At 32.8% G+C, this 72089-nt stretch overlaps 2 protein-coding genes across 2 annotated transcripts; both read right to left on the bottom strand.

Moving 5' to 3' along the window:
* Positions 1–28036: 28036 nt before the first annotated feature.
* On the bottom strand, positions 28037–43641 carry LOC127093670 (F-box protein At2g32560). The gene is made up of 7 exons (XM_051032605.1): positions 43231–43641; positions 43095–43156; positions 34963–35135; positions 34803–34877; positions 29763–29945; positions 29597–29669; positions 28037–28364 (listed from the first exon to the last, which is right to left on the bottom strand). Exons 1-7 carry the CDS (start codon positions 43639–43641, stop codon positions 28037–28039), a joined length of 1305 nt encoding a protein of 434 aa, XP_050888562.1.
* A 5922-nt stretch (positions 43642–49563) lies between these two features.
* LOC127092371 (QWRF motif-containing protein 2) lies at positions 49564–55787 on the bottom strand. Its single transcript, XM_051031230.1, has 6 exons — positions 53961–55787; positions 52878–52997; positions 52355–52471; positions 52139–52228; positions 50032–50139; positions 49564–49919 (listed from the first exon to the last, which is right to left on the bottom strand). The coding sequence occupies exons 1-6, from the start codon at positions 55317–55319 to the stop codon at positions 49854–49856; spliced, it is 1860 nt and encodes a 619-aa protein (XP_050887187.1). The 5' UTR covers positions 55320–55787; the 3' UTR covers positions 49564–49853.
* Positions 55788–72089: the final 16302 nt, after the last annotated feature.

Below are 72089 nucleotides of genomic sequence, written 5' to 3'. Positions count from 1 at the left end.
GAGGAGATGCTAAATCAGCAACGTCAGTAACGTGAGAATTGTCGTCCACAACATTAACATTCTGGTCATGATTAGGCATAGGTGCTGTGATGACATTGGGGGTCGCCGGAGGATCAAATTCAATTTCTCCAGCGTCGATCATATCCTGAATCTTGTTCTTCAACAACCAGCAATCATTCGTATCATGCCCGGGGCTATCGGAGTGATAGGCACACCTGGCGTTGGGATTATAACGAGGAGAAGTAGTGTTGGGATTTGCAGGAGGGCCTCTGAGGGTAATCAAATTGGCCTTTAACATACTCTGCAGTGCTTGGGTTAAAGTCATATTGATCTTGGTAAACTGTCTTCTCGACCTGTCTTGTCTGTGTTGGAAGTTCTGAGATGGCGGTGCGGCAATTGTAACTGCCCCAACAGTATGGTCACGATTCTTCTTGTTATGCTTCCTCTCACTGTACACAGCATTTGATTCATTCTTTCCCTGATAGGACTTTTTGGTGCTTGCAGAAGTAACTGCCTGTATCTTTCCACTTCGAATGCCGCTTTCAACCCGTTCACCTGTCAAGATAAGTTCAGTGAAACCTGACGAGGAACTTCCCAGTAGATGGCTATAGAATGGGCCAGTCAATGTACCCATGAACATGTCCACTAACTCTCGATCAGTCATAGGGGGTTTGACTCTGCCAGCCAAATCTCTCCATTTTTGAGCATATTCTTTGAAACTTTCTTTAGAGCCCATAGTCATATTTTGTAGCTGTAGCCGAGTAGGCGCTAACTCAGAATTATACTGGTAGTGCTTGTAGAAAGTTGTTGCTAAATCAGTCCATGTGCGGATGTTAGAGCTCTCAAGCTGATAATACCACTCTAACTGTGTGCCAGACAGACTCTCTTGGAAGAAATGGATCCACAGTTTCTTATCAGTAGTGTGCGGCTGAATCTTTCTCACATAAGCCCTTAGATGCATCTGAGGACAAGAGGCACCATCATACTTAGTGAAAATGGGAACCTTGAATTTGCGGGGAATGACCACATCAGAGACCAGACCCAAGTTTTCGAAATCCAGACCGGGCACTTTCTGCCCCTCCATAGCTAGCATACGTTCTTCCAGCAACTTGTACTTATCATCCTTCGGAGAGTACTGTTCATGTTCATAATCTTCATCGTCGTCCTCAGAATTGACGAGATTGGGATTCTCATCTTCCGAATCATTCTCGGTTTCTTCTTCTGAATCCTTCGGAATTCTAATCTTGACTCCTGTAACCTGTCCCTTAAGCCTTCTCCCCGGGTTGATGTAACCCACAGGTTTCTGGTCCTTCTTCTTCTCCATCAAAAGAGCTTTCAGTTCTTCCTGCCCCTTAGATAAGCTCAGCATCATTTCCTGGAATTGAGCATTCTGGGCCTGGAGATCTTTGACAGTTTGTTCGAGAGCCATTGTTCAATCTGTTTGAATCTGCTGGAATCTGTTTGATAGGAAAATCGTGAGAACACTGATCCTTTAGAATACCTGTTATGCGATGCAATGCAATGTATGAAATGTTTTCAAGGACTTTCGGGATTTAACTTTGCATAAACTAACAAAAAGAGCTTTTTTTCTTTTCTCTTTTGTTTTTGCTTTTGTTTTTGTTTTTTCTGTTTTTTTTTTAGCAGAGTTAAATCCCTAAATCCTTGAAATGGTTAGTACAATGCCATGATGTTATGATGTTATGTTGTTATGATGTCATGTTGTTATGATGTCATGTTGTTAGATAAATAACAAGCACAAGCAAGTCACACAACAATCATTCCTAGGTTTTAAGGCTTGAGTGAGTTCCATAGGTAAATACCCTCCCCACTGAAGTTTGGTTGGTTCAACCTGTCTTAGAATAGTAACCGGGTTCTAGAAGGATCTCAAATCATTGACCTTTCCTTAAGTCCACTTCAGTGCAACACCAAGTGGTTGACCGAAGCTTCCCTAAAGTCCAATCTCAAAGAGTGTAGTATCGAGTCTCAACCAACTCCAGTCGGAACCGAAGCCAGTTATCTCACTACTTTCTAATGGCCAGGATGAGTCAATTAGGGTTCTAAAGGTCTGGTTAATGCTTTTATGACACCACGCGAATGCCAAATATTTCCTCAACTAACATGAGGAACATCAGGACATCCAAAGTGCCACATTAACCGTAGCCATCATTTTGACCATTCCAGTATACGCCGGACAGTCGCGATGATCTCTTGCTACTTACCTAAGGTACACTAGATCCGGGTGTAGGACCTTTCACTCAAGCATAACATACCCAAGCAATCCCTTAAAAATAAATCAGACAAATTGAATAAGTGATCTTGTTTTTAAGGTAACCTCTCTTTTTAAATATTTAGGGTCCCCAGCAGAGTCGCCAGTTCTGTCATACGGTGAACTGGACTTTTTGTGGTTTTAATCGCAATGTCGCGGTTAGCAAGAGTCGCCACCGACTTTTCTTTTATCCAATAAGGAAAGGTGGAAAAGAACAGGAAAGACCTTAATTTAGATTTTGGGTTCGGGAGGTACATTATACAAAGGGAAGGTGTTAGCACCCTTTGCATCCATGGTTATCCATGGGCTCTTAATTGCTCGATCACTTATATTATTTTTGTCTAAAAAAAAAAGTATTTGTGAATTGTTTAGAAAAATTGTTTTGAAAAGAGAATTTAACTTTGTAATGATTCTTGTATGAATGTATACAAAATGGTTATCCCGTTTTAGTTTTGAAAATTGTTTAGAAAAATATAACTCGGTAATGATTCTAGTATGAATGTATACCAAGTGGTGATTTTCTAAAGGCATTTTGAAAGGTGTGAGGTGCAAAAAAAATGTTTTAAGTTGTGAGCCAGCAATTAAGAGTTATACCGACCCAAGGTCTTTACGGGCATTTCCTATCCTTATGAGGGTAAAACTGTCCTTATTATTGAGAAATAAGTAGTTTTATCCTTTGGATGTAAAAGGGTCATCGTAGGGTCATCGATTGGTCATTGAAGGCAACAGTTATGAGGATACCTTAGCATTCGAAGGGACTATCATCATTTAACCGTAGGCAACATCGGAGGGTCATCGAGGGACAAAGTTGTATATTCGAAGGCAACATCCGAGGGACTATAATTTATTTTATGATGATTTAACCGAAGGGTCTTTGCTAAGGGTATCCCCACGTTCGCGGGACATGACCGTAATATCGTAATCGTAAGGCAACAAAGAGAGGTCCAAGGTCACTTATTCAAAGGCAAAGTTTTACAATTAATTATATAATTAGGATGAAACTCCACATTAAAATTATTAAAAATAATATATTAAAAAATTAATACATTAGAAATTAATACATTAAAAATTAATTTAGGGTGAAACTCCACAAGGGTATCCCACAAATAAAGTGGAATACCTAGCCAATAACCTTTTCCTGGGATATGTGAACCTTTACGAAACTCAAAAAAAGAAACATGTCAGAACACCAAATCAGGGTGCAATCGAAGATTACACCGGAGAAATATCACAACAATAAATAGGATAGGATGAATAATGCATGGCTATGATAAAACATAAGAAAAAACAGAATAGGCCACGAATTTTGAATTTGAAAACAGCCCCACGTTAGGAACTTTGAATTTTATGGCATTTTATCACAGGAATAACATGATCAAACATTCAGGGTATTCAGGCATATTTAAATTCCCATACGAAAGCAAATTATATATCAACATTTAATCATGATGCATTATATATGTAGATATGGCCAATTGAAAGTATAAACAATAGAGATACGCAAACCTGTTTGCCAATTCAAGGTTGAAGGGATTGACCACTTGTAGTATCGGAATAAGTTAGGCAGCGGGAATTGGACGGCGATGGCTTCGGTGCAGATGGGCTGCCTTCAGGGTTTCTTTACTCTGAATTCTCCGGGTAAGCAGGGTTCCTATGCCAAAGTTTCTATCCGTCCTTCTCTGTTCTCTCTCTTTCTTTTTCCTCAAGGTTTTGTTCCAAGGAAACCTCAGAGTGTTTTGCTTCTCTTCCTTCTTTCTCCAGTGAATCTCCCAGTGTAAACTCCAAGTCTAAACTCCAAGTCTAAACTCCAAGTGTAACTCCCCCTCTGAAACTTCAGTATTTATAGACTAATTTCGTGGGTAATGGGCTTGAAATGAGGGAGACCCAAGTCCAAAATAATTTGTTATATTTTATTTATATATTTATTTTAATTATTTAATTAATTAATTAATTAATTAATTAATTAATTAATTAATTATTTATTTATTTTTATTTTTATTTTTATTTTTTATTTTTATTTTTTTTTTAGGAAAAATGATGGGTAATTTTTGGGGTATGACACTCCATTATTCCATTAGGGAATACATTGACCAGTTTACCAATGTTAGCATCATGTTTGTTGCTTTTTCTTCTCCATCCAGTTTCTTCATTATTGAGAGTGGCGTCAAACTGATGTTTTCCCGCAAATCATATATGGATCATGGAATCGGTATGTTTCATATGAAACAAGGAATATTAAAACTCTCTAGGTATAGTAACTTTGGTGGAAGCTTCCTTTGGATGATAACATTACATCCTCCTGATACGTTAACTATTTCATTACTTGAAAGCTTCCTCTTTTTTGTTAAAAACTCTTTCAAAAAATTTGTATAGGCAGGAATTCGTTGTAGTGCTTCTAAAAAAGAGATGGTTTCTTCTAGACTATTAAATAATATAATTTTTTTTATTGACTCTCTTTAGGATCCTTCTTTCCATAGGTGCATAAGGTAGTGATATCAGGGTTATAGTTTATTTCTCTTTCTCTTTCCCAATCACCTTTTTTTCTCCACTTTTTTTCCTCACTTTTTTCAGTGTTACCCATTTTTTCCTTCCTCTCCAACTCCACACTCACTTTTAACCTCAATATTCTTTAGTGACTTTATACGGTAGTGTATAACACTTTCTTAGATTGATAAAATATAATCTCTCATTCTTTTTGGGATTGTTCACTATACTGCCTTCATAATTTTTTGTAGACATAACAACCAATTGTTTCGATAGCTGGTCGATCAAATTGATGCTTCATTTTCTTGTGAAAGTTTCTTAATTGAGCTTAATTTTTTTTTGAAGTTGTCATGTGTTTACTATATAGATTGGTTCATGACTACCTCCATTTGAGAAGATTTCCTAGGTTGTTGAGGCTAATTCTAGTGTTGTTGTTGTTGAGGATAATTATTATATCTCTATTGAGGTCTTTGTTGAGATTGATTATATAATATTATATTTGTAAAAGGACCGACCAATGGGGTACTATATTCCTCCCCAAGAGAGGTGTTGACAATGTGCCGCCTAAGGGATGGTATCACCTCACCCCATGGTTTTCCTATCACCTAATCCTGAGAAATGTGAGATAAGACATTTTTGGGGTAGAGAGAAATAAGAGTCATTAACTGACCTATGCCCCCCTTAAAAATAAGGATTCAAGGGTCCACCATTGACTAGGTGGAAGATAACCCTTTCTAGGAAACCCCTAGGCCTGAGACCCTTTATAAATACCTCTCCTCAAAGGGAGAAGGGGACAAATATTAACTATTATATATCACACTCCATACACGCTTATACCTAAGCACACCATTTCATAACAAGTCCTCTCACCTAACGTGAGTTGGTCCATAAAACCACCATAATCACCACCGTACAAGGCTTCTCACCGCTGTGGCCAATCCCTAACCACTATTATTTGTTATACACATATAAAGGAGTTAACATCACCTTTTTTGAGGAAGACACCATCAGAGTCAACCCTCACGATAATGACCTCCTAGTCATCACCGTGCAACATATCAACTGGTGTATAAAGCGAGTTTTGATAGATCCTGGTATATCTGCCAATGTTTTATTCTGGAACATCTTTCAAAGGATGTGACTCGGCTCTAACGATGTCAAAGTGATTAGAGGCTCGTTAACAGGTTTGTCAAGTGAACATGTACAAATAATGGGTCATGTAACCCTATAGACCACATGTGGGAGGGCACGTACGCCAAGGCGATTGTATTCAATCACCTTATTGTGGACGCGTTATTACCGTATAGCATCATCTTTGGGCGACACACACTCAACACGTTAGAGGCCGTTGTTTCCATCTTGTACCTAGTCCTAAAGTATCCACTTCCTGGAGGGTAAGTCGGTACAATCCGAGGAGACCAGCAAATCGCCCAAGAATATTATCAAAATAACCTTGCGAAAGATAGCAAAGAGTTTGCTTTGGTTAATGCCACCCTTTTTGAAGTTCCAAATACTAATCTCGAGTGTTGGAATCCCATAGTGGGCGCAGAAGCAGAAAGGCTCGCGACCACTAAGGATCTGAAGGAAGTCCGTATATGCCCCTTCGCCCGTCAGGTCAAGAAGATTGGCACTTACTTTCTGAGGAGGATGAGGAACTGTAGCTAGTCGATCAACTCATTAAGAATGTAGAATTGTTCGTCTAGGCTCTCTCTGACATGCTAGGGATAGATGTATTTTGAATGTGATTGCTATTTTCAATTTTTTATTAAATAAATTTTAAAATAATATTAATAGATTATAATTAAATATTCAAAGTATCATCGTATTAACTCATTTATAATCAATTTTTCAATACGATATAATATATTATTCTATGTTGTTTGTTATGTTTCCTTTATAAAAATATATGTTAAAAATAGTTTTTTAAATTAATTTTTTATAAAAAAAAAGATATATTAAAAAGTTAGAAATTTCAGTATTATTTTTAATTAATTCATTATGAATAATTAGATAGTAAATTAATAAATTTAATTATTATGTTTCTTGAGTTAGTTTAGCATAAGTATTTATAAGGTTTTATAATATTTCTAACTAGTTTGTTCAACTTCATGTTGGGGCTACAAATCGGAGGGTCAACACGAGGGAGTATTTTAACACTTTAAGACTTTTCTTTAAGAATAATACACCTTTGTGAGAGATACATCACATATTCACTCAAAACTTTAGGGTGATAGGTGTGTGGATTCTCTCACTTATAGATGCCCAAGTCTCTACATTTTTAACCAATGTGGGACTTCCCCACACTACTCACATTTGTTATTCTCAATACTTTTCCTCAAGTGTGAATTTATCCATAATGCTCCCCTCAAGTGGAAGCTTCTTTTATCCACATACACTTGTACCACCGTTGACACTTTTAAACGGCACATATCCTACGGGAATTTCTATACAAGTAAGTATGTCTCTTCACTTGAACCAAAGACTCATGATACCACTGTTGGGGCTACAAATCGGGGGGGAGGTGGGGTCAACACGAGGGATAATTTTCACACTTTGAGGCTTTTCTTTAAGAGCAACATACCTTTGTGAGAGACGCATCACCTACTCACTCAAAATCTTAAGGTGATAGGTGTGTCGATTCTCACAATCATAAATGCTAAAGTCTCTATATTTCTAACCAATGCGAGATTTCTCCACAATACTCACACATCTTATTCTCAGCACTTTATTCATGGCCATATATCAATTCTAATAAAATCCTAAGTATCTTGGATAATATCTCAACATTTTGAGGGTCTCATGACTTCAAAAAAATTTCAAAATATAAAATTTTAAATGATTATATGTCTCTACCAGAATGAATTGACACATTGTTAGAATTTATCTAATGGTTGCGAAATTTGAGAAAGAAAGGGTCGCCATGTTTCACCATTTTAATTTATTTGTTGTTTATTAATTAAAAACATCATTATTAATATTGCACACTTTACAAAATTACATTCTTTTATCAAATAATATGATATTTTTTATAAATAGATGAACTAAAAAAATACAAAATTTGTACATATGAGTCAAAATTTAATCAAAGTATTTATAAATAACTTCTTATTTTCTGTAGTATTTAATGTTGTATTATTTTTAAATAAAAATGATTATTTTTAAAAAATTTAGTGTTCTTTTTTTATTATGGGCCAATTTTTAAAATTTTTGCTCTTCTTTTTACTACAGGCCAATTTTTAAAATTGTAACATGGCCTCCAAATTATTTGAGACGACCTTGGATATCAGTATATCTAACATAATGAACTTACATATGAACAACGAAATACAGGGTGCCAGTGGTGGCAAAAATGTCCGACAATGTGGGAGCTTTGACTTCGGTACGAAGCTTTTCCCAAACCTCTAATATGGAACACAACGATATTAACATCCTTGTCCTTGCCACCACTAACAATGTTTGTAAATTGAACTTGATGTTCAAGTCAGTTTTATCGGGCCCCGCGGTGGGTGCTACTATACTTATCAAAAAGTACAGAAGTGTGTGGTATCCCTAAGATAGTAGGGATGCCCATATGCCTTAATATTTTTCTGGTGGTTATGGCTTGCTCGCGACAACCAAAGATCATGTTTGGTGGTGTTTCTGGTTATGAGAGAGAATCATCTCATGTGAGGTGAAAAGTCATATGTTTATATGTTATTAGCCAAGTTATGATATATCTTCTCACTTGCTAGGTGAGGTATTTATAGAAGCTCTCTTAATATTGGGTTGTAGAGTTAGTGGATGGTTATACCCTTGCTACATGACCAAGAAAGTGGTTTCCTCTTTTACTGACTCTTTGCATTAGGTATCTTAATCTAAGTCCAACAAGGTGGGCTTATTCCTCCGTCGGGCTACCAGGTGCTAGTCCCCGAGGAATTATCCCCTCGTTGGGCTACCAGATGCTAGCCCCGAGGGTGACCAATTTTGGTCTACTAGGTGCTAGTCTCGGGTGGGCTTATCCCCTTGTTGGAATACTAAGTACTAGTTCTAGGTGCCAGCTCCCCCTTATTTGGGTGCTAGCCCCTTTTTGGGCCCTCCTTATCAGGTTTTAGTAGAAGTATGTAGGTACAAGACTCTAAGTATAACCCTAAAAGACTTATCAACAACTACAAAGTAATGCTTATGAACGATTGGAGGTTCATCCCAAATAATAAGCTTTGACATAACAATTAAGTCAGCTAAAGGATCATGTGGCTTGATATATGATATAAATTTTCAATGATACTTTAGTATGGAAAATCTTAAATGAATTGTCCTACTAATGAAAAAGAGTGATAATATTTCATTTGATCTAGATAGATAACGATATATAGCGTCAACTTAATTGATGCAGAAATTGCTCTCTAGATAAAGATTTTAACAGTTCCACCATAGTCAATGTCATAGAAGACGAAAAGTATACCTTAATTGCTAGTCATGATTGTGTCACATATGCAAGTGAGATAAATTTTGGTTAATAATAATTAATAAATATTAATAAATAAAATTACTAAATTAAAAAAATTGATTAAAAATAAATAAACAAGTCAATAATTATTAAATAAGAACATTTTGATTAATAAAATTAGTCTTAATTTTGACACCAAAGCTTCCTTCAATAAGAAATAACGCTCTAGTCTTACATATATAAAAGTTAAAATAACATAAAATTATTAATTAGTTATTAGTTTATAGAAAAAGAAGTTATTAATGTTAACATGCATTCAAATAAATATTTAAAAAATAAATAGTGATAACTATCATGATTTATTGTACTAGTAGAAAAGCTAACTGCAGCACCTTAGAAACTTATTCACCAGATATGCTTTTGCCTCTGGCCAAATCTACCATTTTTTGTGGAGCAATACCTCAGTCTATGAGTGGCCAGTATAGCTCACTAGAAGGTCATTATCAACATTATTTATACCATCTGGAACTACAGAAATTTGGTTAGATTTCAAGACAAGGTGGTGAATTGGAGGAATGCCATAACTGACATCAAGGTTCAAGTTCAGCTTATAGGATCGGCCACTAAGCATACTTTCAATAACTATATGTCAGACTTTAGAATTATGAATTCTTTCAATAACTAAGCATACTTTCTTTGTAATTCTCTTTTCTTTAATTGAAGTCCACCTTTACCAAAAAAGAAATAAAATAATGAGAGATTAAATTACAAAAATATCAAAGTGATTCAATAAAAAATAGTGATAATTAAAATTAAACTAGAAAATAAAATAATGTTTTTTTAAATGAATAAAGAATATAATGATATTTGAAAAAAAAATAGGAGTTAGTTGTTACTTAAAACATTAGTTAGGATTTAAAAAAGAAATTATAATAAATAAAAGAAATAATAATATTAATTAAAAACTAACAAAAAAAGTTTCTAGTTTGTTATTTCTTAAAAAGTTAGTAAGAGATATTTTGATAATAATAATAATAATAATAATAATAATAATAATAATAATAATAATAAATAAATAAATAAATGCTAATGAACTTTAATAATGATAGTAAAATAAAAGAGGGCTAGTTAGGAGTTAGTTAGAAAATGGGAGTTGAGGTTTCAAATAAAATAACAAAAAAGTGTCTAGTTTGTTATTTCTTAAAAAGTTAGTAAGAGATATTTTAATAATAATAAATAAATGCTAATGAACTTTAATAATGATAGGAAAAAAAAAGAGGGCTAGTTAGTAGTTAGTTAAAAAATGTGAGTTGAGGTTTCAAATAAAATAGCAATGATAATTAAAAATTAAAAAAATTTAAAGAGGATAAATTAAAAATAGAGATAATTAAACTTTAAATTAAAAAAATACAGATAATTAAAAGTTCAAAAAAAAAGAATGATTAAATAAAATAATGATAATTTAAAATTCAAAAAAAGAGTGGCTAGTTAGTGAATATTTAAAAAAGAAATAAATATAATTAAAAATAAAAAAAATGTTGGAATATTATGTCAATATTTAAATATAGGAAGATGAATTTGAAATTTTTTATTAAAGTCAAGTCTTACATTGTGTGTTAGTTGAAATTTTTTCTTAATCCCACATTGCTTAGGTGAAATATATTTCCTCCATCACTTCATCATATAAGGAAATTCTTTCTTTCATTCCAAAACACACCAAAAACTTCTTTTGTTGAATTTTTCATTTCTCACTCTCATAACTTTGCATATTTCGAATTGTCGAAGCAACAACTTATCCCATTTTCTTTCTACTTGTTGAATTTTCCGAGTAATTTCTTGAATTCTCTTTAGAGAAATTTTCGTTTGAGTTGAGAAATTATCAAGTATAATTTTTGGATTCTTTTTAGAGAATAATTCAAATTTCTCTTTGTTTGAGAAATCTTTTTGAGTGGTCAAATGACCATTATTGAATTATCTTTAGAGAATTATTGTAATTTCTCTTGGTTTTAGAAATTATTACGAGTGGTCGTTATGCCAAATATTATGAGTGGTCTTTATACCATATTCAAATGGTCTTTATATCATTAGAGGGTGTATTTCTAGACCGATTATCTATCGCATAAATAGTAATCAATATAAAACTGTGATGTTTTATCTTGGAGGTGTCGCAGTAGTGCATAATTTTAGGCAGCGTCGCGAAACGTCTTAAAGAGAGCGACCTAGTCTGCGACTCGACCCGGTAATTTTTTTAGTGGATGATTTTCAAAAATTGCCATGGCTACCGAAGAAATTATTGGTAATACTGTGGTCGTTGTCTTTGACAAACCATTCAAGTTTTAGAGTCTTCACTCCAAACGTTGGCAAGCTAAAATGAAATTTTTTCTAACCTTAAAGAAGGTTGTCAACGTTCTGACTGAGGATATTTTCGTTGCTCCTTCTAGATTAACCGAACAAACTAATGGTAAGAAGTAGGAACTCTATGGATTCATATGGAAATGCTAAAATTGATGAATCTGTTGCGAGTGATGTACATCTAACGAAATAAATCTCCTATGGCATGAGAATTACTATCTCAAAAATCACATTCTGAACGGTCTTGCTGGAGATCTGTATGATTAGTACAGTAACTGTGAGACTGCTAAACATGTATGAGAAACTCTGCAAAAGAAATATGATACTGAAGAAGCTGAAACAAAGAAGTATGTCGTTAGCCACTACCTAAAGTATCAGACGGTATAAATGAAATGTCTGTGGATGCTCAATGTTACGAACTTCAAAATATTGCTTATAAGATCATCACAAAAGGTATGTCTTTAGATGAACAATTTCAAATAGTTTTTTTTATTAACAAATTGCCCCGTAGTTTGAATATTTTTAAAAAATTTGCCTCACCTTAAGATAAAATAATTTTTAATTGAGAGTCCGATTATTTGCTTTCGAGTTGAAGAAGAATCTCAGAGACAAAATAAAAAAGAAAAGTCTTCGTTATTCCAAACAACAAAAAGAAATTTGGTGTAGTTCTGAAGTCATTTGGCAAATGATTAAAGAATCAGAATTGCAATGTTGTGAATCAAATTAAGAATGTGAATCCCTCTAGGGCCTCATCTGCTCCGATTGCTAGGCACAACCACCACCTCAAAGAAATGACGTTCTGGCATTCATCTATTTTAATTATGGAAAGTCGGGTCATATGGCTAAGAGATGTAAGAGCATGCCTAAACCTGCAGTTGGCTCTAATACACAGGTTAACCCGGGTGATCATGAATTTGTTGCTATGATAATTGAAATCAACATGGTTGGTGAATTTGATGGTTGTTGGATAAACATTGTATCTTCTCATCATGTCTATTATGATCGTGCAATGTTCAAAACATACACAAATAAGAAAGTGTTGTTGGGACTTGCTCAAACCATTAATGTTGTTGATATTGAAAAAGTGGAGTTGAATCACACTTCTGAAAAGACTTTAATCTTGAAGGATCTCATGCATATTTTTGATATTATAAAGAATCTTATTTTTGATTTTCTTCTGAAAAAGGCAGAGTTTAGTCAATCTATTGGAATAGATTTGTACACAATCACTAAAAATGATATTTTTGTGAAACTGCCATGTTTAAGACTTTTGCGAATGAAATTGAAATTCAATTTAGTAACAATATTAAGAGAATTCGTAGTGATAAGGGAACTAAATATTATTTCAGTTTATTTAATGAATTTTATAAACAACATTGAATTGTACATGAAACGACTGCATCATATTCTCCTGAAATGAATGGTAAAGCAGATATAAAGAATATAACTCTTATTGAACTAGTTATTTCTATTACGTTGAATTCTGGTGTTGCATCTCACTGGTGGGGGGAAATTTTGTTGATGGCTTGTTATGCCCCGAATAGAGTTCCAAAGTCAAAAAGTAAGATCTCTCCTTAAGAGATATTAAAGAAAAGACAACCAACCTTGTCTTATTTACGAACTTGGGACTTCTTGGATCATGTCATAATTCTATATCCGAAGCGAGTCAAACTCGTTAATAGAGCCTATGAATGTTCATTCATTGAGTATGCAACAAATAGTAAAGCATATAAGTGTTATGACCTAAATGCTAAAGTGATCATAGAATCAAATGATGTTGAATTCTATGAATGAATTTTTTATTTCAAATTGAGAAATAGTGGGGGCACTGAATCGAATCATATTCTTGTGATATGAAGCATTGAAAGTAACAACGAAGTAGAAATAGAACTTCGAAAAAGTAAAAGAGTAAGAGTTGCTAAAGACTATGGGCCCGATTATGCGACTTATAATATAAAAGAAGATCCAATAAATCTTCAAGAAGCCTTTCATCTTTGGATGCATATTTGTGGCAAAAAGCTATTTATGATAAGATAGATTCTTTGGAATCTAAAATGACCTTGCACTTAGTAGACTTGCCTCGTGGTTGTAAACCAATTTTTATATAAAAAAATTGAAAAAGAAACTAAAACTTGACGGAACAATTGATAAGTATAAGACTCGCATTGTAGCCAAAGATTTTAGATAAAGAGAAAATATATATTTCTTCGATACTCTTTCTCTAGACACATGAATTATATCTATTAGGGTACTTATTTCAATGGATGTTATTTATAACTTAATATTACATCAAATGGATGTTAAAATAACTTTTTTAAACGGTGACTTAGAAGAAGAAATCTATATGGACCAACCGGAATGGTTTGTAATTCATGGGAAAGAAAATAAAGTCTGAAAGTTAGATAAGCCTCTGTATGGTCTAAAACAAGTTTCAACGCAATGACATGAGAAGTTTGATAACTTAATGATATTGAATGGGTACAAAGTGAATGAAAGTGATAAATGCGTTTATTACAAATATGAGAATCACATTTGCACTATCATATGTCTCTATGTAGACGATCTACTCATATTTGGATTAAACATTCGGGTCGTTAATGATGTGAAATCATTGTTGTGTAACAACTTTGATATCAAAGACCACGGAGAAGCGAGCGTGATTCTTAGTATCAAGATCACAAGATTCGAACAAAGAATTTCTTTGGATCAATCACACTATGTGGAGAAGATATTAAAGAAATATAACTATTTTGACTGTAAATCTACGTGCACGTCATACAATCCAAGTGTGAAACTGTTTAAGAACACTAGTGAAAGTGTCAGAAAAACAAAATATGCGAGCATCATTGGCAGTCTTACGTATGCCCCTGATTGTACTAGACCCAAAATTGCATATGCCGTAGGATTGTTGTGCAGATTTACTAGTAGACCGAGTAATGAGCATTGGTAAGTTATTTAGCGAGTCACGCAATATCTTAAAAATACTGTGAATCTCTGTTTTCATTATTAGAGATTTTCTATTGTACTTAAAGGATATAGTGATGCAAATTGGAATATCTTATCAGATGATTCCAAAGTAACTAGTGGCTATATATTCAATATAGTTGGAGGAGTTGTATCTTGGAAATCAAAGAAACAGACTATCCTGGCTCAGTCCATGATGGAGTCTGAGATGATAGCATTAGCGACTGCTAATGAAGAAGAAAGTTGGTTAAGATGTTTGCTAGCTGAGATCCCTATGTTGGAAAAACCTATGATAGTTGTGTTGATCCAATGCGATAGTACCACGACTATTGCAAAAATTGAGAATCATTATTATAATGATAAAAGACGTCAAATTAAAAGAAATCACATCACTGTTAGAGATTATATCTCTAAAGGAGCTGTAAGAGTGGATCATGCACGCACTGATGTAAATTTAGCAGATCTCCTTTGTCGAAAGGATTAGCTAGAGAGAAAGTCCATAATACATCAAAGAACATGAGACTAATGCCTATAGAGAAATGAGTTGCTCATGATGGTAACCCGACCTAAATGACTAGAGACCCCAAGAAATAGGTTCAATGGGTAATAACACGTTATGAGTAATATGAGGTGATCATGCTAGAGTAAATAAGAGAAGCATGAATCCTAAAACAATAAGAGGATGAGATAATAGAAACTCTTAATGAGATCTATACTTTGTTTGAGGGAGTACCTATTCTACATGAGTACTTTTGGTAGACTCACATATGTGATTGTGGAACTTAGGTCGGTTCTTATGAAATTGCGAGGCAGGATTCCTAAAGCCTTCACTAAACCAGGATACATGTGCAAGGAAATTAAAGCACGGGCTATTATAATACACCTTAAGAAAAGGTTGTGTGTGAGTTTTATGTCTTAGATAGAGTTCAAGACAATTGTGTCACTCTTGTTGAATCAGAATCATACTTGCTACACAAAGGTTCAAGTTGTAGACACCTTTGTTTGTGCACAATCTTAAAAACGTTTGACTTTACTTCTGAAATACTTTTTTAAATTCAAGTGGAGGATTGTTGGAATATTACGTCAATATTCAAATATAGGGAGATGAATTTGAAAAAGTTCCTTAAGTTGAGTCTCAATTGTGTGTTAGTTGAAAAAATTATTAATCTCATATTGCTTAGGTGAGATATATTTTCTTCCTCACTTCATTATATAAGAAAATTTCTTGTTTTATTCCAAAACACACTAAAAACTCTTTTTGTTGAGTTTTTCATTCCTCGCTCTCATAAATCCGCGTCTTTCAAATTATCGAAGAACCAACTTCTCTCATTTTCTTTCTACTCGTTAAATTTTTCGAATAATTTCTTGAATTCTCTTTAGAGAATTATGTTAATTTCTTCTCGTTTGAGTTGGGAAATTATCAAGAATAATTTTTGGATTCTCTTTAGAGAATTATTCGAATTTCTCTTTGTTTGAGAAATCATTTTGAGTTGTCAAATGACCATTATTGAATTCTCTTTGGAGAATTATTGTAATTTCTCTTGGTTTGAGAAATTATTACAATTGATTGTTATGTTAGATACTATAAGTGATATTTATACCATATTCGAATAACATTTATACCATCAGATGATGTATTTCTAAATCGATTATCTACCGTGCAAGTAGTAATCGTACAATATAGAACTGAGTTGTTTTATCCTGGACTCGATCCGGTAAACGGTGATTCTAATTTTGGACAGTGTTGCGAAACGTTTTAAAAAGAGCGACATAGTCCGCAACTCGACCTGGTAATTTTTTCCGTGGCTATTTTTAAAACCGTGAAACAATAAAAAATTATTAAACAAAATAATAATAATTCAAATTAAAAAATTAATGGTTAGTTATTTGTTAAAGCCTGAATTAGGATTTTAAAATTTTAATAATGATAAATAAAATTGAAAAATTAATTAAAAAGAATGATAATTAAAAATTAATAATAGTGGCTAGTTCGTGATTTTTTTTAGAGTGAGTCATTTGGACCCACCTAAAATATATAGAAAGAGGAGGAAGGTAATAGCAACAAGGAGGGAGCAAGAACCAGACCCTCTAATGAAATTTAAATAGAAAGTTAGACATTCCTAACTTAATCCTTCACAATAGAACTTCTAATAAATGATAGGGATAGGGTATATGTAGTAGCAGTTCCTTCCAAATAGTTCATGATTACTTAAAAGATGAATTAGAGTTTTAAAAAAAGAAACAATATAATAAAAACTATAAAAAATATCAATAAAAAGTAATAATAATTAAAAACTAACAAATGAGTGGCTAGTTATTGGTTATTTATAAAAAGAGAAAAAAATATTTGGTTAATAATAATAAATAAATATATTTCAATAAATGTTAAAATTGATAAATAAAAATTAAAAATTAAAAATTAAATTAAAAACAAATAGTGACTAATTATTGGTTAGTTAAAAAACATGGGTTGATTCTTTAAATAAAGTAATAATGATAATTGAAAATTAAAAAAATTAAGATAATCTTAATTAAATAATAATAATTAAAAATTAAATGAATATATTTAAAAATCAAAAAAGAATAACTAACGAAATAATGATAACTTCAAATTTATAAAATAGTGTCTAGTTAGTAATTACTTATAAAAAAGAACTAAAGATAATTAAAAATTTACAAAAAGAATGATTAAATGAAATAATAATATTTTTAAATTCAAAAATTAGTGTCTAGAGAATAATTACTTAAAACGTATATTAGAGTTTAAAAAATAACAATTTTTGAAAAATAATAATAATAAACTATATAAAATAGTAATAATTAAAAATTTAAAAATAGTGGCCAGATAGTGGTTACTTTATAAAATTTAGTGGAATAAATTTTTATTAATAATAATAATAAAATTAATTAAAAATATAAACTTTGAATAATAATAATAATTAGATATTAATTAAAATAATGACTCAATTAATCTTAATTTAGCACCAAAATTTACTTCAATAACTTAACAATTTTTAAATCCTTAACTTTTTTTATTGTTGATTTCAACAAAATGCTTCTTCATTTAGTAATAATAACTAAATACTGAATTTAAATGAGCATATATTAATTAAACATATAGAATCTCATTGATGCTGTGGTGTAGTTGTTGTCCATACAGAGCAAGTTGGCATCTATCTCAATTTCATGACATTTGGCTTTTACACCCCACAAGCAGCTCACAAACACAACACATCTTTTGTTTAATCTTCACACGTTCTCTGTGAGGGCACATCTGTCTCCAAATCAAGCTGCCATGCTATATTTCCAACTCACTCGTCTTTACATCCATACACCTTTCCTCACTAACTTCACTTGGCTAGCTGCTTGATCATTTATTTGTGAAATAATAAAATATATTAGAATGATATGAAATTAATTTTGATATACCTGCATGTTTTTTTTACTAAATCAACCTTATATTAAGAAGTAGGTGATTTATAAATATCAATAATTTATGGTTTAAATAGTCTTTTTTGATCTTTGTATGTTGATGAATTTTTTATTTTAATCTTTAAATCTTTTTTTTTTGTCTGAATTCTTAACAATTGATTTTTTTTAATTAATCTCTAACGTTAAACTTCCGTTAAAAAAGATGATGTGGTTGTTGGAAATCCACCACAATTTATGGAGAATTTCAATCAATCTTGATGAACAAGATTGTTATCACCCACACAATAACAATGAAAAAAGAAGAACAATGGAGAAAGAAAGTAAAGAACGATGAAGGAGAAGAAGAATATTCTGCAGAGTTTCTCTCTGCCCACAATCTGTGGAAAACTTCTTATTCACTTTGAAACTGCAAAATTCTATGAATACAATGTTGTGAATACAATATTCACTTCATTACAAGAATAATGGTTACTCCATCTATTTATAGATTTAGGTTAGCTTGCACCCCAAGGCAAAACCCAAAATTATAAAAGTCCAAAATAATTAACTCTACTAAAAATAGGTCTAAGTCGAAATCCTGTGTGGAACAACATGCTTCGACACTTCGACACACTAACACAACTCAACATCCTAGGTGGTTTGACACTTCCTTGCATATGTCGAGCAATCTGCTTCGCCACAAGGAATTACAATTCAACAAACCACCTAATTCATTGTGTCTAAGTTATCTACATTCATCATAGCTCTTAGTCTTCTGAACACTTCAACTTGCACTCCCTTAGTCATGATGTCTGTAATCTGATTCTCAGTTCTGCAGTGTTCCACATTCATCTTCCCATCTGCTACCCGCTCTTGAAGATAATGGAACTTCATTTCGATGTGCTTGCTTCGACCATGTGCTATCGGATTCTTCGCCAGATTGATAATTGACATGTTGTCGATCTTCATGGTGATTGCTCCATGACTCTTCGTTGTTATCTCTTCGACCAGATTCACCATCCACGTTGTTTGACATGCACAAAGGGAAACAACTATGTGTTCTGCTTCGCACGACGATAATGTCACCACTGGATCCTTTCTCGAACTCCAAGCAAATGGTGCACCACCTAACATAAACACATAGCCAGCTGTGGATTTTCGATCCTCAGCATCACTACACCAACTTGAGTCAGTGTACCCCACTAGTTTGCATTCTTTTCTTTCATCAGCTGCAGGAAATAAAATGCCATAGTTGAGAGTTCCTTTTAGATACCTTAGCATCCTCTTCGTCGCTGCTAGATGTGATACATTTGACTTCTGCATGAATCTACTCATCATACCTACATTGTATGCTAAGTCAGGCCTTGTGTGACAAAGGTATCATAGTGGCCCAATAAGTCTTCTATATTGGGTTGAGTCGACATCATCTTCATCTGAATCTTTCGATAGTTGATATGGACTCAGATGGAGTCGAAGCTGGGTTGCAATCTTGCATCTCAAATCTCTTGAGTATTTCGCATGCATACCTTCTTTGATGTGTCATCAAACCTCTACCACTCTTGTAGAAATCGATGCCAAGGAAATATGAATTGTCACCCAGATCTGACATTTAGAATTCCTTATTGAGATCGCCTTGGAAGTCTTCGATCTCCTTCTTGCAGTTACCCGTTATCAACAAGTCATCGACATAGAGACATAGTATAAGGAATTCACTCTTGCTTATTCTTACATATACTCCATGTTCACTTGTTCACTTCACAAATTCCTTCTCCCTTATAAATCCATGAATCTTCTTGTTCCAAGCTCTTGGTGATTGTTTAAGTCCGTACATGGCTTTATGTAGCATGTACATCTTTCTTTCTTCGCCTTGTTTCACAAACCCAGCTGGTTGTGCAACATAAACTTCTTCTTCTAAGGAGTCATTCAGGAATGCACATTTCACATCCATATGACACATCTGCCAGTTGTTTATTTTTGCTAGAAATCCTTTCACCACAAGTCTTGCCTTGTGTAGAGTCACTTCTCCTCTGAAATTCAACTTCAACTTGTATACCCACTTCACATTGATTGCCTTCTTGTCTTGGGGCAGTTCGAAAATTGACCAAGTATTGTTGACTGGTTTGACATCTGCGTAGAAAGCATAATGTGCCAACTCACCTTTTTCATTGACCACATCATCTAATGTAATCACACATTCTTGCAATCTTGCAGACATGTGTCTTATTCTTTGAGGTCTGCTTGGGCCTACTTCACCTTTGACTTCTTGTCGAACTTCTCTTTTGACTTCACTAGCTGGTTCATCATATAAGATTCTCACCGAATCCTTCTTAACATTCTCAATCCAATCTCATTCCTTAAGCTCATATATGATCACGTCCCTGCTAATCATCACTTGCTTGTTCACTGGGTCGAACAACTTGTATCCTCTAGTCGAATGATATCCTATCAGGATCATCTGACTCGACTTGTCATAAAGTTTTCTTGTTAACTGATATGGCACATGTCTATGTGATATAGATCCAAACACCTTTAGATGACTCAAGATAGGCTTGACACCATACCAACATTCTTCTGGCGTGATTTCTTCTAGCTTCTTCGTCGGACATCTGTTAAGGATATATGTTGCAGTCGACACAATGTCTCCCCATAATTCTTTGGGTAGAAGCTTTCCTTTCAACGCACTTCTAACCATATTCATGATGGTTCTATTCTTCCTTTCTACGACTCCATTCTGCTATGGAGTGTAGGGTGGCACCACCTCATGCACAATCCCTTCTTTCACACATAATACATCGAAGTCTTTCCACACATATTCTCTACCACCATCAGTCCTCAAATCTTGATCTTATGACCGCTCTATCTTTCAACCATAGATTTAAACTTGGAAAATACCTCGTTCAGTTCACTTTTCTTCTTGATCAGGTAAACCTGCATATTTCGACTGAAAACAATTATGAATGTAACAAAGTATTTGTTACCTCCAATCGATCCAGCTGGATAGGACCACATACATCAGAGTATATGACTTCAAGAATTGCCTTTGACCTGCTTCCTGCATCCTTACTGAAGTTGTTCTTGTGTTACTTCGCCTGTACACATTCTTCACACACTTCGTTTGGATTGTCGATTTCTAGTAATCCTGAAACCATATTTATTCTCTTCAAATCTATGATGTCTTTGAAATTAAGATGGCCAAGTCAATAATGCCATATCCATTCATCTCTGCTGGATGCTGTTGCAAGGCACTTATGCTCCATCACATTTAGTTCAATCTTGAAGGTTCTATTCTGAGACATTGGAGCCTTCAAGATCAATTTTCCATTTAAGTTTAGAACTCTCATCATCTTGTCTTTGATCAACACCTTGTAGTTCTTTTTGACTAACTGCCCTATGCTGGGCAAATTCCTCTTCATGCCTGGTATGTACAATACATTTGAAATTACTGACCTCTTTCCATCTTTTCTCATAATCAGAACATCACCAACACCTCCAGCTGCTAGAGTGTTGTCATTTGCAAATTTCACCATGTTCTTCATTGAGGGCTTTATGTTGATAACCCAATATTTCCTTCCAAACATGTGTGATGAGCATCCTGAGTCCAAGTACCACTGATCCTTGAATATTTCTTCATCTCTTGTTGTAACCATCAACAATGTCTCTTCTTCTTCATGTTTCTCCAGCTTTACATAAGTTTCTTAACTCTTCTGCTTTTATGGACAATCACTAGAATAATGACCATACTTCTGACAATTATAACACTGAATGTGACTCTTGTCTGGCTTTTGACCACCATTTCTTCTTCTACATGCAACACAACCTCTTTGGTTGCCTTGGTTTCAGGGGTTTCTCTAATTCTACCAATTTCCTTCTTGTTGATTTTGACCATTCGAATTGTCGTAGCCTCCTCTGCCTTTGTTTCCATTCCAGTTTCCTTTGCCTTTCTTTCTTTTGTTGATTGCGCTTGCAATGTCATATCACTCTTCGAATATCCTGCAGCTCTTTCAGCCATTCTTTATTCATGAGATTCAAGCGTCCCTTGAAGCTCTTCCTTTGTCAATTTTGACAAATCTTTCGACTCTTCTACAGCTACTACCATATGGTCAAACTTTGGAGCCAAGGGCCACAAGATATTTCCAACAACAGATCTTGATGTCAACACTTCTCCATATACCTTGATTTGATTCACCAGATTCATAACCTTAGTGAAGAAGTTAGTTATGCTTTCATTATCTTCCATCTGAAGCAATTTACCATGCTTCTTTCGCTGACTCTACATCACTAACCTTTTCAAAGTTATCTGCATCAACACATTGATGGATTATAAAGAGAGCTTTATAATCTTTCTTCTTCAATTCTTTATGTGCGGCCTTTTCTTGATCTGCCGCATTTTCTACAAGCGTTGTTACCCCTTCCTTCACAAGATCCCAAAGATCTTGATAACATAACACAACCCTTATCTGCTTGCACCAATTCTCATAATTGTTGTTCTTGAGAATAGGAAGATTTGCTGGAAAATACCCGTTTGGATGATTCATTGCCATCATGATTTTCTTCCCACAAATCGTTTAAACTGAAGATCTGATACCAGATGTTGGAAATCCACCACAACCTAAGGAGAATTGCAATCAATCTTGATGAACAAGATCATTATCACCCACACAATAACAATGAAAAAAGAAGAACAATGGAGAAAGAAATTAAAGAACGACGAAGGAGAAGAAGAATATTCTGCAGAGTTTTTCTATGCCCACAACCTGTGGAAAACTTCTTATTCACTTTGCAACTGCAAAATTCTGTGAATACAATGTTATGAATACAACATTCACTTCATTACAAGAATAAGAGTTACTCCTTTTATTTGTAGATTTAGGTTAGCTTGCACCCCAAGCCAAAGCCCAAAACCATAGAAGCCCAAAATAGTTAACACTACTAAAAATGTAAGGGCAACCCCTTCTAGATCCGTGCCATAGTCTAACAAAAAATAGGCCTAAGTCGAAATCTTGTATGAAGCAACATGCTTCGACACTTCGACACACTAACCCAGCTCAACACCCTAGGTGGTTCTACACTTCCTTACTTATGTCGAGCAACCTGTTTTGACACAAGGAATTACAATTCAACAGTGACCAACGTCGTTAATCTCCAATAAATTCAAATAAGCGTCCGTAATTCCACATAAGCGCTTTTTTGTTTGATGCTTAAATCTTAAATCTTAAAATGGAAAAAAAATTCTAAACTTAGTTAGCAAAAGGGTTGAACCCATGACCTTTACAATTACTAAAAACTATCTTTCTATTAGGCGAATCATTTTATTTATAAGTAACATGCAACAAGAATATATATTTTATAAGTGATTCAATATTTAATAAATTACTTAACATTTTAATTATTAATAATTAATTAATTTAATTTAACTATAAATTACTTAATATTCCACTAAGTGCTTTAGTATCAAACAAAATAATTTACTTATGATTTAAACATTGAATAATATTAGTATTTCATATTATTTAATAAACTAACTTTTACTCATATTAATACTTATGGTTGAAATAACTATTTAACTAACTAATTTTTATTTCATACTATTTAAAAAATATTTAATATTATATTTTTTTATTGATTTTATGAAATAATATTAATATTATTAAATAGTTTATTAAATAATTATATCATATTATTTCAATTATTTAGTCTTTTAACTATTAACATTTCAGTTATTAATTTTTTAACTATTTAGTTCATTAGATATTTTTATATTAAATGATTCATTTATTAAATATTAAATATTTAGTCTATAAAATATTTAGTCTATTAATAATTATTTTATTAAATATTAAATATTTATTCCATTGAATATTTAGTCTATTAATTATTATTTAATTAAATATTAAATATTTATTCTATTAAATATTTAGTATATTAAGTATTTAGTCTATTAACAATTATTTTATTAAATATTAATTATTTAGCATACTAAATATTTAGCATATTAATAATTATTTTATTAAATATTAAATTTTTAGTCTATAAAAAATTTAGTGTATTAATAATTATTTAATTAAATATTAAATATTTATTCCATTGAACATTTAGTCTATTTATAATTATTTTATTAAATATTAAATAATTATTCTATTAAGTATTTAGTCTATTAAATATTTAGTCCATCAACTATTTAGTTTATTAAATAATTTTTTATTAAATATTTCAATTATTTAATACTTTAACTATTTAATCTATTTAATATTTCACCTATAAATACATTATTTTAAGTTTCAATTATAATTGAAATATTTCAAATATTTCAACTATTTAATATTTCAACCATAAAAATATTATTTAAAGTATTTAATAATTAATAATTACTTAATATTTACCATTGAATATTATTTCTTAATACTAATAAAAATATATTTTAAAATGAAGGAAAGAATATGATATAATATTTTACAGTAATGCTTCTAATAATATATATATTTGCTGCAAAAAGTATCAATCTAACCTTTAAGTATTAATACATGAAAATATAAATAAATGTTATCGCCAGAAATTATATACACTATATATTTTATATATTAAAATTTAAAAGTTAGATTGATATTCATCTAACTTGACTTTTGTAATTTAATTTAAGTTTTTCTTTGAGGCTGCTTTACTAATGAAATTTCACAATACATCATCCTAGTATTGTTATGTTAACACTTTATAACAACTTTTAGATAATAATTATATGGTGTTAAACAATCTTTGAGACATTCATTTTTAAAATCTTCATGTTCCTTTCATTCATAGCAAATAACTTTTTCTTAGGTTTCTTATAGACTTAATAGAAAGAAAAAAAAAAGACATGAGTACAAGTGACATACGGCACAAGGAATCGCTTTTCATCATGCATGGAGTTGCATGATCATGTATGATGATAAGTTTGCTTTATGTATCATTCCCTTTTCAGTTTTGAAGAGTTAGTTAGAGGTGCTGACCTGGCATAACTAACTTTGATAGTTAGTGTAACTATAAATGTAATTTTATAACTATTTTCCAAATCAATCAATGAATCAAACTCTTATTTCATCTTCTTCCTCAACTTTTGATTTTTCTTTCTCTCAAATGGTGAATTGATTTGCTTAGATGGTATCAGAGTAGGTTCGTCCTGCTCTGTTTCTGTTGCGTTGTTAGTATCTTTTTTTATCGCATTTCCATGGTAATCGAATCAGTTTGAAGCGTTTGCAGAATTTACTCGTTCGTGTAGAAGATCAGGGTTGTTTCCATGGTGAGAAACAACAATAGCAACAATAATAATATTGCTTAAGGTCAGGTGTCAAATCAAGTTCAATATCAACTTGATCCTTACTATGTGCACCCTTCGAAAAATTCATCAAATGTGTGTGTTACTCCTGCCTTATCAGGTGATAATTATGATGCTTAGTCAATGAAAATGAGAGGAACATTATCGATGAAGAACAAATTCAAGTTTATAGATGGATCAATTGAAGTTCTTAATGAAGCTAAAATTTTGTTTCTCAAGAGACAAATGTCGAACACGATGTCCTAGACTATTGGTTCGACAAGACGGACCAAAATCACCACAATTAACACATATTCAATTGTACAAGATGATGAAGTAAAAAATTAATAAAGAACACAATAATTGCTAACCCAATTTGAGCAACGCCTACGTCTAGAGGGTTGACTTCCAACCCAAGAAAGGAAATTAACTATTAGTAGCTTAGTACAATTAGTCTTACAAAAAACAACATACCCTGTGTTTTTCAATGCCTCTTCCTAACACTACCAAATGACTTTCTATTTAGGACTCCCCCTAAATATGAGAACCCTCTCACTTTCTCTCAATCATTAAACCCTAGTGATTGGTGTTTAACCCAATTATCAATGATGAATATTACAACACAACTAGACAAACCTTCTATGTCAAGTTACTGAAACATAGAGGTGTACATAAAGATATTGAATTTACAACTCAACTAGACAAACCTACAACTCTGCCAAGTTATATTGAATATGAATGCTTGCTTTCCAAAATTATATTGAATATGAATATTGAAATATAGTGTGGTGTACATAAAATAACAATGACTCTTGTAAACCCTAACACTCTAAAATATTGAATATGAATGCTTGCTTTTCAAAGTAGGTTTGAGCTCCTTATATAACATAATAACTCTGGGCTTTTCTCCTTGGATATTAGCTTTAGTTTCGTCCATAATCAATGAAGAATATGTTGGATATTATTTGTTCCATAAATCTCTCCGAGAAGATCTAATTTGTTACAATTTAAATTCAAATTTAAATCTAAATTAATCTTCGTCTAACTGTCAATAAATCACCTAATCATATTGCTAAGTCAATTAGCAATAAAATTTGATCAAATCTTTGACCAGTAAATCTTCCAAAGCATAGCAACAATGACCTGTTGCACAAGACCCAGATGTTGTACCGACATTGTTGTGACATCGCGTCCAACACGTGTCCCTTATGCACCTCCATAAAACTTAAGCAAGCTAGATTAATCTTGAATACTTTGAACACTTCTCCATGTTGTTGTTTTTCAAAATGCATCCAATCAAAAAGGAACAACAATCTCCCCATTTGGTGAATTGTGGCAAAACAACTCTTCAAGTTATAACACTTATTCATACCGTAACAAGTGACATTCTTTAGAGCATACACTTTCATCAACATCAACTTTCATCATAATTGAGCACATCAGTGGAAAATCAGTAGAATTCATCACAAATGCCACATAAAACAATGTTATAGAATTCATCAGATAGACATGCAATCATTCACAACTTAGTCATGCATGGCACAAGTCAACTCATATTTAGTAGCACACAATCCTACTAACTAACAATTATCAACATGCAATCATTCACATACTTAGTCATGCATGAAACAAATAGTTAGTAGCGAATAACATGATATGCAAAATTCTACTACCACAAAAGCTCACACCAAAAAGGTCAGATTCCTTTCCTGATGTTCCAACATGTTAGCAAATACATGTGTCACCATGTTACCTTGATGGTTAGTACTAAACAAATACTTGTGTTACCATGCTACCTCAGTAACACCATACTACTCCCCATTTTTACCATAATTTGGAAAAGGGTTAGTACATCATGAAACACATAGAGGGCAGTCATACAAAGGTTAGTATGCTAGCACAAACGCAACCAAGACATGAGTAGAACAACCAGAACAACATCCAGAGACGCACAAGTAATATATTAGTTTTATTGAACAAAATCTAAAGAGACGAAGAATCTCTTACAAATAAAGACCTATTAGTACAGATATTGAACACAATGCTAGAGAGTCATGATAGTTATTGGTAAAATAACCCTATAGACTAGCAAGCTAAGATAGATCCAATAAAATTAAGGAAATATTACAGATCCATCAAACTACAACAAGGATTACTTGGAAGCCTCCATATCACTCGATTCTAAGGCTTAAAAAGGCACCCTAGTCTTTGTCTGAGTCACTCTCTTGCGCAAGATTATTGTTGTCGGTCTTCACCTTAGGTACCGATGTATTTCTAACGACATATGTTCCACATGATGATCCATCAAGTGCATATGCAGAAGAAGCATGATCAACCCCTCTTGACTTATTTCTCTCAACCTCTATAAACCTCTCAATATCCTTCCTGATATTGATTTCCTTGAAGGAGGAACTCTTCTGTTGACTCATGACGAGAGCAAATTGCACCTTAAAAGATAGGACTAACTTAAGAATGAGAGATCACTTTTTTACACGTTGCACTGGTCCGTATAAAAGGAAGTCTTGACTAAATTAAAAGCAGCTTTGATTGATAAAAAGGAGAATTTGGTTTTCCAAGTTTGCATGTCTTCCCGACAAATGCAAATACCAAGGGAAATCTTTAGTATTAGATTCATATACTAATCCATATATGTAGGACTCAATTTCTAATACATCTGTTCTAGCAGTTAGGCTATGACTAATCCTCTGCGTCCCATGAGAAAATACTATCATCCTTAACTTCAATCACCTTCAACAAGTTCCAGTATTCAGCACTACCAACAACCTCATTTGTAGATACTCCTTTTCATAATCTGGTCACTCGAGGGAACCTTACTTTTATCTAATCAATCTAGAGTAGAAGATGAAGGTTTCTCAACCGTTCCTCTATCATGTACTTTTCTAGGCTCTTTGACCATATTTTCACAACTATGACCATCATTAGTAGAATTCTTTATTAGTTCAGCAGTTTTCATGACTCCTTTGCAATAACGGCCCTCTACACTTGGCTCATTTTCATTTGCAGTCCATCTATGAAGACCCTTATTCCATTTCTGACTAAATGTGACATCCTTGTGAATTCTCTTCCTTCCAACTTCTTTCTTTAAGATGGATACACTGTCGGAGACATTTGCTATAACATCTATCTTAGGCTCACAAGATTGAACAAGCCTCCTATTTATTTTAGAACTAACAAAAGAAACTTGTTGATCCCTTCTCTTAGTTGGAAACTCAGTTACTAACATGTCACATATGTTGACTAACACATCCTGTTTGACATCTACTTACCCTTTTTTATGACATCATTGATAACATTCTTGATCCACAATAGTTGAGTGCAACTCCTACTAGTATATGTACCTTGAGAATCACATGTTTAGTCCTTTATTTGACAATCAGGAAAATAGATAATCTCTTTTATCTTATCACCGGATAATATTGGATGAACAACATGCTCCACCATATTACCTGATATGTCATCAACACACATGAGAGTTGTCTCAAAACTCTCGTTGTCTTTCTCAATAACTTCCTCTAGAATTAGAACATCTTCTTTAGCTATCAAGGATGGGATAAGAAATTCCCTTGTATTATTAATGGGTGGTTCCTCTTTGGGAATGAACCATTTGAGAACTATAACTTTTTCTTATGTTTGAGGACAACTTTTAAATTTCGGTGTCGGTCAATTAAATTTGTTCTAAAGAACTTATCTTTGTCAAGTATTAATTGCAAAATATTATTTTGAGTGTTTGTCTTAATTATCTATTTACATGAAATATATATATATATATATATATATATATATATATATATATATATATATATATATATATATATATATATATATATATATATATATATATATTTCTATCAAAGTCAACTTAGTTGGTAGCGTACGGATATCAAATATAAAAGTATCAATTTGAACATGCGACATTACATTTATTCACTTTTATAAAATAAATTTTAGACAATCAAATAACAATTACATTAAATAACAATCCAGAATATAGATTTGAATCCGTTGTTCTTCGTTCTCCTTGCAAATCAACAACTTGTCTTTTCAGGGCAAATATTTTATTCCTCAAAATACTTTTGAATTTTCAACTAATTCCTAACACAGAAATCAATTTCATCAACCCTGGATAATAAATCTTATTCAGTTAGAAACCATTAAAGGATGTTTGAGTCAGGGGTTGTACAAGTACTCTACTAAAGGGACTATTGCAATATAAAAATTAGTAATGAAAACATCACCAAAACGAGCCAAATATAAAAATTAAACAGGTAAAATGACATAAAAATCAGAAACTAAATTAAAGGTGTAAAATAAATTTACTTTTTAATGGTTAACCCAAATAAAAACAACATTTTAATTTCTATATAAACACAATACATCACATTACCTGAAATTCACTTCAAAATCTAGTGGATTGGAAATTGTGCTGCCACTGGAGGCATAAAGAATCCACGGTCCAACTGTTAGTAAAAATAATACAAAACTTTAAGCATCATTCATTGATATGAAATAGGTTTAAGATGATATGAAATTTTATTACACTACCAAATTACATACATTGGTTACCAGAAGGATTAACTTCTTCCATGCTTCGATTTCATCCGAACTATAAAGTTTTCTAATTCCTCCATAGAATCCGCCTGCTCTATCGCCTTGTTCTCCATTCTTTCTTGATAACTTTATTCGTCTCATATTCGATCTTTCAGGATATTGCTTGAACTCCACCATTATGGTATCTATCATAAACAAATTAAGAGGTAAAAACTATATATAGATTTTTTTTTAGTACTAACCGCCAAAACTGAACATATTTAATAGAGTTAATAAAATTGTTAAAATTAATGTGTTGTAACCACCACTGTTTTTAGTATGTATTATGAGAGAATTGTAACCATCACATTATAATAATTGTCTTTGATTAGATTTATGGTAGAGTTGTATCGTTAAGATTGAGAGAACCAAAGAATTCTCGTATTGATTACAAACTTATTGTCTCCTATGTCAGTTTCCTTTAAGCATATATAAAACTGAGTGTGTGGTGGATTCAATAATATAAGAGTATTCAAAAAATCTATATTTTCACACTCTAAATTCTGCAACAATATAATTTATCATATATCATCTCTAGAATACCACCAACAGTTTGGTATCAGAGTTGCAGATCCTTGCAGCTGCAGCAGAAACAAAAAAAATGACTTCCACAAGCGACTCTTCTACACTTTATAGCAATGTTAAACTTTCTTTGTTTGAAGGAGAAAATTATAATTTTTGGGCTATTAAAATGGAGACTATATTCACCTCTTTGGATGTCTTGGAGTTCGTCCAAAACAGGTATGAGAACCAGCACCAACAAAGGCTGAACAATCAAGCCAACGACTTGAAGAATTGAAGAAGAAGAAAAAAGATCACAGATGTTGGAGTTCTCGGGATGATTCAAATAGCAGTCTCTATATCCATTTTCCCAAGGACTATGAGAGCAAAAACATCAAAGGAAGCATGGAATATTCTACAACAAGAGTTTGAAGGAGACTCAAAGGTGAGAACTCTGAAACTTCAATATCTTAAGAGAGACTATGAAAATGAAAGAATGAAAGAGAATGAGAGTTTGAATGAATACTTTAATAGACTCTCTGAATTGGTGAATCAAATGAAGTCACATGGAGATACAATAGATGATCGCATAATTGTTGATAAAATTCTGATTAGTTTAACAAAAAAAATTGATCCTATGGTGGCTGTTATAGAAGAAATTAAGGACATATCAACTATGTATGTTCAAGGGTTGATGGGGTCTTTAAGGTCCTACGAACAAAGATTGTTACGACACTCTGAAAAATCAGTTGAGAGTGTCTTTCAATCTAAACTCAACATTCAGCCCAACAATGGTGAAAATAAGTCCCCAATACAAAATAGAGGTGAGTCTTCTAGAGATGGTAGATTTGGATGAGGCATGGCCAGAGGAAGAAACTCACGAGGAAGAGGAAGAGGCACGAATGGGGGAAGATGGCATGAAGGAGTATCAAATAAATGGTGTAAAATCTGTAAGAGTAACACTCACAACGAGAATGATTGCTGGAACAAGGGCAAATCACAATGTCACAATTGCAAGAGATTCGGGCATATTCAAAAGGATTTTCGTTTTGTCAATCAACAACATGCTTCATTTGCAGAAGGAGAAAATGATGAAGGTAATTTGTTCTTTTCTTGTCAAAGCATTTCAAGAAGATAAAAATGTGTGGTATTTGGATAGTGGTTGTAGCAACCATATGACCGGAAAGAAAGAAACTTTTATAAACATTGATTCTTTATTTGACTCAAAAGTTAAACTGGGAAATGGAGAACATGTTGAAGTAAAAGGAAAAGGCAACATTGGAGTTACAACAAAGCAAGGAAGCAAAGTCATTCATGACACTCTTTATGTGCCAGAGTTGGATAAGAACTTGCTAAGCATTGGACAACTTTTGGAGCATGGCTATTCTCTAAATTTTGAGAATCGTGAGTGCAAATTTTTTGATTCAAAGAGAAGAAATGTTATTGTTGTAAAAATGACCAGTAATAGAAGCTTTCCACTTTCTCTTAATTATGAAAAAAAAATCAGCATGATGGCTAGAGAAGAAAATGACTCTTGTTTATGGCACAAGAGACTTGGGCACTTGAACTACAATAGTCTCAAGTTGCTTTATCAAAAGAAGATGGTATATGGGCTGCCAATAATTGAAGAAAAATCTGGTGTGTGTGAAGGATGTATGTTTGGCAAACACCACCGCCAACCATTTCCAAAGGAAGGAGTATGGAGAGTCAAACAAGGGTTGGAACTTGTACACACAGATGTGTGTGGTCCTATGAATACTTTGTCTCATGGAAAAAACATGTATTTTATCTTGTTTATTGATGATTTTACCCGCATGACATGGGTATATTTTATGAGACAAAAATTTGATGTTTTTGTAATTTTTAAGAAGTTTAAAGCTTTTGTTGAGAAACAAAGTGGTAGGTTTATAAAAATGTTGAGAAGTGACAGGGGGAAGGGGTACACCTCGAATGAATTTCACAAATTTTGTGAAGATGAAGGTGTTGAAATACAGCTCACTATTGGCTATACACCTCAGCAAAACGGTGTATCTGAAAGAAAGAACCAAACAGTGATGGAGATGGCGAAGTCTATGCTACTTGAGAAAGGTTTGCCTAAAACCTTTTGGCATGAGGGTGTTAATACTGTTGTGTATTTGCTGAATAGATGTCCAACAAAGGTTGTATGGAATAAGACTCCATTTGAAGCTTGGAGTGGAAGAATACCTTCAGTTAACCACCTTAAAATTTTTGGGTGTGTTTGCTATGCTCAAATTCCTAAACAAAAGAGGACAAAGTTGGAAGAAATAAGTGAAAGATGTGTCTTTATTGGATATAGTTCCATGTCAAAGGGCTATAGACTTTATAATTTGAAGACAAACAAGGTGATCATTAGTCGGGATGTTGTATTTGATGAGAAGACTTATTGGAATTGGGAAGAAGACAAAATGAAGGAGAAAATAGTCCCTGCAATTTTATTACAACAAAATCCAGCAACTGAAAATGAGCAACCAGCCCCATGTACACCAAGTTCTTCATCCTCTCCAAGTTCACCAATTTCAAGTTCATCATCTCCCAGCTCAACTCCAATAAAATTGAAGTACTTGAGTGATATTTATGCAAGGTGCAACTATTGTGTTGTGGAACCAGAAAATTTTGATGAAGCAATCAAAGAAGATGTTTGCAGGAATGCAATGCAAGAAGATATAAATGCAATTGAAAAGAACAAAACATGGCAGTTAGTTGAAAAGCCAAATGACAAAGAAGTTATTGGAGTAAAATGGGTGTAAAAATTGAAACATAATCTAGATGGTTCAATCCAAAGAGCCAAGGCTAGGTTAGTAGTCAAAGGTTATGCACAACATCCTGGAATTGACTATAGTGAGACTTTTGCTCCGGTTGCACGTTTGGATACCGTGAGAACAATCATTGCGTTAGCAGCTCAAAAAGGTTGGAATTTGTACCAACTTTATGTGAAGTCAACTTTCTTGAATGGAGAATTAAAAGAAGAGGTGTATGTGCAGTAACCTCAAGACTTTGTGACTAAAGGCCAGGAGGAAAAAATTTACAAGTTGAAGAAAGCTCTCTATGGGTTGAAACAAGCCCTCTAGAGCGTGGTATAATGAAATTGACAACTACTTCATTCAACAAGAATTTCAAAGAAGTCAAAGCGAGCCTACCTTGTATGTGAAGCATCAAGGTAAATATGATATCTTTCTTGTTGCCCTTTATGTTGATGATTTGGTGTATACGGATAACAACAAGAAAATGATTGAAAATTTTAAAATAGAAATGATGAAAAAATATGAGATGAGTGATATTGGCTTGTTGCATCATTTTCTTGGTATTGAGGTTTACCAAGATGAATATGGAGTTTTCATTTGTCAAAAGAGATATGCCGAAAGTATTTTGAAAAAGTTTGGCATGTATGGCTGCAAACCTATTGATATTCCTTTAGTGGTGAATGAAAAATTACAGAAGGAAAATGGTGGAAGATTAGTAGATGCAAGCATGTATAGAAGTTTGGTTGGAAGTTTGTTTTATCTTACAGCTTCAAGGCCCGATTTAATGTTTGCTGCTAGTTTACTCTCAAGATTCATGAGTAAACCAATTCATTTACATCTCGGGGCAGCAAAAAGAGTTCTAAGGTATGTCATGGGAACCATGGAGCATGGAATCAGATTTGAGAAGAATTCTAAACTTGAAGCTAAAGGCTATTGTGATAGTGATTGGGCCGGAAGTGTTGATGATATGAAGAGCACTTCAGGTTATGTATTCAACCTTGGTTTAGGTGTGATCTCTTGGTGCTAAAAGAAGCAAGATACTGTGGCACAATCTTCAGCTGAAGCTGAGTATTTAGCAGCTGGTTTGGCTACACAACAATCACTTTGGTTGAGAAGAATATTAGAAGATATTGGAGAGAAACAAGAGGGAAGTCTACAGCTTCATTGTGACAACAAATCAGTTATTGCCATGGCAAAGAATCCTGTTTTTCATAACCGGACCAGACACATTAACATAAAGCATCACTTCATTCGAAGTGTGATTTAAGAAGGAGATGTGCAGTTAGCTTTCTGCAGTTCACAAGAGTAGCTTGCAGACATTTTTACTAAAGCACTACCTAGAGGAAAATTTCAGCAACTTAGAGAAGCAATGAGAGTTAAATATCAACTCATTAAGGGGGAGTGTTAAAATTAATGTGTTGTAACCACCGCTATCTTTAGTATGTATTATGAAAGAATTGTAACCATCACATTATAATAATTCTCTTTATTTAGATTTATGGTAGAGTTGTATCATTAAGATTGAGAAAACCAAAGAGTCCTCATCTTGATTACCAACTTATTGTCTTCTATCCAGTTTCCTTTAAACCTATATAAAAGTGAGTGTGTGGTGGATTCAATAATATAAGAGTATTCAAAAAAATATATATTTTCTTCCTCTAAATTCTACATCAATATAATTGATCGTATACCATATCTCTAGAAAAACACCAACCAAAATAATTAGAAAAGATTTCTCACCGCTGCAATAGCACCGGCAATAATTCTCATTCTTGTTACATGATTCTAAGTGGCCAATAACAGCGTACCACCAATCTGCAATATACATTTCCACAGTTATTATAAATATGATATAATATCTATTTTGTAGAAACAGAATTAAATTAGAAGCGTATATTACCATAAGGACTTTGAGTATTTCCTCTCCACTGGATCTCAATATGATTCCCTGGTTTCAACTTGTCTAAACAGTCAGACACGTGAACAACATATGGATGAGAATCAACGGATGGAACTCTCACCATATCCCACTCCATGTTGTTTCCAAATAATCGCCAACCACCATGTTGATATCTAACACAATTTATTCATGCAAAACAAAATAGACAATTTGTCATTAAGATTTGAATACAAAGATGGAACAGGGAAAATTAATCTTGTTTATCATATCGGACAAGTTGGCCAAAAGTTTTGTAATAGTTATACACATATTGCATCGATCAATTTAAGTTAGATTAAGGCTAGTTTATTGTAATTTTATACAAAAAAAAATTATGTATTTTTATAAGTGAACTTTCATAAAAATTTTTTTTTAATATTCTAACTTATTTTTCATAAATAAAAAGATTCATTTTGACTTCTAGTAACATAAATATATAAATTTAATATTAAAACATAATTAAAATCACTTAATTTTTTATAAAATATAATCTCAAAAATAATTTGTATGGGAAGTTATTTAAAATAGATTTATATTTAAGTGGTTTTTTAAAATTCTATTATATTACTATTAGTGACATATATAAAGTGTTGCAAATGAAACTTGCATTAAGCAAAGTGTTACTGCTTTCTGTTTTTGATTAGTTAGTTATTTAATCTATTATAGTGATTTCTCAGTCCTATTTATAAATAACTCTCTTATTGCATATGAAATCTCTCTCTCTCTTAATTTCCTCAATTTGCAAGTAACATAGAATATAAGTTACCAAACAAATTGGCATCTAGAGTCCCAATTCGATTCTCAATATCAAACCATGGAAAATTGAACTACAATCAATTCCACCAGCTTTCAAGGGAGAACTTTATAATATTAGTGTGCGCAAATGAAAGACATATTCAAATTTTAAGATGTGCTTGAAATCGTAAATTATGGTTTCTTGACATTAAAGACAAATGCTACTGAGGCACAAAGAGATACTCATAATGAAATGAGCTAGAAAGATGGAAAATGATTGTTCTTGATCCATCTGTGTGTGGATTCAAATGTCTTTGAGAAGATCATTGAGCAAGAAATGACCAAAGATGTATGAAATATTCTCAAGAAATTATATGGTGGGGATGAGAAATTTAAGAAAGTTAAGTTGTAATCCTTGAGAAAATAATATTAGAATTTGCATATGAGTGATAGTGAAGCAATTTTTTTTTAGTTCTTACCAAAATTGGTGGTATTGACCAATCATATGAAGTTGTGTGGAGAAAAGATTTATGAACGGAAGAAAGTGGAAAAGGTTCTAATATCTCTTCCTACCAAGTTTGTTCACATTGTTGTGACCATTGAAGAGTCCAAATATTTTTCAAAATGAAGATTGAATAATTGCAAACATCTCATGAAGTTCGTGAGTTGAGGCTGAAACAGAGAAATTTAGAGAAGGTATCTGAACAAGCTTTGCAAGTCAAATATTTCAAGAAATTGAAAATAGGCTCCTCAAGGAACAACAAAGGAAAAGAAAAATGGAAAAAGAAGTGGAATGAAAGTGATGATGCAAGCAAGAATTCAAAAAGTTAGGGTGAGACAAGCAAGAATGGTGATCCTCCCTCTCAGAAAGTAAAAAAGAATGTGGAGATGAAGGAAGTTCAATGATAGTGTTGCCAAAACTTTTGGACACTATGCTAAGGATTGTTACATTCAAAAATATTCGAAGGAGGATGAGAATAGTGTAACAAAATTTGCCCATGTTTGAATTTTTACTCAGAAAAGGTCTTTTTGATGGCTGATACACAATTGGCTAAAGATAAAACCAATGTTTGGTACCTTGACACAGGGTGCGACAATTATATGATTGGAATACAAATTGGTTCATCAAGCTAGATGAATCAGTGGGGAGAACCATCAGATTTAGAAATAGTAACACTATCATATTAGAAGGAATGAGGAACAATCTTGCGAAGAAGAAGAAGGATGGACAAGAAACAATCATATATAATGTGTTATGTGTGCCTTTAATGACAAACAGCTTGATCAATTTGGGTCAATATATTCATAAAGACTACACAATGAAGCAAGAAGATAAATATCTCAAGATGTTTGATGAAAGTTCCAAGCTAATCTTGAAGGCGCCCTTGTCAACCAACGGGACATTCAATATTATGATCAATATGCTAGACCATCAATATCTTGTATCAACCATAGTTGGAGGTCGAAATTGGACTTGGCATCAGAGGTTTGACCATCTCAATTTTAAGAGTCTTGGTTTGATGCACATAAAGAAGATGGGGTATGGAATTTCCAAGATCACAATGCCAAAGCAACTATACGAGTAGTGCTCCTTTTGAAGTAGACAATAAAGTCACAATAGAAATTGGATATGGTGCACTCAGATGTGTCTGGTACTTTTGAAGTGAAGTCACTAGGACGTAATTGCTACTTCTTAACCTTCATAGATGAATTCATTAGATATATGTGGATTTATATGTTGGAGAAGAAAAGTGAAGTTGCTTGCCAATTTTAAGAGATTCAAGTTGCTTATTGAGAAACAGTCTAAATGTGTAATCCATTATTACAAAATAGACCTTTTTATAACATTAAATTACAACGGTCTCATAGTTAACTGTGGTAATACCTTATTTTTGGATGTATTTTTTTTATTTTTTAAATATTTACGAAAAAAAACATTGCATTACGGTTAAACTAAATAGTCGTGATTATACAATTATGGAGTGACAGGGTTCAAATCCCAGCTCCAACAATTTTCTACTTTTTCATTATAATAAGTGTTTTCCTTAATATATATATATATATATATATATATATATATATTAAAATTAAAATTAAAATTAAAATTAAAATTAAAATTAAAATACCTATCACCATGGTTGTTAATGTCAACCATTGTGAAAGTCATTACATTTCATCATGGTTTTTGAATACTACAATGGTGAAATTGTTTACCAATATGTAAGCGAATTAGTTCTCGCTTCTTGACAGTATCTTCGTATGTCTCACAGCAAAACCCTAGCACGCATTTTCTCTCTTCTTCATCATTAGCTTTCTTAGTTTACAGTATAGCCTCAATCTTGTTCTTCATACATAAATGTATTCTTCTTCTTCCTCATTCTCTTGTTTTCGTGTATGTTGTTGTTATGTATCACATGATTTTCTTCTTGTTCGAGAGTTTATGGCTTTTTTCTGGTTGTTGTATGTTATTTTGAAAAATGGTTTCTCTTCTTGTTCAAATTTCAAATCATTCTCTCAACATGAATAGTGGGAGAAAACTTATCCACGAGATTGAGGTTATAAATGGGGTTATTGATATGCTGGAGTTATGGTTGAACAAAGTCAAGAAAGCTTAAGTTTTCAGGATCATATTAGTGTTGTTGAACCGTCTGGTGGAATGGGCTATAAGAAGATTCTTTTCGAGGATCTTAACCCTGAAAAGATGAGGAAGGTAGAGGCTATTGTGAAGGGCCTAATGAATATGGATGAAACTGATTCTGAATCAGATGAAGATCTTGAGAGCTATGAAGACCTTGAGAACTGCACGAATTCAACTAGGCATGAAGATTGAAGACCTTGTTATGTTTCACATGATTTGTTGTTCGTTGTTGACAAATTTTTGTATGTTGATAAATTTTTGTTAGATTATAATGTACTGCTAATTTATGTTAATATGTTATTTTTTTACATGATGTTTGTAGGATTGCAATTGGTTTGTGTTGCTATGAAGAAAAAATACAATAGAGGATGAAGCTGAAGTGAATAATGCAAGCTTGTGTGGTAGATCTAGAATGGCATCCATTCAAATTTAATACAAGTTTGCAGTTTTCTCCTTAGTTCCATCCTCCTTTCATTTTACAATTTTGTCTTAATTTTCCAAGAACGTAGCTATCAAGTTCTTCCAATCTATGTTAATTAATTGATTTTTTTGTTGATAAATATTGTTAGGTGAGTTTGTTATATCATATGTGATTGCTTGTTTCACTAAGCCCTCATGGAACTTGCATTCATTTAAATTGATGTTTGAGATAATAATCAGAGACATTAAATTATCTTTAAAAACAACTTAGACGATCCAATATTTTTAGAATTACATGCATCTTATATTTCATGATTTTCTCTTTAGCCCATAGAACTTGATTCAATGCCACAAATTATTCCAAATGATTATGATAAATGAATGTCGGTTTGAATGTTTCGCACAAAATTTGATGTTTGAAAAATATACTTGAAAAAAAAGATGAAATCAAATTTTGTGTGAAAGACTTAGAAGACATCTATCCATCATTCTTACTTTGAATAATTTGGGATTGAATCAAATTATATGGGTTAATGAGGAAATCATGAATTACAAGATGCATGCAATTTGAAAAACATTGGACCGTTTAATTTGTTTTTCAAGAATAATTTAATTTTTCTAATTATTATCTCAAAATTATATTTGAATGGTTGTATATGGTTTATGAGAGGCAGGTAAAAACAAGCAATCTCATATTTTATAATAAACTCTTACATATACCATAATGGTTGAAATAAATAACGGTGGTGAAATGTTAAAACGCAAGAATAACGTTGATGGGATTCGAACAAATGACCTATAAATTATTTCACAATAATTGTCTTCTTTACCCGTTGTTATAAGTAGCACGCTACCTAACTTATAACCATGTTCACTCGCTCGTTGTGGAAACCGATATATATATATATATATATATATATATATATATATATATATATATATATATATATATATATATATATATATATATATATATATATATACAATCACATGCTACCTAACAACGGGCGTGAAACCGTCATTATATGTGTTTCCCAACCGTCATTATATGTTTTTCTGTAGTAGTGATCAAAAGGTTGAGAACTAATAATGGTGGTGAGAATAAGTCAACTGAATTTTATGAGTTTTGTGAAAAGGAAGATATTGAGCATGAAGTTATAACACATTACACATCTCATCATAATGGCATTGTTGAGAGAAAGAACATAAGTATTTTGAACATGACAGGAAGCATGCTCAAGGCAAGGAAAATGCCAAACCATTTTTTGGGTGAGGTTACCTTTATTGTTGTCTACATCATCAATAGATGTCCACAAAGAATGTGCATGGCAAAACTCCTTATAAAGAGCGGTATGGCTTGAAACCAAGTGTTGGACACTTCAAGATTTTTGGCTCATTGTGTTATAGACATACACCTAAGTAACTCAGAAAAAAGATTGATGATAGATGCCAATCCATGATTTTGGTTGGCTATCACTACATGGGTGCCTACAAGTTGTTCTCACTAATTAAGAACAAGGTGGTGATTAGAAGGGATGTGGAATTTGATGAAAGTAAAGGATGGAACTTTATTAACTCAATGCATGAGGGTAAAGGTTCAAGTCACATTAGAACTATTATCCAAGATGATGAATAAGTAGTAAAAGTTGAGACAAAGCCTGCACAACCTCAAGAGGTGAGAAGATCAACAAGATCAAAAACTCAATCTGTCAGACTGAATGATTATGAGAAATTTCCAGATCAAGTCGTGAGAGAAAATGCTGATCTAATTGAAGAAGCCATTGGCTGAATCAGAGCCAATTAATCATATTCAAGCCATGAAAGATGCTAATTTTTAAGGTGAAATGAATAAAGAGATCAACACCATTGAAAATAACAGAACCTGAGAATTGGTTTATTATTCAAGAAAGAAGACAATAAATGCCAAGTAGTTTACAAGCTGAAGTTGAGGCCAAATTATGAAATTCCCAAGCATAAGACAAGATTAATGGCAACATGTTTTCTTCAAAAGCCTAGCATTGATTTCAATGAAGTTTATGCACAATTGGCTTGACTTAACACCATGACATTAGGTGCAGGTTTTGTAGAATATAGAGGTTGAAAGATGCACCAGCTTGATGTAAAGTAAGCCTTCCTCAGTGAACCTCTAGAAGAAGAAGTTTATCTGAAGCAACCACCTAGTTTTTAGGTGAAAGGGTATGAGAAGATTGTGTACAGGTTGAGAAAATCTTTGTATGGATTAAAGCAAGCACCTAGCGCATGGAACAAAAGGATTGATAGCTTCTTTATCAAGATAAGTTTCAACAAGTACACATCAGAACATGAAGTGTATGTAAAAGGCTCAAGTGAACAAGACCATATCCTCATATGCCTCTATGTGGATGATCTATTGGTCACGCGTTCTAATAAAGATGTATTAGAAAAGTTCAAAGCAAACATGAAGAATGAGTTTTATTTGCCTGACTTAGGAAATTCGACTTACTTCCTAGGAATGGAACTTGTAAAGATAAGCCATGGAGTTTTATTGCATCATAAGAAATATGCACAAGACATCTTGAATAAGTTCAACATGAGCAATTGAAATCCTGCAAACATACCTATGGAGACCAACATCAAAGTAAAAAAGGAGTCAAAAAATGAGTTGGTGGATAGTACATTGTACAAGCAAATCAACCTCATTGAGGTATCTTTGCAATACAATGCCTGATATTTATCATAGTTTGGGAATGGTTGGTAGATTCATGGAGAAGTCAATATTATGTCATCTACTTGCAGCAAAGAGGATCCTAAGGTATATTACAGGTACAACTGACCATGGAGTACTCATGCCAAATCAACAAAACACAATAATGGATGCTAAGGTGTATGGTTCATCTGATTTAGATTGGAGTGGTGATCAAGATTAAAGAAAGAACATGGTTAGATATTTGTTCATGCTTGGATTAGAACGAATCTCATGGAGTTCAAATAAGAAAGCAGTTGTGGCTTTGTCTTCATGTGAATCAGAGTAGGTTGTACCCTCATATGTTGCAAGTCAAGCTCTTGGTTGGATATGTTGTTTGAAGAGTTGAATGTGAACAATTGTCTGCAAATCAAGTTGCTAGTGGATAATAAGTCAATGTTTCATTTGGAAAACCATCATATGAGACATGGTATGAGTAAGCACATAGAAATGAGTTATTATTTCATTAGGGATCAAGTTGGTAAAAAGAGGTTGAACATTGAGCATTGCAAGACTAAGTTGCAATTGGCATACATCTTGACAAAACCTTGTAGCATACAAAGTTTGAAGATAAAGGGTCATTGGGAAAAAGGATCTTGAAAAATATGAATTAAAAAGGGTATTAGGAGTTAATTGAATTTCGATACTTGACTTTTAGTGACGGTTAGAAAATGTTGCAAGTGAAACTTGTTACACAAACAAAGTGTCATGATTTTCTATTTTTGTTAGTTATTGTTTTCTTAACCATATAAATAGCTCTTTTATTGTATGTAAATTCTAATAACACCTCTCTCTCCATTACTCTTAATTATCTCTTAACATTTAATTCGCAAGTAACTTAGAATATAAGTTACCCAACATAATATTCAAAAAAGTTATAACAAAATAATAAAATATCTAAAATAATATTTATGAAAAACTATTTAAATTAATTTTTCATTAGAAATTCTTTTTGAAAAAAATTGTACATTTTTTTACACAAAAATATGTGATATTATGAAAGTCATTTAAAAACTAAATAAAACAAACAGGATCATATAATTGGTTATTCGTTATGTGTGGGAGTGATAATAAATGGAATCAAGTTAGACTTGTCAAGCATAAGATTGATATGTTATAAAGTCAAGGCATAAGTCTTGCATATGATCTATCATAGACTTATTTTTTATTTCTAATGTGTCATTTTTTTAAGGTTTGATTAACTTGTTAATCTACTTAAAAGTCTATTTTATATAAATATACGTAAATAAGTAATTCAACTAATATTTAAATAGATTAACAAACTCAAAAATTTATGAAACAAAAAGTTTTTTTTACATTGACTTATCTGACCTTACATAATAATAACATAAATTTTGTAAAATTATTAGTTTGAGAGAATTTATAAAAATAATTTATGACATTTCATTGACTTATCTGACCTTCCATAATAGCATATGTATACGATATAGATTAGGTTATAAACTCTCTTAATCATCAAAAGAAATGTTATCATCTAATTCTAGGTAGTTTTGTGTAATCAGTGCAATAAATATAAAATAATATAAAGTAGGAAGAATATGCAAACATTTGGCATACCTAGCTTGAAAGGTATTTGATTCATAGTCATATCTAACCAAGGCATCATGAACCACTAACCCCTGCAAACAAATTTAATATATGAAAAAAATTGAAATTTAAGTTTACAATATATTGAGTGATCTTCTTTAATTACCTTGTAAACCTGAGCAGGAAACCAAAACCTACCACGTTCTAAAGAGAAAAACAAAGACATCATGAAGTGATTTGACCATTGATTATTAATTACCAACGAAGAATCTTGTAAGTAAGAACAAAGGTAGAGATTAGGCCAAACACCAACAAAGGAACCAAATGATCCATTCTGATTGTTGGTTCCATGATTCCCTTCCTTCGCTTTTGTAACATGCAAATGCCACTCTTTATAAACAGCCTCACCAATAACTCTACCCCATTTGTTTTTCAAGTGCTTTTCCCATAAATCATCACTTTTACATTTATCCCTTAAGAAAACACACACCTCTAACATTCTACATAGTTCTTTTGGTGAAAGTTGGTTGAGGATTAAGTCTAAGGTTACTTCAGGCAAATCCAAAAGGGACGACATGTTCTTTGATGAGATAGCTAGCTAGGTTGATGAGTTACCTTACTCTATAATTTATTCTACGTAGACTAGAATATTCATAATCATAAAAGCCAATAAAAAGGAAACAAGGAGTATATATCAATGTTCGATGATCACTAGTTCATTGTTTTTCACCTACTTTGCCGGCCATGCCTTGGACTGAGATTCGCTGTTATCAAAATATTATGGAGTTATGCATTAAAGCTTTAGTAGCCTTTCGATTTAAATCAAACAAAATTTTATTTAAAATTAGATCAACTAAAAATTAAATTTTATTATTTTTAAACCTGATAATCTTTTCAAACAATTAATAACCTCTTGACTGATCTGCAAATTTTATCTCAATTAATAAAAGTTGATGTTGCAAAGTCTACGTTAGAGTTTGAACTCTAAATATTTTAGTTATGTGAGAATTTATAATGATTATTATTTGTTCGTGTATATATATATATATATATATATATATATATATATATATATATATATATATATATATATATATATATATATATATATATATATATATATATATATATATATATATATATATATATATATATATATATATATATATATATATATATATATATATATCATTATAATTGTATGATTATATTAAAAAAATAGGATCTAAAATCCAATTTTGCATCTCTCATAATTAAGATCTAACATAAATAAATATTAATATTATTATAATATATTTATATTATAGTATGTCTTAAAATTTTAAGTGACGAAGAGAAGGGAAGCTTATTTCAAGATTGTAGAAATTAAAAATCAGTTTGAAAGTTGACCAAGACAATGGCGCGCAGAAGGTCGGCGACAGAGCTGGCACGATGGCGCAACGGGAGGTCATTGGGGGCATGTTGAGCGGCAGTGGAGTGTAAGGTTGGTTCCGACGGGCGATTTGGGTTCGTTGGGTATCAAACTCAACCCATGCGATTTTTTGTGTATTAGGATTGGTTGCTTCGATTTGTATATCAGCTTGTTAATATATTGTGTTTTAGGCTTGTTAAGTATTATATGAGTTTTAGCTGTTATAAATATGTATCTTCGTGATTCTTGTCTTCAGAATCTTCAGAATTTTATAGTCGAAGACATATAGAAGAATTCGAAAACTCTAGTGGTGATCTTAGGGAGACAAAGATAAATTCCTAAGAGTGTGTTCTTAGAATTTGGAAAACTCTTGGAGATAACTAATGAGAATTGAGAAACACTTTTAAACACCTTCGGTTTGTGTGATTCATATATAAAAAGTTGGAGAGATTGAAAATTACTTTGGTAGAAAATAGTGCATGTTCTTGAGATCTTTATTAGAAACATCTCACATTGGTTAGAGATAGAGCATTGAAAGAGTTTATATAGAGTGACATCCCTCACCTTACAAGTCGATTTTGTAATAATGAGTTATGTCAAACTCTGATATGATATTAGAGAAATAAGTTCATTAGTTATAAATCTTTAAATTCTAGAACAGTTTGCACTTCTTGTGTGTTTGGCAAACATGTTAGGTTTCATTTTTTCCTCCAATAATGCTATTATGATGTCTTTCAATATTTTACATAGTGATTTACGGATATCCCCAGTTTTGAGTTCAGCTAGTCATCGATATTACATTTTATTTTAGGATAATTTTTCTGATTTTCTATGGACGTTTCCTCTAACCAATAAATCTCAAATTTTTGAAATATCCACTTCTCTCTCAAATCAAATTCGCACACGATTTTCCCAAAATGTAAAATGTGTTCAATATGATAATGGGCGAGAATATGACAATACATCTTTTCATAATTATTTTGTTGTTAATGGTATCATTTTTTGTTTCTCTTGCCCTCACACTTCATCCAAAATGGCAAGGCGGAACGAAAAATACGCACTATTAACAACATGATTTGCACTCTTCTAGATCATGCATTCGTTCTTCCCTCATTTTGGCAACTTGCTCTTCAAATGACTACATATCTTCTTAACATTCTTCCCTGGATAACTATGTATAATCTCTCTCCTACCCAACTTCTATATCATCGTGATCCTTCTTACACACATCTTCACGTCTTTGGTTGTCTTTGTTATCCATTGTTCCCCTCCACTACCATCAATAAATTACAACCTCGCTCGACTCTGTGTGTTTTCTTAGGGTATCCCCTTAATCATAGAGGTTATAAATGTTTTGATTTGTCGCACAGAAAAATCATCATCATGTGGCATGTCATCTTTGATGAGACTCGATTTCCTTGCCCCTACATACGACTATTTCACTGATGCTTTACACCCATTCCTTATACATCAATGGGCTCATACATATTTAGAGTCTCCGCCAGATGACCTTCTCATAAAGTCACTTGTACCTATTGATGATTTGATTCTCTCCCCTCTTTCCGAAAACCATAAACTTGCCCTTTCTGGCCCTAACTGGAAATATGCAATGCAATCTAAATATAATCCTCTTATTAGAAATAATAAGTGAGATTTATTTTCTCGACCTTGTGATGTTAACATTATTCGTTGTATGTGGGCTTTCTTGCATAAAAATAAATTTAATGGATGTTTTGAGTGTTATAAAACTGGCTTGTAAGGTGAGGGATGTCACTCTATATAAACTCTTTCAATGCTCTATCTCTAGTCAATGTGGGACTTGGGATTTTCCCAATACAATTAGAGTTTGGCCTAACACATCCATACAAAACCAACTTGTAATGTCACTCTATATAAACTCTTTCAATGCTCTATCTCTAAATAATGTGGAACTTTGAATTTTCTCGGTACACCCTTTCATGCCTAGCACGCCTTTGGGACTGGTGTGTAAATATAAACGGTGGGTGGCCCAAGAGGTCGGATTGATATTCTCTAACACCATACTAGAGTTTGACCTAACTCGTCCTTACAAATCGTCTTGTAAGGTGAGTGGCGTCACTCTATATAAACTCTTTCAATGCTCTATCTCTATTCAATCTGGGACTTGGGATTTTTTCAATAATCTTGGTTGATTATTTTCTTGTAACTCATTTGTAATTTTTTGTAATAACTCGCAGAATTATAGTGAATCAGATAGTTTCTCTCTGCCTTAGAGTAGATTGTTTGATCGAACTAGGTAAACAGATTATTGTGTTTCTGACTTTCATTATTCTTTGTCCTCACACATTAAATTTCATGTGTTATTGAACCTCTCAATTTCATAGCAAGTGGTGTCCACCACGGGGCAAAGGGATATTATTTAAGTGTGAGCCTCATGGGTTCCAAATAGTAGATTGAGAAGTTTTTTGGAGACAATGATTTTGAATTGTAGAAAGTGAATATGCAAGCAATTTTAACTCAATAAAAATGTAGTAAAGCATTGAAGGGTGAGGCATTGATGCATGCACGCCTAACACAAGTAGAGAAGACTAAGACGGTAGGTAAGGCTAGGAGTTCCATTATCTTATGCCTCAGGGGTAAAGTTCTAAGGAAAGTCGTCAAAGAGAAGATTGCAACTTTGAAACTTGAATCATTGTATATGACCGGGTCTTTGGCTCACGGGTCGTGTCTGAAACAACAAATTTACTCATTTCGAATGATGGAGAACAAATACATAGTTTAGCAGTTGATAAAAATTCACAAGATCATTAATGATTTGGAGAATATTGAGGAGAAGAATAAGGATGAGTGTTGGACATGTGACTTCATACACAAAAGGAGAGTTGAATTGTGGAGGTTTGAAAAATATTTATTGAAAACAAAATCATTTGGAAAATCGGAGTTTGAAAACATTTTAAGAAACAAACAAGAAAATAAGTAGCGAAAAATTAATAGGTGGAAAAATAGAAGGGAAGAAAATAATTGTAAAGTAAAAGAGATAAGGGATATAGAAATTGAACCAAATATTTAAGTGTGTGTGATTTTTCCTTAGTAATTCCATAAATACCTTTGTAACTTTACAAAAGATTGGTCATTCGACTAAATGAGCTTTCACACTTCCTCTCTTACACAACTCTAAAGCTTTAAGTCGTGGTCCTGTTATCCTTAACTTTAGAATCACATAAGAACCTTGGATCTTCTAGCTTAGTGATTCTTGATATATTTTCAAGTTGATTACCATCATCTGAGAGTTGAGAGATCAAATCACTGAAGAATCTGGAAATAAAAGTTTTCATTAAACATCGTTGGATGACATAGTTGACTTCAAAGAGATGACTTGAAATTCAAGCATAACAATCTTGATCACCATAAATATAATTACAACCACTTGGTCACCTTGATCAACATATCTCGAGCTTAAATCACATAATCATCACTTGGTCAACAAGTTGTCAAGCACCACCACTTGAACAATAACTTTTTAAGAACCACCACTTCAACAACAACTTGTGAAGTACCGCCACTTGAGCAACATATCAAGCATCACTTGATGAGCAATTTGTCAAGCACTATCACTTGAACAATATATATCAAGCATCATCACTTGATTAACAATATGTCAAGCACCTTCACTTGAACAAACATAGTCTTGGAAAGATTGTAAAATACTAGAGTTTCTTTTTAGGAACTTAAGTGATTATTTACATTTGTAATTTTTGTAACTCTTGAAAATATAGTGAATAAGAGAGTTGCTCTCTCCTCTAAAATAAATCGTTTTATCGATCTCGATAAACAAATTATTACATTTTTAGTATTTTGTATTCTTCTGTCAAATTAAATTAATGTTTTATTACATAAAAAATTATTTTTGCTAAAGATCATTTATTTCTGTTGTAATTTTTTTCCTTCTGATTATTAATCTTTTTAATATAATATGAACCTTTTAAGTTTACAATAATTCACTGTTTAATACTAGTATTTAAAAAGGAAAATCTTGAATATTTTTTAGTTTTTATTGGCTTTCGTTACTGATAGACAAAAAAATAATTTAAATTCAAATTCAAATAAAGAAAAGTAAGTATGAAGAGTAACTCACATTAAACAATTGAAACATAAATATCATTTAGTCCATTCAAAGGGAAAGACAACCAAAACAGTTATCTTGAGGTTCACTTTTTATTTAAACTAATAGTACTAGACATTAATATCTTATAAAAAAACTGTTTATTCACGTCATCGGTATAATAATGTCTAGTTTTAGTGGAATTAATTAAATTTATTTGTTCTAACATCATCTTATTTAGTTTTAGTTTTGATATACAACTTGAGTTTGTTTAACAAAATCAATAAACTAATTTTCAATTTTTAAGTTCCTTTCAATTTTTGTATTGGCATATCTTATGCCATTCTTTCTTTAGTTCAATAAAGCTTCTTGTTTTTTTCCAACAAAAAAAAAAGTAAAGCGAAAAACCTAACAACAGTAACACTATGCCCAAAACATATTGATTTTCATTTAGTTGATTGCTCTCAATTAGAATTTATTATGATTTTTAAAATTGATTCTACTTTTTAATTTTTAAATTTAAATAATTTTTTATTAAATTTTTTTATTTAATTCATTATAAAATGTTATTTAAATATAAATGTCTTTATCTTCAAATCCAATTTTACATAATCCATTTACTCAAAATCAACTGTTTCTGATGTAGAACCAAACACACTTGGTCGCAGGGCTCTTGCATTTAACATTCCAATGCACAACTGAACAATCATTAATATTTCTTACGATTTAAATTAAAATTTAATAATTTTATAAAAAATGGCAAAAATACCTACAATAACAAATGCAAATTACCCTGGTGGACATTTTAGGCTTAGATACAGTATATTTTTAATTACTTTTTCTCTCTCCCAATCAAATAAAAAAGCTGACAATGTTCCTACATAAAAATATACTTCCACATAATTTTTTTAACGAACTAAAAAAAGGTAATAAGAAAACATTGTATCTAAACCGTATTTAAATTCGGTTGGTGTCGGACATAATATTTCTCTAAGTAATGATACCTATTAAGTACAAAATAGAATAAAATCAATTAAAATATAAAATACTACACAATTTATATACATCATTTGACAATTAAAGGGGATATAAGGACCAAAAAAACTACGCACACTTCCATTTGAAGAACGACAAATTCAAATCCACTCTTTGCAATACTCACACTCTGCTAATCAATCAAGATGGTTCATGCATTGAACTCGAGACCCCAAACTAAAAAACTAACCACTCCTATGTTATGATGTTAGCACCAAAAAGGGAGCAGGTCATACAATATAATTATTTACTTTTCTCATTTTCATTGCTGATTTCTGGTTAAGCTTTTCATTTGTATAGTATGTGATATCAGGCTACTCTCTCTGACCTGCCAATGATTAAGAATTTATCAATGAGTTTAGAGTTATTATACCTGCCACAACTTTATACAAAAAAACCATTTTAAGCTTAAACACTTATTTCCCGAATACAAAACTTACCTGCATAGTTCTAATTGTTGACAAAAGATCTTGGCACTCTTCAAGCAAACAACGCTCCTTTGCACTTAAGTTGACAACTTCGGCTACCAGTGACTTTACATTTACAACCTATAAATGGCAAATGCTTTCAGGTATTTTTAAATGCCAAATCCAAATGCTGGTTATCCATAAAATGTAAATTCCCAATCATAACAAAAGAAGATTAGAAAGCAAATAAAGTAAACTAGATGAACCAACTCATAAAATGAAATGGACAACTGCACCAACCAAATATAGGTTTAGTCGAACTATATTGGCAATGGGGGGAAAAATCATAAAACAACGAACCATATTCTAAAGCAAAGCAACATTGATTCTTTTAGTGACTTGGATAACTTTCCTTTTCACTAAGAAGATGTGGTGTAAAAATGGCACTCCACCTCACATCATATGATGATGTTAATTCGTACATTTGAATGTGGTAATCAAAAGACAATTCTATATACATGAACACGCTTTTACAAAATGAAATCTTAAAATGATATTAAAAGACAGAAGCAAATAAAATAAAATAGATCTATATAGGGAGGAGGGGGCATTAAGTTACTTACAGCAAGTAAATTATAAATAAAATCAGCTAAGTTTGAAATCCGTAACTACTGCTATTACAGTATAATAATAGTATATGGAAATAGGAATAGGAAATATCAAGGTTGTCAAGATCGAGGTCTTCATCAGATCGGGTAAGAATAGCATAATTGTAACATATCAAATTGTAGGTCAGATCAAAAGATCCTGCCCAATTATTTTTGTAAGATCGAGAGGGGATAGCAAGATCGTAAAACATAAGATTGCAACAAAAATTGTAAGATCCTACTAAAATGAAAAAAAATAATAGTATATTTTTTTAAGTATTTTTACATGATATATATGAGTAGGGAAGTGTATTTGCGAGAAAATGACTCTTTCATATTCTTTAGACATGTATGATTGAGTTTTTATACTTTATTACTACCACATGGAACATTTGTTAGACATTAGGGACATATGTGGTCAATTATTAGGATTATCATAAGTCAAACTAGTTAAAACAAACCCTACAAACCCTACAAGTGAGATGTTTATTCTCTAAACCCTAAATCTAAAACTTCATTTAAAAAGGAACAACATTTGTCTCTGCCGAACAATAATTGTTGCGTCTCGGCATCTTGTCATCTTCTCACCTTTTAACGGTGGTGGCCGGAAAACAGCCAATCATGGCCGAAACTAGCAAAGATTGCAACAAATCAATGATTTTACAATTTTTTTCACAGTTTGGATACAACACAAGATTCTACTTAAGATCGGGATCGTTGGGAGTGAGTGAGATTGTAAAATCTTAAGATTTTAAGATCTAGATCAAGATCTTTACAACCATGGGAAATATAGCTTCTGATGATTATAAGTGCAGAATTTGATAATATGTCAAGTAGATTTTATTTTATATATAGAGACAGAGATGATATTATTGTTACGGGAAAGATGCAATTCTGACTTAGTACATGTTTGAATCGGAAACTGGTTAGTTTTATTGACGTGACATACAATCGTTCGTAACTTAAAGTCTTAAAATCTTCTGTGATGCTGGGCCACATTTTTAAGTCTCAGTACAGAAGAGGAAAAGTTGAAGTGGTTCAGATGTGAAGTTTTAAGAAGCAAGATTGTACTAAAACAAAACAAACTCTATAATGACATTCCACTTGCTTGCATTGATTCCTATGCCTATATATGATGAACCTCTTAGAACTTTTGTGCTTTTATTTTCGGGTTGCTTGATAAGAGACACAAATATATTCCTAGAATAACTTCAGTTGATTTTCTACCACAATCATAGAATTTACCATCACTTTAAAACAAATATAATTGAGATCCAACATTCAATTCATTAAGACATCACGGAAAAACGATTATATACCTTTGGCAACAATAGGCATATAAGAGACACAAATACGCATAGAATAACTTCAGTTGACTTTTCTACCACAATCATATAATCTAGCCTGAGAATCATAATATACCACAATCATAGAATATCCCGATCGTTTTGTCACAAACATTCATTAAGACAGCATATAAAAGGTTTACATACCTTTGGTAACAGTAGGCATATGGAGGATCCCATGGCCTGCATCACATCCATTGCTGATCCAATGGCGTCCTTCAAATTTAGTAGATCTATCTGTAGCAAAATACAGAGGTTTCATATTAATCCAGATATGCTAATAGGTGATAGCAACTGAATTACTTAGTCACTAAGTAACTATAATATACTTAATTAAAGAAATAACAAAGAAAATGATAATACCTTGGCCCCATCAAAAACAGGAAGGCGTAAGGTGCTGGCCTTTAGCGCTTCAGTTGCTCCGGAGAGTGAACCAGAGTACACCCGATCCAGAATGGCCCAGTCTTCCAAATAGATCATCTGAGTAAAATAGTTTCCATTAAGAACTTATGGAAGTTGAACATGAAGTCAATGTAACCATATCCACCTTATTTACAATTGGAAGTAAATATGTCTCGAGCATATAATGAAAAGAGAAAAGCATTGATGATGAATGCATTTTGGCACAATTTCAATTTGCCAAAAATATTCCTATTAACCTCTAGCAGAGAACAACGCCACACAAATGAGTTTTAGTTAATATGCCCAGACATGATACAAAATGGAAGTAATAAAACTGTCTACATAGAGCCATGTGCCATGGAATGATTGTCATTCTATGAAGGAGCAACTCACACGAATATTTAAATAATGGAGAAATGATTAAAAAATCATATCAGTACTAAAATACAACAGTAAATTCAGCACATGTAGCTAAGGATCATACTTGCTCCTTCAGGATGGATATTAGCTTGAAATGTTGCTTCAACAGCTGTAACTCTACTCTTTTGGCTATAACAGATTCACGTAGGTTCGATGTAGCTACCCAAGCACCATAGAGACTTTTCTGATACAAGAAAGATTACTTAGGAAAAAATATATATCTTAAAAACATAAATAACCAAACAACCAAAATGGAATACAAAACATATATTAGTAAGTTTTATATAACTTATAAGATCCTATTATATGAATTGATCTAAACAAGAATCATAACAAATACATTCACTATCTTTCTTTTGACATCCAAATCATTATGAGATCCAATACAGTCAAAAAATGTATTATGTCATCAATATCAATGATAACAATGTAACTACAACTGCACTGAAACGTCACCTTCAATTTAAATTAAAACCTTGAATATAACCTAAAAGAGTAATGCACGTGCAAGTAGAATATTAGAAGCATAACTACCATTTAAATTCATCAACTAGCAAATAAAAACATAGAACTGGCCTGTTGCTAAAATGGAACTAAAATCAACACAAAACCTATTAACTATCTTTCCATTAACATCCATACAATCAACATGAGTTTCAATACAATTTCAAAGAGTAATTCTCAAATAATCACAACTAGAAAGAGTAATGCACATAAAAGTAGAGTATTAGTATATCATAACTAAACATGGAATAAGCCTCTCCTAAAATGGAACTAACATCTACAGAAAATCCATTAACTATCTTTCCATTTACATTCATACAATCAACATGAGTTTCAATACAATTGCAAAGAGTAATTCCCAAGTAATCACAACTTGAAAGAGTAATGCACATACAAGTAAAGTATTAGTATCATAACAAGCGTTTAAGTTTAAAACAATTAGCAGAAAAAAACATAGAATAAGCCTCTCATAAAATGGAACTAACATCAACAGAAAATCCATTAACTATCTTTCCATTTACATTCATACAATCAACACAGTGAGACTCTACAATTTCAAAGAGTAATTCACAAGTAATCACTGACATTAATAGTAATATTTAAATATAAAGCAGATTTTGGAATTTGGAAAAAGAAAAGACACCTCAGCATTCAATGTTTGTACAGAGAGGGAAGCATCTGCTCTAGCATTCACAAAACGCCATTGCATGAGCCTGTTATGCATGAGTCTCAATGAATGTGCATCAGCTACCCTGTTCTCCCCTGTCTTCCCCCTCGGAACATCAACAGCAAAACTCAAAACAGAAGGTTCATTAACAAATCTACTAGTCAGACTACTAGCGATCCCATTTCTTCCTCGAGAAGGACTCACGCCACGGGAAGGAGACCACGGTGATGGTGAGGCTAACGGACTCGGAGAGGCAGGACGAACAGCAGAACGAATAGGAGATCCTTGTAACCGGCTATTCACAGTTCCTCGTGGAGACGATACAGGACTAAACAACGGTGATTTCTTAGGCACTAAAAGCTTAGGAGGGTCCATTGCTTTATTTCCAATTCCACTATTCCTTGGAGATGGAAGATCTGTTTGGCGCCGTAGTGGATTATTAGCCTCTTGCAAGAACCTCGCCGGCACAACACGAGAAGCTCCGTGCATTTGTTTTCCTCCGTTATCCTGTGCTCCTGAGGAGCTACCAGATGTTACGCTTTCGTTATCAGAAGGAACAAGTTCTTCCGGTTCAATTTCAGGTTCAGATCCACCATTTTTGTTGTTTTCCAATCTCAATGTAGCCTCCTGAGACGCTCGAGGATCCAACAAGGAATCCCGCAATGACCTAACCACGTTGTTTCCACGTCCATTCGAATTTCTCAAGGAAATACCACAATCCAAGCTTCTGTTCATGAAATTCGCTTGTTGCTGTTGTGATTTCCCCGGCCACCGGTGCTGATCCAATGACCTCGAAACCGAATTCTCCATCTGATTGGAATTTCCGTTAACTCTTCCTCTCGTACCTATCGGTGTAGTCGCCGTTACTTTCCTCCTCTCCGGCGTACTTTTCCTCACGCTCTGACTCGCCGGCGTCGGTTTTGCTTTACTTACCTGAAACGAAAACGACTCTCCCTGGAACGAAACAGACAAACTCCTAGTCGAAGTTAACAACATTTTCTGAGCAACCGGAGTCTCGCCGTTAGGTCGAGGAGTTCCTTGCCTTCGCCGCTCCGTCGACTGAGACCGCTGCATCACCGCCGGCGTCAATTTATGCCTCGTCGAATTCGAATTCGAATTCACAGCTCTAGTCACCAACGGCGAGTTACTTCTTTTAGGAGGTGACGAAAAAGACGACGACGAAGAAGACGAAGACATATAGCGAGAAGTAACTTCTCGTGCTTTCGGCCTTCTCGGCGGAGCGATTGCATTGTCCGATTCAGAAGGTAACAACGGTGGTCTCTTCGGCGTTGGTGCTCTCTTCGTAACTTTCGACGTGGAAATCGCAGTCACCATTTCTCTCTCAAAATTTCAATTCCAATACTAAATGTACGAATAAATGTACGAAACTCATTGTTCGAAATCAGAACCCTAAAAATCAAACCAGCAGCGTGAAGCATTAAGAATCAATTAACAGAGAAAAAATCGCGAGCGTGATTTTCTTCAGTGATTTAATGAGTGATTGAAAAAATGGGAGCGAAAATTTGACCGTTACGTTTCACCGTTGCTAAAACTGTGTGTGATGAGTGTAACTGTCGTATATGAGGATAGAGTCACACGCGGCGTGATCGTGTATTTGGATTTGGAAAAATTAACGCCGAAAATAAGAAGGTGGAAGCTGAGCCACCAGAAAGAGTGAAGCTAAAACTCGACACACGTACGCGCGTAGTTAGAGAGAATAAATGCACTCGCCGTGACTTCAGTTCTTGTTGAAGAAGGGTATTTCCGTCACTTTAAACAAGTTTATGTCATTTTGTTGTGGATTCGTGGGGCTTGACGCTTGAGCCTTTGTTGACACGCTATTTATTTAATTAATTATTTGTATTTTTTTACTCAATTTTTTTTTTATGAAATGAAATAAATAAATGTAGTAAACGATGAAAACGACGTTAAAGAGTATAAAGAACAAACGTTGAAGTTGGAAATGGATATTTGCGTTTTTTCGCCGAGAGAATGAATCTTCGGAGAGACGTTACGCAAACGACACTGCTAGTACAAATTATTGTTTTTCTTGATATATAAATGATAAACTAATTTACAAATTTAGAATGAACTTCCTTTTTTACTCAATAATAATGGAGCATCCAGCATTACTTTATGATTATTATAATTAATTGAGTTTTAGAGCTTGTATGATTTTGAGGTTGCTTTGAAACTTGTTTAGTTTTAACCTTATGCATTCTCAATTGTGATTTTTTTTCATATTTTTTTACTTAAGCTGAAAATGGCATTAGAAGCTTTTTATAAGTAAGATTTTGTTAGGAGCTAAATTAAGTTAGAAACAAGATGATGATGGTTGCTGAATCATGTTTGGATTATTTTTTAATGGAATTATTATGTTCCAAAGTGGATATAAAATTTACCATCCTTCCTCTATGTATAATTGTGGAGGCTTCAACTCCGAATGAAGAAATCCCGTATAATATTTTATAAATAATGATTTGATAGATTTTAGATTATGATTGATAAATTAGTTATTCCACCAAATGAATAATGTAAAATGACATGAAAAAACATTTTTAATTAATTATTTTATTATTTTTTATATATTATTATTAAATTAATTTGTATTTGATAAAATTAAATGTAATGATAATCTCATGTAACATATTTTAAATATATATAAAATTAAAGATAATGATAAAATGTATTCAACGCACATAGATAAATTTTGTTTATAAACGACAGATAGTTGAGTGAGAATGAACAATAATAAAATGTATTAATCGAATACAATAATAGAGATAATATTTGTGTTATGGAGTCCAAAAGAAATCTATGTTTAGATTTGTGAAATAGGAAATGAATATGTCCAATAGATTAGTCGAGTATTTATAGATGCAATCATCTGATAGGATGAGTCATCACGATTACATGTCTCCAAGACTAGCATATACATGTCTCGTGGAATGGTTAGGGTGAGTCACCCTTTTATTACGGAAGTGGGGTTAAACCCCAGGACCAATGAATATTGTAGTTATTTATTGAGAGGACCTCATTTGACTCGATTAACATGTGACTTGACACATTCTCCCACGAGATACATCATAGAAGAGGATTGTTGGGTTTGATTATGTATTCAGTGTATGACCCCACCGCTTATTATCCATATATCCTTGATGTTGTTTAAGAGTTAATTAGATGATGGATCGAGCTCTTTGGGTCTGACCAAAGATATTCCAACCCACGATCCCTCAAGCATGATGTAAGTTAGGACGAACTAATTAAGTTAGAATACTTCTGTGTATGGTCCCTCAAGCACGAGATTCGTAAAGGTGAAGTGATTATGCTAGAATGTTTCAGCCAACAATCTCTCAAGCATAAGGCTTTGTAAAAGTAAAGTGATTAATCTTCGAAAGGGACGCCAACTAGTTTATTAATTGGCTCTGTCGACACCACCGATTTCGGCTAGTGCTTTTCACGGTATTGACACCTATGAAGCTTAAGATAATTCACTTTTGGCCTTATCCACCATCTCGATTTTCTCTGCTTGTATTAGACGGACATGCATCAATGCCTCACCCCTACAATTATTCGACACACTTCTCTTGAGTTAAGATTTTTTACATCTTCATTTTCCACAATCTAATATCGTTGTCTCCCAAAAACTTCTCAATATCTCATTTAAAACTCATGGTGCTCACTTGTAGACTTAACCTTTTTGGCTCCACGGTGGCTACCACTTATTGGGAAATTGAAAGGTTCAATCACACTAAGATCTTCTCGTTGTGAAAATCTAATAATAATATTAATCACGTCAAGAATACTCATGTGTGAAACAAAGAACATTGACAATCAAAATAAATGGCCTCAAGCAAAAATTAATCTACTAAAAAGTGTAAATAATCCACAACAAGCAAGGGGATGATAAAAGACGAGTGCACAAAAATAAATTCACCTAGTTTGATCAAATTTATAAACTCTAGGAGATATAGCAATTCTACGATTCATTATACTTCCAAAAATTATTACAAAATTTTACATATGAATTACAAGAAAATAGTCTTTTAAATTTCCAAAAACAATATTTTCTACTCAAGTATTTCTCAATTTCTTAACCTCACTATATATGAAATACATAAATCTAACGTAGTGTTTCTCAATCCATTTATATACCTTCAAAATTTTGTCGATTTCCAAAAACTCAAAGATACTTCTACTATTGTCTCTATATACCACATCTTCCATTTATATTTTTCGCTCCGTCTAACAAAAGTTATATATATATATATATATATATATATATATATATATATATATATATATATATATATATATATATATATATATATATATATATATATATATATATATATATATATAATATATATATATATATATATATATATATATATATATATATATATATATATATATATATATATATATATATATATATATATATATATATATATAGGACCAGTTTACTCCAAATTATAACTTTTAAGTTGAATCTAATCTAATACTAGTTAATTATTATTTTTACTTAATTAACCATTATATTAGATTCAATTTAAAGGCTATAATTTGGAGTAAATTAAAAAAATTTACTCTTGGAGTAAGTTGATCACCACTCATATATATATATATATATATATATATATATATATATATATATGTGTGTGTGTGTGTGTGTGTGTGTGTGTGTGTGTGTGTGTGTGTGTGTGTGTGTGTGTGTGTGTGTGTGTGTGTGTGTGTGTGTGTGTGTGTGGTGTGTGTGTGTGTGTGTGTGTGTGTGTGTGAAAATTAAGGCACAATAACAGACCAATACGCCACAGATATAAAATTCACCAGACTTGTGAGAACCTTGAGGATCAACAACAAATATAAGACAGCAAATCGAACAAATAAAGAAATCAAAGAACATCAATATTTTTAACGTAAAAACTCCTCAATATGAGAGTAAAAACCACGATTCTTCAAGACCAAATAAATAAATCCATTATAATCAATTAAGGGTACAAAAGAGTCTCAAAGTGATTCACAAATTAGTGCTAACAACCGCAATCACAAAACAAACTAGCTTACAAATATGAATAAAAAAGCTGAAACATTTCTCAAATCTGCAATTTTCGTGCAAAGTACATAACTCTCACCTCAGATGTTGTTTTGAAATTATGAATGGTCAAAAGTTATATAAATATGTTACTAACCTTCCCTCCAAATTTTAGCTTCATCCAACGGTTAACGAATCGGGGATCTTCAATTTAGTAAGACTGATTGCAAAAAAACAGGAATGAGTTTCTCTTCTTTTTCTCTCTATTTTAAATCCTTATTTTCTCTCTATCTCTCTCAATCCTAAATTGATCCTCTCCATTTAAATAAGTGATACAAACAAACTAATCATATTTGGGTCTTTCTCCACATAGGAAGGAAGCCCAAACCCAACAAATATCTCTCTCACAACTATATGGAGGAAATCGTCAAACCGACTATATCATAACAAACTTCAAATTTCCCTCTTGGTAGTGATCTAGTCATCATATCACAACTACTATCATATGTATTAAATTTAGCTAACTCCAACAACTTAGCATCCAAAACATCATGTATCCAATAATATCTCACATCAATTTGTTTGAACCTATTATGAAAAGTTGGATTCTTACTAAGATGAATAACGCTTTGACTATCAATAAATAACACATATTTGTCTTGAACAAAACCAAACTCGTACAAAAATTTATTCAACCATAGTAACTCTTTGCATGCTTTGATAATTTCAATTAACTCAGCTTTTGTAGTAGACAATGCTACACACTTTTGCAATATGGACTATCAAGTCGTAGTTCCCCCTATAAATTTAATCATGTAACCCGAAGTGGACTTTCTAGAATCAATGTCTTCATCCATATCAGAGTCAGAGTACCCCACTATAGTAGGTTTATCTCCTCCAAAACAAAGCCTCACATAAGTAGTACCGCAAAGATACCTTAAAATCCATTTTACAATATTCCAATGCTCTCTACCTGGATTTGAAAAAATCTATTAACTGTACCAACAATGTATGCTATCTTGTCTTGTACACACCATTGCATACATAAAACTACCCATAGAAGATGCATAAGGAACATGTTTCATATCAAATGCTTCATCTTCACTTGAAGTACTTTGATTAGAACTCAATTTGAAATGAGTAGCGAGATGAGTGCTTACCGCCTTAGAACTTTCCATTTTAAATATATGCATCACTCTTTTGATATAATGTTCTTGTGACATTTAAAGTTTCTTCTCTTTTCTGTCACACGTGATTCTCATGCCAAGAATTTATTTAGCTGCTCTCATGTCTTTCATGGCAAATGACTCTCTCAATTGCTTCTTTAACATGTTAATGTTAGAAATACTTTTCCCTACAATAAGCATATCATCAACATATAACAATAGGATAATGAAGTCATTGTTAGAAATTTTTCTAACAAAGACGCAATGATCTGAAGTAGTCTCCTGGTATCCTTGATCGCGCATAACAGACTCAAACTTCTTGTACCACTGCCTTGGAGCTTGCTTCAACCCATATAAACCATTTCTCAATCTACACACATGATCTTCTTTACGTTTAACTTGAAAACCATCAGGTTGTTTCATGTAGATCTCTTCCTCCAAATCACCATGAAGAAAAGTCATTTTCACATCCATTTACTCAACCTCTAAATCAAGAGTATCATCCAAACTCAACCCGATTCTAATTGATGACATTTTTATAACAAGTGAGAAAATATCATTAAAATCAATATCCTTTCTTTGACGAAAACCTTTCACCACTAATATGTCTTTATATCTTAGGGACTTAGGGTTGCTCTCATGTTTAACTCTATAAATCCATGTGTTTTTCAAAGTCATTTTGTCTCTTGGTAGATTCACTAAATCATAAGTGTGATTATCATGCAATGATTTTATCTCATCATGCATTGCATCCATCCACTTTTGATTTTTATCACTTTCCATGGCCTCTTGAAAACACTCAGGTTCATCCTCATCAGTCAAGGTCACATGCTCATAAAAAGTATACTTTGTAGAAGGTTGTCTCTGCCTGTTAGACCTTATAAGTTGAACTTGAGATGATTCTGGAGCTTCACCAAGATTCTCATCATGTGACATATCGATCTCCCTTTCATCATCATTAATTGGAATATTTACCTCATCTCCAAGTTGTTGATCATCAACATAATCATATGGCTCACCATTGTGATAATCACCACCAATAACATCCAAATTATGACTAGGTAACTGAACTGGATCAACAATAGACAAACTGATATCTTTCTTTGGTGAAGCCTTATATACCTTATCAATGTCTTCAATAGTTTGATCTTCCGTAATCGCCACACAGCGGCTTCAAATAAGCTTCTTTCCTACACCAAAGAAAGATATCAGTTTGTCTAATGTTGATCCAAACGTGTAACCAAATCCACCTTGCCCATAGCCGATGAAGATACATTGTTTTGACTTTGCATCCAACTTGGATCTTTCATCCTTTGAAATATGCATAAAATCCTTACAACCAAAGACTCTCAAATGGCCATACTTGACATCTTTCCAAACCAAAATTTGTCTGGAACTTCACTGTTCAAAGCAACAACAGGAGTGAGATTAAGAACATGCATTGTCGTGTAAAGTGCCTCGCCCCAATAATGATTAGGTAACTTAGCTTCATAGAGCATACATATTACTCTCTCAATTAGTGTTTGATTCACCATTTCTACTAAATTGTTCAATTGAGGAGTTATAGGATGAGTCTTTTCATGTGCAATACCATGTTGCTTGCAATAAGAATAAAACGGTCCACGATACTCTCCAAATTCTTCTCAATCCCCAAAACATCCAAGTTGACAAATTCTCTTTATTCTTCCCAACAATAACAGCAAAAAAAAAATTATCAGTAAAAAATTCAAAATAATGTAACAGATCCAAATGACTCACTATATTACATAAATAACCAAGAACTCACAAGCCAAATAGGAGGATGTCACTTTGCAGTCAGCACTGGACTCGACTTGTGGTGTCGGTGGAGTAGATTGTCGACCAATTCGGAACATAGGATCTTACTATGTTGTTAACAGTGTGCAGAATATGACGTTGTTTGCTTTCAATGATTATTTTCTCAAGAACGATTTGATTGATGATATCTGAAATTCCTTAAACCCTATTTATTCATCCTTTATTTTTTATTGTTAACATGAGTAAGTGTTTTATAATTAGGATTTTTGTTTGGAAGATTTTTCAAAGATTGTTTTGCAGAATTTTTGTTCTCTTATGGATTATTTATAATTTGGTTAAGTGTTTTATAATTATGGTTTTCTTAAATTAATTTTGATAATTTTTTAAAATTGTTTTAAATTTGATCTTGAAGATGTTTTATTTGTGTTAAGCTGAAATTTTAAGTTTTAATTTAATGTAACTATAAGATTTGAAATTAGGTGGATTTGTTTGTGGTCTTCTAGTGGATTCTAATCAACCTTATTGAGAAAGCCTAAGAATAAAAATGTTTCTTTAATTGATTGTTAGGGATATAAATGACTTTAATTTCGGTGGTATGAAACTTAATAACAAAACTGGAGTTAAATTAAATCATCAACAACAAATTGGTCTACTAATACAACATCTTGTTTACTAATCCCGGCGACCTTGGTTTAAATATTGACCAAAATAGATTACATTAGTCTTTAAAAATTAATTAATCAAAATAAATTCAGAAAAAAATATTAAACTTAAATAATTAATTAGTGACTTATATTTGTTTCTATATATGTGTGTCATTTTGTAAGTGACGTAAATATGAACATTTTGGTGATAAGTGATTTTGATAAGTCTAAGTGGATATTATTTCTGTTAGGAAGAGAAGTATGGTATGGAGGTTGCAAGACATAGCTACTATAGCTTGCTAGGGACAGCCTTTTCAATCACTAACTGTAACTGAAAGAGTGATTCTTACCAGCAGCGACGGATTAGGGATGCGGGGCCAGTTACCTTTTTCATTTCATTAAAACTATCTACTATTAGTATGTGTATTGTACTTGTACATTGTGATTTTTCATTTAATATAATTATATTTATACAATGCGAAGGGTTGTTGAAATTTAAAGGCTTTAGTCGTGATGTTTTTTATTTTAAAAATAAAACAAAAAATGTCCGATTTTTAAAAGTATAGATAAACATATTTCTTTATAATTATTTTGTATAATGTGAGAAGTGTTCCTACATGTACTAGACAATGTGCTCTCCCCTTGAAAGCAATTCAAACAACACCGATAATTGATAGGCTTGAAATTAAGAAAATTGATTTCTAATATGAAATTGATTCACATAAATATTTTATATAATTTAATTTTCACATTAAATTATTTTTCAAGAAGCTAATTTATATAAATGGTCAACAAAAAAAAATAAGGTCATCAAAACAATTGTCTAAGATCTTTAAAATATAGATTTAAAGATGTTTGTGATGTTGCTAAATATCTCAAATTTTTATTTTTAGTCCCTTGATTTTTTTTAAATAGTCTTCTTAAAGTTTTTCATCTCCTCCGGCAACTCAGCAAATGGCAGTTTTAACAATAATTTATTATTTAATGATTGAATTAACGAAAATTTTAGCGACGAGTTTAATATTATGGACCAAAAGTATGGATGTAAAATTTTAAGAACAACATTTTTTGAAGAAAATATTTTGAGGAACTAAAAACGAAATTTGAGATATTTAAGAGGACAACAAACATATTTAACCCTAAAATATATAGAAATTTCACAAAGCTTCATATTTATTATTTTTAAAACTATAGATAACAAAATTTTATATGAAATTAATATTTTTTTAATAAATATTGAATTAATTGATTTGATTGACTTGAATGACTTATGAAGGTTCAAGTGTCTTTTTTCACTCTAAAAAACATGAGAAACTCTAACTTTTCTCTAGGGTTTAGAGTTTTTTTTAACCATCAACAAGAGAGATATTCTCAATATCTAAGGATTATGATGATATGGATGAAGTGTTTATTCCACCCAAGAGAGATGCAAGAGGAAGAAGATATAATTTTGTGAGGTTTTTCAATGTGAGGACGAGAGGATGCTGATAACTAAGCTTTACAACATATTTTTATGGGGAATAAAAAAATTCATTCAATCACACCAAGGTTCAGGAGAGAGAATTTGAATATGGAAGTTAAGCAGAACAAGCAAGAGAGGAAAAGTCAATAGGAAGAGAAGCAGGTTTAGAATATGGGAGGCTTAAATTAATACTTCAAGGGAAAAGGAAAATCAATTAGGGAAAGGTTTTCTTTCGCCAAAGCAACAGGTTTGAGTTTCGACAACACAAATCAAGGCAATAGGAAGATTGACACATGATAGTTAAAACATGTATTGTTCGAGGTGATGGAGGAATCGCTTTTATGATTTGAAAAAAGTATTTGTAAGCTTTGTGGAGAATGGATGCATGTCTTATAATATTCAGGAAGCCTTTAATGCTGAAGGTTATTTCTCAATAAAGGTTTCTCATTTAGGAGAAATTTTGTGTTTCCTAGTAGAATTGGAGGTGGTTGAAATGGAGTATATTATAAATGAAGTAAGTGAATGGTTGGGTCAGTGGTTCAAAGAAGTGAGGAAATGGAATCGGGATGTAGTAAATAGGTTTCTCCTTTGGTAAGATGTTATGACATCCCTTGCCACGCATGGTGGCCTAATTTTTTTTCGAGGTTCTTGCTTCTGAATATGGAACTTACCTTTGCTCATATGAGGAAACAAGTAAGCAGTTAAAATTCGATGTGGCTAGGATTCTAATTCGAACAAGCTTTGGCGGTGTTCTTAGTAAAACCATGAAAGTGGAAGTCAATGGAGTAAGTTTCACTGTCAATATTATGGAAGATTCTCAATGGCCTCTGAGGATATAATGTCTTCATATTCAAAGAAGAAAGTATTCATTTTGTCATTAGATACATAATCCATATCGGAATAACGCTCAGGTGGCTGGTCCATCAAAGAAAGGGAGGTCATAGGTTTTGCTTAAGGTGTAGGTGATAGTTCATAATTGAGAGGTTTTCAAAAGGAGATCCTAGGTGATAAGATAATAGTTAATGGGACAAGAGAAGAGGAAAAAAGTGTTGTGTTTAGAAAGCAGGGGGAGCGATTCCAGAGTAGGGGATTTTGTGTAAAAGTCAAACCCAAAATATGTTGGTCATAAAGTTCTTGGAGTCAATTTATAATCTAAAAAGGTAGTTTTTGTCCAAAAGGAGAGTATCGTTTAAGTTGTAGGGAGTATGGGGCGTTATGTCAGGTGAAAGGGAAAATTACGTTGATTAGTAAGTTTAATAGTTATCCCTCAAAATCCTTCAAATGCGTGGCAGGGTCAGCAAACCATTTTTAGTGGAAAAGTGAAAACCAAACGTTGGGTCGGTGTGTGAATAAGAGGGCCAAAAGGGTGTTTTTTTTCTAAAAGGCACTGTAAGATTCCTCGTAAGTCCAATCTGTTTCCAACCTTGAAATGTCCAGGAGAGTCTACATAAGACATTATCAAATCATCATTCACCTCTCCTATAGTTCCAGCAAAATTCTCCAAGCTTAGAAAGAAGAAGTCGTTACCCATTATCTCTATCCTCAAAATGGCACAACCAAGACAAGAAAGCCAAATTGTTGTGGTGAATCCAATGCATCAAGAAGGTGACTCTTTCTCGTTGCATTCAAAGGAACCAAAGGACTCTGGTAGATTCTCAATGGGGTTTTTACCGTGTTGTGATTTCTTATAGGATTCAGAGGTGGTAAGAGGGAACATAAGATTATGGGATCAAATAGACAAGGACGTGGCGGGTAAGGTTTGGTTGACAGTGTGTTCTCTAGGGGTGTCAGGTGTAGAGAAAGAAGGAATTTACGTCGAAGCTATTAGGGAAATGAAAGCTCGAAATCATGAAGGTTTGAAAAGGAGAGAGGATTCAGAGGTGGTAAGAGGGAACATAAGATTATAGGATTCAGAGGTGGTAAGAGGGAACATAAGATTCAGAGGTGGTAAGAGGGAACATAATATTATGGGATCAAATAGACAAGGACGTGGCGGGTAAGGTTTGGTTGGCAGTGTGTTCTCTAGGGGTGTCAGGTGTAGAGAAAGAAGGAATTTACGTCGAAGCTATTAGGGAAATGAAAGCTCAAAATCATGAAGGTTTGAAAAGGAGAGAGGAGTATACTTTTGTTCAACAATGAATATTTTATCGTTAAATATTATAGGGGGTAATCTTTTGAAAAGGAGAAGAATTCAGAAGATCATATAGAATGGAAATGTCGATTTATGCTTTCTCTAGGAAACAAAAATCCAAGTTATGAATGAAGCCTTGGTAGTCATCTTTTGGGGAAAATCATATGTTAATTGGTCGGCTAAATGGTTTGAAGGCATGTCACGAGGTATGCCAATGATGGTAAAGAAAGATGTGTTGACTCCTCTATTAAATTTTCCAAGTGAAAGTTACCTATGTTTAAGCGCGATTTAGAGGAATTGTTTTTTTTTATTTTGCCAATATTTATTCCTTTTGTTGCATATTAAAGAAGAGACTGTTATGGGAGAAAATTATGCTTTTTAAGAGGAGGTGGGTGGGCAATGGGTGTCATATCCCAATTTTGTTCGGCATTTTAAACTTCCATGCATTCAACTTTATTTTATTTTGCTTAGAATAAAATTTTGATTCTATGAAAAGACCAGTTGAATCAATTCTCAAATATGTGTAAACTTAACGGGCATAAAATTTAAAGATCAGACCCGCAAACGTCAGTTTTATTGACCAAAGGCTCGCGTAGGTTAACCTGGCGTGCTCATTTAATTTTTTGACCCCTTTTGTTGTCGCATTTTGATCAATCTGAGCCTTTTCAACCAAACATTTTTTACTTCATAATTTGATCAAAAGCTGTTTGTTTTCTAAAAGTTTATTTCGCATTGATCATTTTAATTTTCGAGCATTTTTACGCTCAATTTTTATTTATTTTGAGTCATTTTATTTTTATTTTTTTGTCAAATTATTCAGAAAAAATCAATAGAATTAATTATATTTTTATTTTGATTTTATTGTGTTTATTTAGAAATGTTTTATTTTTATTTGTTTTAATGGGTTTTAATTCATTTTAACCGCTTAAGGCATCTAGAAGGGGCAATATGTGTTTCTTTTTGTCCATCCCTGGCCATTGGGTCTAAATAATTAAAGGCTCACACTCATTATCCACAATTATCCCTTTCCACCAATCATAATTAAGAATAAAAAAATAAAAGAAGAAAAAACTAACTACAAAGGAAAGCAGAAAAAAGGGGAGGCGTGACATTCATTTTCACCCCAGCCTACCACGTTGTGACACGTGGATTTCTCCCTATCTTTTTTTCGGTTTGAAAGGCAAATGAAAATAATATTTGGAAGTCCCTCCATCTAGGATGAGCCACGCACCCACTACCTTGGGATCATCTTTCTCATTTGAATATCTCTCTCTCTTTTTAATAGGAAATAAAAAAGAGAATAAAAACAGATAAAAGTGGAAAAAAGGTTGGAAAAGGGGGATTCTAACGTCTCTCTCTCTATATATATCTCTCTGAGTGTAAAGGAAAAGTGGAAAGGAGAGGATAAAAGAAAAATGGTTTTTCTCAATATGAGGAGCCAAATAGAGCCTACTTACTTCCTCTCTCTCTCTCTCTCTCTCTCTCTCTCTCTATCACACACACACACACACACACACACACACACACACACACACACACATCTTTTCAAATCCAGACATCTTCTCTCTCAAGATGAACTTTCATCTGCTTTCCCTCTCACAAACACAAAAGGAGAACTCCCTCCCTTCAATATTCATCCCCTCCCTCTTTCACTCATACTACCACCTTAACCTCACCATTTTCGGCCACCATGCAATTCTCTTATACCACCATTCAACAACCTTAAAACACCATTGATCACTCAATAACCACCCATCGTCGTTTCATCCGCCGCTAACAGTCGTCCAACCACCAAATGCCCTTGCAACCATCATCGTCTACAAACTAAATTAAACACCACCACAAGCATTCATTGACCATCGCGTCACACTCACACACCGCCATGAAACCTTCTACTTCTCTTCCTTCATACCACATCTCTGATGCACAGTACCTCCTTTCTTCCTCAAACCATCATCGTTTTTATATCCCCATAACCTTTGGCCAACCACCATAGATGAACCATCAACTTTCTGAAAGAAAAACATAGAAACCACTTTCTGACTTAACACAACACAGAACCTGACCACTCTGATTCACCGTCTCACTCTGAAGGAACAACATAAACACAAATTTAAGGGATTGTGTTTCAAAAGTGATGAGAAATTTTACTTCGGTCATCATTAGACCATGAAGCAATTCCTTATGTTAGTTATGGATAATTTGGATTATGATTTAGGATTGTCGAAACCATATGTGGAATCCTCGGTAACATAATTTATTCCTTATCATCAATGGATTGCTCATCTTTATCATTTGCTGAACATTTCCAACTATCTCAAGCAATACTGCTCACAAGCCAGACAATAAGCAACTACTCTGATCCGCTCTTCCATCTACTTAGTAACGATATGAGTGTCTTTGGTGTTAATGTTTATTTTTCTGGTGATTCAATTTTAACTCGTTTCTGTTTGGATGTTGGATTTGTATTTTGTATTTTCTTGTATTTGGTATTGTAAATAATATAAGTATATAGTGTGTTGCTATTGTTTTTGCTAATTTCATTGCGTTGTGTAAATCATACTTTGATCTGCGGATTCGACATTTATATGTCGTTATGCCGTTGAAATTTTTGATATATTGATATGATATTTCAGTATGTTTTGATCATTGCGTATGACATTCCACTATTGTTGTCATTACACAAATGCGTCTCCTTTTTGCAATAAATCGGGAGTAAAAAGACTACCTGGGTGAAAGGTCCAATCATAGTCCCTAACATTATGCCCAAGTCGTAATACCTTGCAAGCTCGATTCTTTGTATTTCTCTTAAAACACTTATAACTATTCAAGCCTTTTTGCAAACAAATTGAAATAAAAAGACTATCTGGGTGAAAGGTCCAGTCACAGTCTCGAGTATTAGGCCCAACTAGTAACCGCTTGTAAGTCATAAATACTCATCTTTCAAGTCTAAAACATACTCAAACATATCAAACTTAATTTCTTGCCTTCATGCGATCAACAACCTTTTTTATAGAAGAACATTGTGTAGTTTGTTCTAATGTGAATACAAACTAGCACTCAAGCCTCCACCGCGAGCAAACAAGGCAATGCTTAACTATTAGAATGTGATCTAAAGACTTGTTCTAAAACAAACTTCAGCCAATAAACTTAATTTATCGTCCCCGTGCGATCAAAAACTTTTTCAAAAGAACATTGTTTAGTCCATTCTACTGCGAAATAAACAAGCGCTTAAGCCTCTCCCATGAGCATACAAGTCAAATGTTTAAATCGTTGGAATGCGACCTAAACATTCGTTCATTAAAATCAATCAACCAACACTCATTTGCTACCAAGAGCTACGTAACTTTGAATTCTCCATTGTATCTTGAGATACATAAGTGTGATATTCAACGTCTCATCAAGCACTATAATGAAAAACACCAAAATATCTTTTTGTCTTGCACCGAACTACGAAGCTTTGGGTTCTTCATTGTACCTGAGGATACGTAGGAGCAAGACTCACAATCTTGTCAAGCACCCTAATAAAAACCTTTTTGTGACCCCTTTTATTTTCCTTTTCACATTTTATTACTCTAAGAAAACAAGTAACATAAGTTAACATTCAATCACAAGTTCAACTAAAAGGTTCCCGTTGGGTACAACGTACGTGAGGGGTGCTAATACCCCCCTAAGTAATCGACTCCCGAACCCAAATTTGGTTGTGACGACCATTTTCTATTTTCTTTTAAGGGTTTTATCAATATTTTCCCTTTCCTCTTTGGAATAAATAAAGTTCGGCAATGATTATGTTCAAATCATTTTTCCGCGAGCGCGCGAACGCCCTGTAAATGATTGTTTTTTCGAGATGCGATAATGGGGAATGATGTATAGAGTGTATTTTAATCCAATTAAGAGAGTGAAAGAAAGAAATGGCGGGAGTACTTACATTAGTTTAAATGAAATTCAATACTTCAATGATTTCATCGACTTGTCGGGGTTGATGGACGTCCTAACAATAGGGAGAATGTTTTCATGGATTAAAGGGGATAGTAGCTCAATGTCCAGAATAGATAAATTCATGTTAGTGATAGATTAATTGAGAGTTGGAAGATTGTAGGGAAGTAAATTAGAGATAGGAACATTTCCGACCACTGTCTTGTATGGTTAAAATATGGTATCATGAACTAGGGTCCCAAACGGTTTCGAACATTAAATTTTTCGGGTTCAACATCCTAAGTTCTTGTCTTTTGTGGAGAAGGAATGAAAGTCTTTTATCATGGAGGAAAATCATACATTTAAATTAAAATAGAAATTCATATTATTTCGAGATACGTAGAGATAGTGGAATAAAAAGGTTTTCAGGTGGATTGATACGAGGAATGAGACGGCTGTATCAGAGTTAAATTAGGCAGATAAGTTGCTTGAGTATGCAAGTAAATAGTAGATTGTGAGAGTGTTAAAGAAGATAAGGATGCATCAAATTATTTTTGGATCAACTTGCATATTAAGGAGAGTTTATTGAGGCAAAAATCTAGCCAATCATGGTTGAAGGAAGGGGATCTTAATACAAGGTTTTTCCATGCTATGTAAAATCTAGATTGAGGATAAATGTTTTATCTGGGGTTAATACTAGTGAAGGCAGAATTGAAACAGTAGAGGGGTTAAAGGAATGGTGAAGATGTTTCTTGAAAGTAGATTTGAGGAGGTCATATGGAGAAGGCCAAACCTTGAAGGAATCTCTTACAAGGTGTTGGAGGAGGAGGAAAGGTTATATTTGGAGAAAGAGTTCTCAATGGAAGAGTTTAAGGCATCAATATGGGATTGTGATGGGGACAAATGTTCAGATCCATATGGTATAAACTTCAGTTTCATTTAGAGCTTGTCGAAGGAAGATATCTTTAATTTTCTATTGAAATTCTACTGGAAGGCTAAACTATCTAAGGAAATTCGGCTTATTTTCTGGATTTAGTTTATAAGCTTGAAAACCCTCGAGATCTTGGGAACTATATAACTATTTTTTTTAGTTAGTAGCCTTTATAAGATTCTATCAAAATTGTTGGCTTTAAGATTAACAAGGGTCTTTAGCAGTGTCATATTGTCGTGCAAAATAAATCTTATTACGTGTAAACAAATTATGGATGGGGTTTTGGTGGAGAATGAGCTAATTGATTTAGCTAGGAGGAACAAGAGGGATTGTTTACTGTTCAATGTCAATTTTGAAAAAGCATACGATAATGTTAGTTGAAGTTTTTTTTTCTTTATACTCATAAAGATGGGGTTTGGTGATCTTTGGTTAAAATGGATGAAGGATTGTGTGAGTTCTAGAAGTATGTCAGTTTCGGTAAATGATGGTACTACCAAGGATTTCGAAGTAGGGAAGGGTTGAGACAAGGGGACCCTTTATTCCTATTTCTCTTCACTGTTGTAGTAGTGGGGTTTGTGTGGTATGATTAGAAAGGCTTTAGAAGTAGGTTTATATAATGGGTTCAAGGTAGATAACACGGTGGAGTATAACATCCTTCAATTTGCAGACTGTAACACCTCAAAATTTGCCCTCCTCTCTTGGGACTAGCATTAACATATTACATTTCATTTTTAGGTCATTAGGCATTGCATATTGCATATCATATGGTTACGTGGTGAAAGTCATTTTCTCTTAAGTCTTAATCAGAAAGATAAGGAGGTCGTGTGCAAGCTAGGGTTTCATTGGACTGGTCATCAATCATCTGAGGATGTGGAGGTCCAATTTAGGGTTTTATGATTCTCAAAGGGTATTGGTCTTCATCTTGGTTGAAATGATTCATTATCATCATCATGGTTTGATATCATCAAGTGTTGAAGCAGATTCCTTGAGATTAGGGTTTTGACCACTGGTCAACCCTAATCAGTTGCATTGGGCCAATCAGGGC

This window comes from Lathyrus oleraceus, chromosome 6 (assembly GCF_024323335.1).
Source record: "Lathyrus oleraceus cultivar Zhongwan6 chromosome 6, CAAS_Psat_ZW6_1.0, whole genome shotgun sequence".
Classification (NCBI taxonomy): domain Eukaryota; kingdom Viridiplantae; phylum Streptophyta; class Magnoliopsida; order Fabales; family Fabaceae; genus Lathyrus; species Lathyrus oleraceus.
Note: the sequence above shows the minus strand (reverse complement) of the source record. Positions and strands in the feature narration are given on the sequence as shown.

Coding starts and splice junctions, on each gene's coding strand:
- LOC127093670 (XM_051032605.1), bottom strand. CDS start 43,641: ATGTCGTCCCTTTTGGATTTGCCTGAAGTAACCTTAGACTTAATCCTC. Junction 34,878..34,962: donor AAATACTCAAAGTCCTTATG/GTAATATACGCT, acceptor TGTATATTGCAG/ATTGGTGGTACGCTGTTATT. Junction 29,670..29,762: donor CCTTCTGGTAACCAATGTAT/GTAATTTGGTAG, acceptor TTTTACTAACAG/TTGGACCGTGGATTCTTTAT.
- LOC127092371 (XM_051031230.1), bottom strand. CDS start 55,319: ATGGTGACTGCGATTTCCACGTCGAAAGTTACGAAGAGAGCACCAACG. Junction 52,229..52,354: donor CTGTTTTTGATGGGGCCAAG/GTATTATCATTT, acceptor ATTTTGCTACAG/ATAGATCTACTAAATTTGAA. Junction 50,140..52,138: donor TATGCCTACTGTTACCAAAG/GTATGTAAACCT, acceptor TGCCATTTATAG/GTTGTAAATGTAAAGTCACT.